Source organism: Equus quagga, chromosome 19 (genome assembly GCF_021613505.1).
Source record: "Equus quagga isolate Etosha38 chromosome 19, UCLA_HA_Equagga_1.0, whole genome shotgun sequence".
NCBI lineage: Eukaryota > Metazoa > Chordata > Mammalia > Perissodactyla > Equidae > Equus > Equus quagga.
In genome coordinates, this window is record NC_060285.1 from 20,732,700 (window position 1) to 20,787,314 (window position 54,615).

Sequence of the window (54,615 nt, forward strand, 5' to 3'; positions counted from 1 at the left end):
CCCAGAAGTTTATATTTTCAAGTGACAGAGAATTTAGTTTTTGAACTTCTCATTGAGAAAATGAAGGATTAAGTTATATTTGGGGTCACTTTAAATTGGGGTGAACATGGTTTTTCTATGAGGCAGGTATGTCATTTAGTCCTCAGGATAACCTTGAGAGAGAGTAAATCTACATGATAATGATGAATAAATGTGTCTCAGGGAACTTAAGTCACTGTTCAAGACTGAAAATTTAAACTCCGGCTTTTCTACTCTAAGTCTGACATACATTCATAGGCGAAACCTAACAATTCTAAACCACACACATTTTTAAAAAGTAAAACATTCCTATATTTTATGTCAATAATATTTATAATGCCATAAGCCTCACTGTAATGCTCTTTACCCCTTTAATGTACTTGTGATTTCTTTTCTAATACAAATTACAACCCTGGTAGTCACATTCCCTTCATCAAAAGCCATATGCCAATCTAAGAAATAATTTTAAAAGTTTTCTTATGTATTCCAACCAAAATGACTCTCTTCGTACCCCACAAAGTCAGATGAGTTGAATAAATTATTCAGTATGGAGGTAATAAGATAGCAAAAATATTTTTATGAGTTGAAATGACATATTCCTTCTGCCACTCAGGGGATATGATAGGATATTCTTGCTCTACAAAGTGTTTTCACATCATCCTGATATCATGTAGTCCCTACATATAAATGCTTCTAAAAATATCCATAATAAATGTTAGGTTGTTTTTGCCTCTGAAAAAATTTGCATGGGGAAACCTAAAAGAAATACTAATTTCCTGTGACCAAATGCATAAAAATGATAGTTTTCCTTGTAGTTTAAAGTGCCTTATATATTTTAAAGTATAGCAATATAATAATTCCTTTGAAATAGTCTTAGAAACACTATCATTGTCTATGATGGTTATCTAACCTCCTTGTATTAGATTAGGTTGATTTCCCAGTGATTTTAATAAAAATGCTACACAAGATTGATAAATCATATCACTGTCTTTGAAAAAAACTCAAAGTAAGCTTACGAAAAAGGCAACAAATAACAAAATCAATGCAATAGACATAGACAGATAGATACAGATATAGGTATAGATATAGTTTATGCTCCCATCTACTTCCCAAAAAGGCTATAAAGCAGCAGACAATAAATACACATAAAAGCCTACTTGATAAATAAAGATAAGAAAAAAACAGAAAATAAACATAGACAAAAGAAGGGTAATTAAATAAAAAATCATGAATGAGGAGTGACTTCAGCATCATGGTGGAGTGAGTTCTCCCAGTAATCTCTCTCCTCCATGTACAACAAAAAAGACATTCATACTCCAATAGAGGACATCCACACAACACAAAAGACTTCTGAAAGACCCATGCAGCCATATGTTAGAGGGTGGAAAGGCTAGAGACCCCTCAGAGGAGGTGGTACAGGGTAAGAGAAAGTGTTACTCCTTCCCCAAAAGACTGCAATCTGGGACTGCAGGCAGCCTCCAAGAGGGAAGGAAGCGGGGAGGGGATGTTCATTTGTGGGAACGTCAAAGATCCCTAAGGGCCCTCACAGCCTGTAGGGAAGCCCCCTACTGAGGTGAATGCTAACACAGGGGTGACATCATCAAGCCAACACCCCAGGAGAGCAGATAGCCAGAGCAGAGCAAGTAAGCCCACCAGAGCTCACAGGAGAAAGCGCCCTTCCCACCCACCCACCTAGCACCAGCTCCAGCACCTGGGATCCTGGCAGAACCTGGAGGGCTCAGAATATGCATCTCTTGATCCCTACCCAGTGGCGTTGGGGGGAACTATGACCAAGTAATACCACAGTGTGCAAAAACAGAGCCATGCCCTCTAGCAGTATCAAAAATTATATTAAATATCCAGACCAGAAGGAAAATGACAAGTACCCAGAAATCAGTCCTGAGGATACAGAAATATGTAACCTAAATAACATAAAATTCAAAATAGCTATCATCAAGAAACTCAACAAGTTAAAAGAGAATGTAGAGAAACAATTCAACGAGTTCAGGAGCTACTTCACAAAAGAGAGTGAAACTATAAAGAAGAATCAATCAGAAATATTGGAGATGAAAGACAGAATGGAAGAGATAAAGCAAAATATGGATTCCATGAACACTCAAGCAGATATCATAGAGGAGCTAATCAACATAATCGAGGGTAAACATGTTGAAATGCTCCAGATAGAGGAGGAGAGAGAGCTAAGATTAAAAATAAATGAAGAAAGCCTCTGAGAAATATCTGACTCAGTTAGAAAATGCAGCATAAGAATTATAGGTATTTCAGACAGAGAAGAGAATGGAGCAGAAAGCTTGTTCAAAGAAAGAATAGCAGAGAACTTTCCAAAACTAGGGAAGGGGATGGAAATCCATGTGGAAGAAGTTACCAATTCTCCTAAATATGTTAATGTAAAAAGACCTACTGCAAGTCATATAGTAGTGAAACTGGCAAAAGTGAATGACAAAAAAAAAAAATACTAAGGGAAACAGGCAAAAGAAAATAACCTACAAAGGAACCCCATCAGACTTTCAGCAGATTTCTCTGCAGAAAACTTACAGGTTAGGAGAGACTGGAATGACATCTTTGAAGGACAAAAACTTTCAGCCAAGAATATTCTATCCAGCGAAAATATCCTTCAGATATGATGGAGAAATAAAAACTTTCCCAGATAAACAAAAGCTAAGGGAGTTCATAGCCACAAGACCTCCCTACAAAAAATCATCAAGAAGGTCCTCATACTTGGGGGAAAAAAAAGGGGGAGAAAAGAGTTACAAAGCATGGAGTAAGGAGATAAATAGGTAGACAAAATCAGAAAATTGTAGCAATACATCAGAACAGGTTAGCAAATACTTAGGTATACCATTAAAGATAAAGGGAAGGAAAATACCAAAAACAAAGATACTCTTGCCATTTTAACCACAAATGCACAACAAAAGACAAAATAAGATGTGAGGAAAACAACTTAAGAGGAGAAGAGGAAACGGACTGAATCGGTTGAGTCTAAGGAAATAAGAGGCCATTGGAGAAAGGACTATCTTACCTACAAGATTTTGAATACAAACCCCATGGTATCCACTAAACAAAAAAGCAGAACAGAGACACAAATAATAAATAAGGAGAAAACAAAGAAACACAACATAAAAAACCACATAACTCAATTGGTAGACCAAGACACATGGGAAGAGAAACAAAAGAAATGCAGGAGAACCAGAAAACAAGTGATAAAATGGCAGCATTAAGACCTCAAATATTGATAATCACCCTAAATGTAAATGGATTGAATTCTCCAACAAAAAGACACAGAGTGGTGAGATGGATTAAAGAACAAGACCCAAGAATATGCTGCCTCCAGGAAACACATCTCAGCTCCAATGGCAAACACAGGCTCAGGGTGAAGGGATGGAAGACAATACTCCAAGCTAATGGTCAACAAAAGAAAGCAGGTGTTGCAATACTTATATCAGGCAAAGTAGACTTCAAGATAAGACAGGTAAAGAGAGACAAAGAGGGGCAGTATATAATGATCAAAGGGACATTCCATCAAGAAATAATGCCTATAAATATCTATGCACCCAACACAGGAGCACCAAAGTACATAAAGCAACTATTAACAAACCTAAAAGACAATATTAATAATAACACAATAATAGTAGGGGACCTCAACACTCCACTCACATCTATGGATAGATCATCGAGGCAGAAAATCAACAAGGAAACAGTGGAATTAAATGAAAAGCTAAACCAGTTGGACTTAATAGACATATATAGAACACTACATCCCAAAACAGCAGAATACACATTCTCCTCAAGTGTGCATGGAACATTCTCAAAGATAGACCATATGTTGGGAAACAAGGCAAGCCTCAATAAATTTAAGAAGATTGAAATAATAAGCATCATTTGTGATCACAATGCTATGAAGCTACAAATTAATTACAAGAAAAGGACAAAGATGTGGGGACTAAACAACATGCTATTGAACAACCAATGAATCATTGAAGAAATTTAAGGAGAAATAAAAAAAAAATCTGGAGAGAAATGGAAATGAAAACATACCATACCAACTCACCTGGGATGCAGCAAAAGTGGTAATAAGGGGAAATTCATTGCAAAACAGGCTCATCTTAACAAACCAGAAAAATTCCAAATAAGAATCTCAAACTACACATAACTGAATTAGAAAAAGAAGAACAAACAAAGCCAAAAGTCAGCAGAAGGAGAGAAATAATAAAAATCAGAGCAGAAATAAATGCAATTGAAAGAAAAAAGGCAGTAGAAAGGATCAATGAAACAAAGAGCTGGTTCTTTGGCAAGATAAACAAAATTGACAACCCCCCAGCTAGACATACATTAAAAAAGAGAGAGAAAACTAAGATAAATAAAGTTAGAAATGGAAGAGGAGAAATAATAATGGGTACCACAAGAAATACAAAGGATTATAAGAGAATATTATGAAAAGCTATATGCCAACAAAATGGACAATCTAGAGGAAATGGATAAATTCTTAGACTCTTAACAACCTCCCAAAGCTGAATTAGGAAGAAATAGATAATCTGAATAGACCAATCAAAGGAAAGAGATTGAAACAGTATTCAAAAGCATTCCCAAAAATAAAAGTCCAGGATCAGAAGTCTTCCCTGGAGAATTCTAACAAACTTTCAGAGAGGATTTAATACCTATCCTTTTCAAGCTATTCCAAAAATTTAGAGAAAATGGAATACTTCCTAACACATTCTACAAGGCCGTCCTCACTCTGATGCCAAAGCCTGACAAGGACAACACAAAAAATGAAAACTACAGGCCAATATCACTGATGAATGTAGATGCAAAAATCCTCAACAAAATATTGGCAACAGGAATTCAGCAATACATCAAAAGGATCATACATCATGATCAAGTGGGATTTATATCAGGGACATAGGGATGGTTCAACATCCGCAAATCAATCAATGTGATACACCACGTTAACAAGATGAGGAAAAAAACTACATGATCATCTCAATAGATGCAGACAAAGCATTTGACAAGATCCAACAGCCATTTAAGATAAAAACTCTTAACAAAATGGGGATAGAAGGAAATTACCTCAACATAATAAAGACCATATATTGACAAACCCACAGCCAACATCATATTCAATGGGGAAAAACTGAACGCCATCCCTCTGAGAACAGGGACAAGACAAGGATGCCCACTATTATCACTCTTGTTCAGCATAGTAAAATGTCCATACTACTCAAAGCAATCCACAGATTCAATGCAATCCCAATTAGAATCCCAATGGCATTCTTCATGGAAAGAACAAAGAATCCTAAAATTCATATGAGACAACCAAAGACCCCGAACTGTTAAAGCAATCCTGAGAAAAAAGAACAAAGCTGTAGGCATCACAGTCCCTGACTTCAAAATATTCTACAAAGCCATCGATTACTAAATCAAAACAGCATGGTACTGGTACAAAAACAGGCACACAGATCAATGGAACAGAACTGAAAGCCCAGAAATAAAACCACATGTCTTTGGACAGCTAATCTTCGACAAAGGTGCCAAGAACATACAATGGAGAAAAGATAGTCTTCAATAAATGTTGTTGGGAAATCTGGACAACCGCTTGCAAAAGAATGGAAATAGACCATTATCTCACACAGTACACAAAAATAAACTCAAAATAGATCAAAGACTTGAAGGTAAGTCCTGAAACTACAAAACTCCTGGAAGATAATACAGGTAGTACACTCTTTGACATCAAACGTAAAAGGGTGTTTTCAAATACCATGTCTTCTCAGACAAGGGAAACAAAAGAAAAAATAAACAAGTAGGACTTTATCAGACTAAAGATCTCTGAAAGGCAAAAGAAACTAGGATCCAAACAAAAATACAACCAACAAATTGGGAGAAAATATTTGCAAATCGTATATCTGACAAAGAGTTAATCTCTATAATATATAAGGAACTCACACAACTGAACAACAAAAAAACAAGCAGTCCAATCAAAAAACGGGCAGAGGATCTGAACAGACATTTTTCCAAAGAAGATATACAGATGGCCAATAAACACATGAAAAGATGTTTAACATCACTAATCATCAGGGAAATGCAAATCAAAACTACACTAAGATACCACCTAACACCCACCAAAATGGCTATTATCACTAAGACTAAAAATAACAAATGTTGGAGAGGGTGTGGACAAAAGGGACCCCTCATACACTGCTGGTGGGAATGCAAATCAATGCAGCCACTATGAAAACAGTATGGAGATTCCTTAAAAAACTAAAAATAGAAATACCATATGACCCAGTTATTCCACTACTGGGTATCTACCCAAACAACTTGAAATCAACAATCCAAAGTAACACACGTACCCCTATGTTCATTGCAGCACTATTCACAATAGCCAAGACGTGGAAGTAATCCCAGTGCCCATCTACTGATGATTGGATAAAGAAAATGTGGTATATATATACAAGGGAATACTACTCAGCCAGAAAAAAAGACAAAATCATTCTACTTGCAACAACATGGATGGACCTGGAGGGAATTATGATAAGCGAAATAAGCCAGACTGAGAAAGACAAACACCATATGATTTCATTCATATACAGAATATAAACAAACATGTGGACTAAGAAAACAGTTCGGTGGTTACCAGGGGAATGGGGGGTGGAGGGGTGGGCACAGCAGGTGAAGGGGAACACTTATGTGGTGACGGACAAGAAATAATGTACAACTGAAATTTCACAATGATGTAAACTATTATGAGCTCAATACAAATAAAAACAAAGTAAAAATATCATGAATGAAAGTGTTTAAATAAATGGATAAAGAAATTAATGGAACTGATTATTACTGAATGGCTGTGATGTGATGTTTTGAATTTCCTAGCCATCAGAGCAATAGGAAGGAGGAAAAAGCAGATTAGATGCAATCACTGCTTCTCAAACTTCTCCACTAAAGTTCAAAGAGAATGACTCCTGGGGTACATAGACTGAAACACTCCACCAGAAGTGAAAAATCATGTTGTGATTTAGCATAAGAATTCATGGAAATACTGCATTCTCTCATTAATACATTGAAATTTGTTTTAAGGAAAAACTATTGATTTTTAGTGTCCCTATCTATGAGCAAAATTTATTCTCCAGAATGCAGCAACATGTTAATCCTATAGCTTAACATCATATTGCCACAACATGGTGCATTTCTTCTTACTCCTGGGAGGTGAATGCATGCAGTTTGAAAAGTATAAGTTTACAAGGTTCTCATTATCTGATTTATTTTTTTAAATCATACAACACACTTTTTTTAAAGTGAAAATTTTAAATTTAAGTATAACATATTTGCAGGGTTATACCCTAGGAGGTAGTGTAAAAATGAAACAAGCTATTCCTTATAAAGACTGAAAACCCAGTTTTGAATTAGCATGGTTCCTGATTGGATTATGGTGATTTGCTCCTAATCTATCTTCTTTTTTTATTTTTTATGAGAAAAACCATTCAGAGAGTGTCCTTCCCCTCATACTCTCCCCAAAGAAGAGAACAATTGTCAATAGCAAATAGCAGTTGCAGAAGCAACACGAAGAGCTGGCTGCACACTCAGGAGAGAATGCTGTGCCTCCTTCTTGTGGTTTTGGGTCCTCTACATGTTCAGAGAAACCTCTCTAGTGATGAACTATAGAAATAATCCCTGAAAGTATAGTCTTCCTCATCTATCTTCTAACCAAAGCTAAAATAAATCCTTTCTGGTGGAAATAATATCATCCAGACTCTCTGTAATTTTTCATATTAAATTTCTGTCATTTAATTTAAAATTACCAGACAGACCAAAAGGAAAAACAGACAATAGAAACAGACCCACAGATGATCCATGCAGGGGATTGGCCAAGAAGAGAAAACTTCAATCCATGTAAATACAGAAGGGGAAACTTATGAAACAAGCTGGTTTACTGATTTATCTGCCTGACAAGTTCAGAATTTGGAGGCACCAAGTATCATGGAAAGCAGAGGGCAGCATAGAGTTGAAATTAGGGTGATTAGTTGAAAGTCTTTAAATTGAGCAGTTGCATCTCCAGGTCCTCTATCCAGAAAGGTAACTATTCCATCTAATAGGAGATCATAGGCTTATTATGTGGATAAATTGGATCAGAATGGTTCCAACTTAGGCGTGGAATGTAAGGTGAAGTGTGAAGCTGAAAACACTAATATTAAGTGAACATCTGCTTACTGAATGGTGGGATACCAAGACTCTTATTCAACCTGCTCTGAGAAGCCCAAGAATCAGGCATTTCCTTCTCTAGTCTCCCTCCAGGAGTATTATTCTCAGGAAGATTCTATTGCAGGGGATGATGTTTGGGCTCCCAAAGAAATAGCCAGCTTCCAACCACATCATCTTAAAGTGAAGCCCAAAGTCAGCAAGTTCTACCCATGAATCCTTTTTAGTGCCTTACACATTAGAGAAGAGACAAGAATCATCAGACATTTGAAGAAAGTCACAAACATAAAAGAGAGGGAAAAGCAAATAGGAAAAAATAAAGTGGTGGTGGTGGGGTAGCTTGGAAAGAAAGGAGGTTATACTGGGAATGGAGAAAACTTAAAGCTACATGTATGTATTTAATAACCTTAGAAAGATAAAGAGGATAATGCATCCAGAGAATAGAAACAAGATATGATGAGAATGAAAACATCAGAAAACAAGGTAAAACATTTGGATATTTACAATATAATAGCTAAAATAAAATTTAATTGAAGAATTGGAATATGAAGTTAAGGATATCTTCCAGAAAGTGGAACATACAGAGATGAAAAAGAGAAGAGAAATGATAAGAGTTAACAGGATCAATTCATGGGGTCTAACAGAAGTTCCAAAATGAGAGACAGAGAAAATACTGGGTAGGAAGATATCAAAGAAATAATAAGAAAAATATCCTAGAACTGAAAAGCGTGTGTCTCCAGCTTTAAAATGTCCACTCAGTGCCCAGCACAAAATGTTAAAAAATACCCATGCCAGAGCACAAACCAAGAAATTTTAGACTACTCAGGATAAGAAGATCCAAAATCTTTCATAAAGCAAAAGAAAAGGAGTCACCATCTGAAGGGCATCTGATGTCTCAAAAAATGGTGAATGTGAGAAGGCAAGGGAGAAATGCCTCCTAAATTCAGAAAGAAACTGGTTTTTAACCTTGAATTCTCTACCCAGCCAAACTGTAAATCAAATATGAGGATAAAATGAAGATATTTTTACACATACACGTACTAAAAACACTTACCTGCTATGAAGTTGTATTAAGAAGCTCTTTGAAGATATGCCGTAGCAAAATGAGAGGAAGCCTGATATCCTGTAAGTGGAGAACCAGTGCAGGAGAGTGGCAGGCTGACAATGTCAACTGATAATATCTAAAGATGGGAAACCAAGAAACAGCACTAGTGTTTATTTAGACATGTGTCATAGATACCAAAGAAATAGCGAAAAGAGTTTGAAGTAGTTGCCTCTGGTGAGCAAGACTGGAAGAGGAGAGGGTTGGAGCAGGGTACTGTTGTTTTTCATTATAAGCATTTTAGAACTAATTGAAGTGTGAATTCCACACATGAGTTCCTTGATAAAAATAAAAATATATTAATGTTAATTACGTGGATTTAAAACTTTGATTAATGTCATCACATTGTCCTCCAAAAGTTGTACTAATACATATTCTCACCAACAGTGATGGAGAGTAGGGGGTTATTTTGTATACGGCTTTTATTGATAGCACTGAATAAATTTAGCAAAGGCTTTTCTACAAAATGATAATGTTATGAAGATCTGGCATTGGCCCAGGTAGAGAACCCATATTAATGCATACCTAAGATACTCTATATATCAGCAGGCAGTATGGCATAGTAGAAAGAATTAGATGGACCTAGTAAAAATTGACAATGGGACAATCATTAGCTGGATGACTTTAGAAATACACAAATTCTTCCAGCATCAGTTTCTCCGTCTATAAAGTAGGGCTGTTAACACCTACCCTGACTCATAGTGTAGCCTGAGCCTGAAAGAGAGAGAGAGAGCAGTAAACACACTAGTATTCCAGTAAGCTCTACGTGCTGGTCCACTGCTGTCATTCATAACTGATACAACAGAGTGTCCTAAGTAACTTGATTCAGATAATGACTTGTGTTAGGTCCTCCCCCTTCTCCAGAAGCCAACATTGAGACAAGAATGTGAATGTTAGTAGTTTCAGAGGTGGTTCCAGGAAACAGCATTAGGGGAATCGGGAGGTTTAAGAACATGTCTCAGAATTATTCCAGCTAAATGGTGAAGAAACAGAGGTAAGTATCTCCCTCCCATCTGTCATTGATCGAGAGATGCTCCTAAGGGGCCATTAGGAAATCCTGAGCACATCCATTGTCCTCCTCACGTCCTCAGAGCAGCTCTGGCAACCAGAAAATCCTCATGGGAAAAGAGGCACTATCAGTTATCTTTTATAATTGTAACTGGTTGATTACATTATTTTGAGCTCTTCCAGCTTAATTCCAAGTAAATTAAACCATGAAACTGGAACATTATAAGAACTTCCTGAACAAAGGCAAACAGATATGAATAAAGTCTCCATATTGTAAAAGTTAAAACTTATACACTTTCATTTCTTAGATTAACTTCAATTATAGAAATATAAGTTACAATTTTACTTGATAGTTGGAGAATTTAAATACTGTGCTGAAATTTCCTTCTCAGAAAGATAAAGAAAAGTTGTTTATAGACTATTTAAATTCCTATGACCACGGAAGTACGAAGAACAAAGAGCATTTTTGGAGATTAGCCAGGTGGGGCAAAGGTCTTTAAAATTAAACTATACGTGCTCTGATCCTTGTTATTGTGGTTCAAAAATGTAATGATCTTTTGTCATTCTTTTGGCTGCCCAGCATCTGAACCCCTTCCTATGTTTGGGGAATTCTTGACCTTATGAGTCTTGAAAGGATGCATAAATAGTCTCCCAGTATAAGAATTGAAAGTTCCAGATAATCACTTTTTTTTTAACTTTCTTTGCAGCCAAACATGTGCACATGACCAAGCCTCAGCCAATCAGATATCCCCTTCTCAGAATTTGAATGGGCAGTTAGTGAGGTACAGAAGCAGGGATGATAGACAATCATCTCTGAATGCAATGGCGGTTGCAGCAAGATACTTTCTAGGAGCAGCAGTGATGCTATGCTAGCTCTGTTCAGTAACATGTGAGATGACATAAGTTGAGGCATCTAGTGATTGGTGACAGTGACATCCTCACTTGGCCAGATCTTTGATGTGATTTGGGGCTTTATGTCTGGTTGCTTATTCTCCAGCCTTCTCGGAAATTCTGTAAGCAATCTAATCCCTTTCAAAAAATTCTGGTGAATGCTTAAGTGAGTTAACACTGACTTCAGTTAGCTACAACCAAGAAAGTTTACTCCTCCAAAATTCAGTACCAGGAAGTAGGGTGTTGCCAGCAGCAAATGCTAAAATGTAGAATTGGCAATCTCAGACTTCTGAAATCATATTAACATAGCACTGCTCAGTTCTAAGAAAATACATCTTTCAAATGCCTATTTCAGATATGCCCCTAGAAAAAAATAACAAAGAGATTATCCCAAGAGGCAGAACCAAGGATCATAAAGGACAAGATAAAGGGTATTTCCTGAAAAGAGTGGCAAAAGGGTCAGCCTGATTGACTGACTAAGGAGCTTACTCCTCTCCCAGGCAGGTTCTCACCATTCCTGTGCAGTTGGATAAAGTATGTGTTATGGAAAAGTGACTGGGAGTCATTTTCTGCTCTTGCCCTTTCCCAATCAGACTTTATATTGTAGTCCATCGCTGAACCATGAAGAGCAAACAGTCACGGATCAAAGGAGACAACTGAACATTTGTGTTAACCACATTTCTAGCTTCTCTAAACTCAATGCTTTGACATCTTCCCTGCATGCATATGCCAGACACACCTTGTTCTAGAGAACCCGGTGATACACCTTGCCTGAGCCAACTGCTTCCCTTGTCACCTTCCCCATCCCCCTCCAGGAAGAGTCCTCCTCCTGGGGTGTGATTTTTAAATACAAACCAACCAATCCAGAATCTACACCCCAACCACCTTGCATATAGGGTGCTCATACTCGGTCACTATACACCCATTCTAACCACTCCAGGGCCAGGTACCAGGCAAGCAGGGAAAGCCCCTTTGCCCCAGAATCTGCTGAAATTATTCAAACTAGCTAGTCCTAAACCTGCTTACTTGCTTCATCCATTTCTTCCTGCAGAAACCACAATAAAGTCTTTTGCCCACAGTTCCTCCCTCTCATTTGCCTCATGACTGACCCTAGTGCTTCTCCATGTGGTCCTCATGGCATGATGTGTACTCCCTCTCTCAGGACTGTGAGTAAAATAAATTCTCTCTTTGATGGCAGTCATCTCCTGATCTATTGGCTCTACCATGTCTAAATAATAATAGTACGTATTGAAACTACATTATCCAACAATCCTGGACTTGGATGTACTAACTTGGTGAGACTTAGGGTTACCCCCACTTAGGGAGTACGTGGATAATTTTGATAAAGGCATGAACACTTTTTAAGTGTATGTAGAGATATTGGGAAGTCAAAGGAGTGGACTGTAGCAAACATTGTTGGTTTCCTACTCAGCATCTATTACTCTCTCCTTTCAGGCAAAACACCAGTTTTGTTCAGGTATTCATCCCTCTTTCCTGTGACTCAAGGGATTGTGACCCTTTCCTTCCTCTAGGAGCAAATTCTATTTGGTCTGAGCCAGTCACAGTGTCCTTTTTCCCTTGCCAGTGATTGATTTAGGGCAGAGCATGGGACCCAAGTATGGACAATAGGACAAGAGGAGAGATGTACTGAGAGGCTCTGGGAAGTTTCCTCATGACTACAAAGGAGAAGTGGGAAGAAATGTCCAGCCCGTTCTGTGACTGGACATTCCTGTGTCAAGATGTAGCCTGGAACCGCAGGAGTCATCTTACTCCCAGTGAGCCTGAGGATAAGACCAATGGGAAGAAGGGGAAAAAAAGACTCATAGACAATGAAGCCAGAACAATAATGTGTCATGGTTGTAGCTCACTCTTCCTTTGGCCTTCTTGATCTGTGAGATAACCAATTTTCTTATCATTTAAATGAGTTTGAGTCAGGGTTTTTTGTTACTTGAAGCCCAAAGCATCCTAACTGATCCTCCTGCTTTTACTAATAGTTAATGAGAAACAGTGTTCTGAGAGATGCCAGTCTGACTCCAGAACTTGTAACTGTGATCTTTCACCACATGACTTGCTATAATTTAATTGCTTACATAAAACATGCTGGTTATATAAAATTTTATTTGTTCATCTACATCATAAAATGTTTATTATAGGAAATCCAGTTTGTTCACTTAAACTGTTTATGAACTCACTGGCCTTTTGTTGATTAATCCACCACTACAAATCCTAGATGGGTTTGCTTATCAACGAGAATTTTCACTAGTTCTAACAGCTGTAGAGAATAAAATTACCTGTAAGAGCAGATCCAAACATTGTGCAAAGCTTTGTTCTTGCACAATTTGCAAATATCGCATATCTGAACCACATCTACTTCTTTGGCATGAATTATTGACTCATCAGATCACCATCAAAATATTCATGTGCCCTTCATATTTGGATTTCTGGTCATGTGGCTCACTACTGAAAAAACCTAGATGATCTAGATTCTTCTTCCACTTTCAGCCCTTTACTAAACAAGTTCACGGTCTGGTAAGTCAGGGTTGCTCCTGGCAGACAATTCTTAAAGTAGTCTATTTTACACATTCATGATGCCTCACTGCTCTGGCCTGAAAAAGTACACACAATCCCTACCTGAAGCCCCCTTTCTTTATCTACCCACTGACCTTAAAATCCATCCAGGCCTAAATTAAAGAGGCAACCATTCATCAAATTCAAAGTAAGGGGGCCGACTCCGTGGCCGAGTGGTTAAGTTCTCGAGCTCCGCTGGGGCAGCCCAGGGTTCCGATCCTGAGCGCGGACATGGCACCACTGGTCAGGCCACGTTGAGGTGGCGTCCCACATTCCACAACTAGAAGGACCTGCAACTAAGATATACAACTGTGTACGGGGTGGGGCAGGGTTTGGGGAGATAAAGCAGGAAAAAAAAAAAAGATTGGCAACAGTTGTTAGCCCAGGTGCCAATCTTTAAAAAAAAAAAAAAAATTCAAAGTAAGTGTTAACTATATTGTAAGGGCAAACACAGGGTTTCCTCAGTACTGAGTTGGGGCAGGAAACTTGAAGAAGTATGGTTCATTTTAATTGTAAAAAATGTTTTCATTAACTTTCATTAATCCATGAAAAAGAAGAAAAGAAGTAAATTTTTTAAAATCTATTTTACATTAGTATCTTTATTATTAGAATTCACACCATCAAAATACAAAATCAAATCCCACCCAGATTATGTGAGTTGGGGGAAAATATATGAGCCAAAATATGTAAGTATAAATCTACATTGTGGTTATATGACTATACAAGAATCATTGCAGCTCTTTGGAAAATAGGCATGGATGATGCTTGATAATAAAGTGTCATACTATCCACATGAGTATGGGAATATTCAGGGTTCATTTTATATTTATAAAGTCTGGAGATTAAAGGAGAGATTTCAGGGCTGTAAAAAAATTCTCACAGTCCTTTAAAAATCAGGAACTGAAAAACAATGAAAAAGAATAAACTCCTGGTACATACAGCAACGCTGACAAACTTCATTAACATATTGAGGGAAATAAAACCAGTGGCAAAAGAGAACATACTGTATAATTCCATGTATGTGACATTCAAGGTGGGCATAGATTGCGAAGGGGAGTAAGACAACCTTATGGGATTCTGGAAATGTTATGTATCTTAACAGGATGATGATTATATGGGTATGTACATCAATCTGCAGTTAAGCTTAGATATAATCAACGCTGCCACATTAATGCGCTTTACATACTTTACTATCTATATGTTCTCGATCAAGTAACAAATTGTTCCTCTGTAGACCATTAAGTAAATTTTGGTTAAATAGTAATAGAATATATAAATCTATGATCAAATATTGATAGAATTGAAGCTTCACGACAGAAGGAACCATATCTGTTTCACTTAGCACCAGATACCCAGAGCGTGGTGTATTCTACCTGGAACAGGCTAGCAGAAAGAAGGAAGGAAGGGTAGAAGAGAAGGAAATTATTTTAACTGTTTTCCGGTTTATGTATTATAATTAATGCTGACATCCACTTCATGCATTTGGTTGTTCCCTTAATTTAGTAAAGGAGTTGCCTTTGAGCAGGGTTGCCCCATAGAATATTTCCCATTTCCTACATAGAATGGCTGAGATGAGGAAAAGGAAAACATTCTCGGCACTTTCTTATGTCTTATGAATAGGAAGAACTGCAGGGAGAAAAGAGCCAACCAGGACCACAAGCTCCAGGACCAGAGGGCAGAGGAAGACCTTGTGATTTAAAGGAGGTGCTGACAGGAGTACCTGGAAGGAAAGACTTCATGCTTGATACCTGGGCTAAGACACCAAATAATGGGAAACTACCCATGATTGGGCACTGTGACTGGATGAAATCTGCTTCTCAGAACAAACCACTCACTGGAGAAGAGTTTAACTGAGCCATTCGACCAGTTGAAAGGGACGAGATGGAGGGATACCACACACCGGGGAATGAGGGCACGTGAGAAAAGGCTAAGAAATCTCTCTTCCTTGTCCTTGGGTAGTGGCAGCAAGTATTACTACCTTGTCTGAAATAGAGTATTATTTCCCATAGTACATGGAGACGGTTTTAGTCTTTGAACAGCTGGTATAAGCATATCTTTTTATAAGGAATAACTTGCTTGTGAACATGGGCTTTGGTTGGTACATTTTGGCTAAAAGGCAAAACCCAGGTTTCTGCCCAAGAAGAAGCAACTCTGTAAAACAGTAAGAGAATTGGAGTTGAATGGAGGCTTTTGGGAGAAGCGTCAAGATGAACCCCTTAAACTGGTGTTGAATATAGAAGGGATATGGGGAGAAGTAAAATGTTGATGGAATTTTGTTAAGGTTTTAGCTGAATGATTTATATTAGAAACCTCTTCACCATTTCCTCTTTACAATCTTTGGTAAAATTTATGTTCTTTAAAGCATACTTTCTTTGTGGGAAAATGAGTATGAACGCTGAGTTTTACTTTGATGTTAGTACTAATTAAAACTATCTTACCATTTGGACTGATATAACAGAATACCCTAACCTGAGTGGCTTATAAACAGCAATTTATTTCTCACAGTTCACGAGGCTGGCAAGTCGAAGATGAAGGTGCCAGCCGATTCGGGTCTGGTGAGGGCTCTTCCTGGTTCACAGAAGGCTGTCGTCCAGTATCCTCACATGGTGGAAGAGGAAAGGGTGCTTTCTGGGATCTCTTTTATAACACTAAATCCATTCATGAGGGATCCACCCTCATGACCTAATCACCTGCCAAAGACCCCATCTCCGAATACCATCACATTGGGAGTTACATTTCAACATATGAATTTTGGGAGGACACAAACATTCGGCTATAACAGAAACCCAGACTACATGCAGAGATGGCCTATATCAAGTTAGCCTCCATTTAGTCACTCTGGGTCTGCCATGTTCTTTCCTAAGAGTCCCTGGGTGGGGCAGGCCCCATGGTTGAGTGGTTAAGTTCACTTGTCCCGCTATGGCAGCCCAGGGTGTAGCCAGTTCGGATCCTGGGTGCAGACATGGCACCGCTCATCAGGCCATGCTGAGATGGCATTCCACATAGCACAACTAGAAGGACCTGCAACTAGAATATACAACTATGTACTGGGGGGCTTTGGGGAGGAGAAGAAAAAAAAAAGATTGGCAACAGGTGTTAGCTCAGGTGCCAATCTTTAAAAAAAGAAAGAAAGAAAGAGTCCCTGGGGAAGGAAGAGCACCAAGAGGATAAAGGAAAAGGGCAGACTGGGAATGCTGCAAATCTGATAGGGCAGACATCAGGGAGCTCTTGGCCTGCTGGCCAGTCCTTCTTGTCCAGAACTGAAGATGGCCATGTAGTCTAGGAAGCTTTCCTGCTTCATGGTAATATAGATGGCATATGCATGAAGCTGCCCAGCAGGAAGTAAGAAGTGAAGAGTTTCTTCCCAGGGTCCCTTATGGAATGTTGAGGATAAACCATAGCTTTCAAGCCAGACTGCCTAAATCCTGGTTCCTCTCTGGTTTTATTCTTTGCTAGTCTTTATCCTTTATTAAAGACCTTTTTTTTTCCTCCAACTGTTCCAGTGTGGTCTCAGCTGGACTAGTTCAAGGGAAGAAGGAAGAGATCATGTGACAGGGTTGGGCCAGGGAGATGATGGGGCGAAAGCACCTCCCTGTGGCTGAGTGGCAGGAAAGCAAGAAACGTTAGCTTCTGGGTCTACCTTAAGGAAGAGAGAAATGCAAGAAAATGATTTGTGGGAAGTGTAAGCTTTGGATTTTTATTATCATTAATGTAAGTGGCATTTTCCTTAGACCACCGTCTCTTTAGCAGCACAGCCTCACAGACCATGAGGTCTGAAGTGCATGGGTTCAAGATAGATCGTCACTGAAGTTTTTACAGTCATGAATGTATTTTAGCATGAACACTATCATATGCCATTATTTTTTGTTATGTTGTTAAAGCCGTCAGATATACGTTAGAGGGATTTTTTTTTGTCTGAGTGTTATGACAGGAAAATAATACTTAAATGAATATACAAACCAAATCATCTCTACTGGCATTGTTAATCTAGAAGAAAGTATTGCATAGACAACAGCAAGAGTGAAGACACTTAGTCTATACTTTCAAAAGGGACTTGATCATTTTTCACTGGCAGAATATCTCACCAAGTTAGTGTAAATTATGCTATTTAATAAAAGATAGCAACAATGAAGTTAACTGGTTTTTTTCTCTTCAGTATTTGCTTTAAGAAAAAAAATCCCGGAATTTGTAGGGATTTCCGATGCCAGGAAATCATGAAATGTAAGAGTATATTTAGCAATCAGGGTGACTTAGCTCAGGGTAATTGGCATATGTATAATTATAATTTGCATTCCAGTTATTTAAACTGAGATATCCTTGATCAGGTTGAACATACTGTGAGTAGAAGATCTCTTTTTCCAAGAAATAAGATGGAGAGAGTCTTTGGAGAATGACCTCACTGAATTGGTAAGTTAGCTTTCTCCGGATTTTGGTGATTTCCCCAGTTCTTCCATAATTCCTCAGTGCTCTGGCCATTTTCTGGTAAGTCATCGTCTTCCGGTTGCCTTTTCTTTTTCCCCAAAGTTGGGCAAGTTTTTCTTTGTTTTTTGATATGAACTGAAAGATGCCTCTGTTTTTATCTACCCACTGAATACAAGATGCCATCTCAGGATTATACAAGGATTCATGAAGATATTCAAACAGTCGGAGCTTCTTCCTGCCTAAAATGGAGAAAAACAATGTCATAGCCCATCATGGCTGTATGCAAAGAACATCTTCAGGAAGAGTTTGTTGAATGACTACAGAATTAAAAGCTACATTGAGACTGGTTTTCCTCCCACTCACCCCCTTAGGAATGCATTTATGGCATCCTTTTATGGGACTTGAAAGTCAAAGGTCTATTTGATCTATTGGAAAAGGGAAGCACGGAGCCTTACCCGTGTCTCCCATTTGTCACGTAGTCTTTCTTCACGGACCTTAACTACTAGTTGTATGTCATATGCTAAACTTTCTACAGAACAACAAAACTGAGCCAAATGGACTGCAAAGTTCAGTGATTTTAAAGAGAAGCTTCAAGAGCCATTTCCAGAAGGGAAGTCATTTGAAGGGACTTTATTCAAATGAGTTAAGTCAAATGAGGCAAGAAATGTGAATGCATTTTGTAAAATGCAAAATAGTATGCAAACATTATGAGAAATCAAGATCAGAGACTTTGGTAAAAATGCTAATTCTGGGTCTGCATAATTATTTGAAAACTAAAGAACAGAAAAAACTGGAGTGGAAAATGCCAAAATATCTTCATGACGCTTTGATATTATTTATGAGCAATGACAATGGGCCTTGTGATATTTTTCATTGCCGTGAAATAAAATGGTAATTCCAGAGTTTTTATCTCTTTAGGAACACAGCCCTTTACATTTCAGAATAACTAGACAGGAAACTTTGGGAGGATTTGTTATAGTGGCCTGTTTGTTCAGTTGATTGAATTTCTTTGGTCTCACAGAGAACAAAGGTGACAGCCCATTTTGTGACTTCTGAATTGTTTGGTAAATATCACACCCCACCAGATCTGTCAGTAGCTAAAAAGTCCACGGCCAAATTCCATTTTCCCCTTGAGAAAGTAGAGTATTGGATTCCCAAACTGCTTTAAACACTCTCTGGGGAGTAATACTCTTGCATCAGTCATCATTCATCCAAAATCCTCAAAGGTTTTTACAAAGATTATCTTTTGTGTTATATTATCTTGAGTTTATGAATTGAGAAATGAAAGGGACTTACCAAAAAACACATCATGAATTAAAGTCACAGCCTTCAACAAATTCTCTGCCTCTCATCTAGTGGTCAAATCAATTACAATGGATTCTCATCTTTTTAAATTCGTTTTCAATTTTGAAAACAATGTTTACCTTTTTATTTTTATTTTTTTTGAGGAACATTAGCCCTGAGCGAACTGCTGCCAATGCCCCTCTTTTTGCTGAGAAGGACTGGCCTTGAGCTAACATCCGTGCCCATCTTCCTCTACTTTATATGTGGGACGCCTACCACTGCATGGTGTGCCAAGCAGTGCCATGTCCCCACCCGGGATCTGAACCGTCGAACCCCGGGCCACTGAGAAGCGCAACGTGCGAACTTAACCGCTGCACCACCGGGCCGGCCCCCTACCTTTTTAATTTTTTAAAAATAAAAGTGTTATGTGCTCATGGTAAAAGATTCAAACAGAAGCACGAAGTGAAAGTAAAATTCCAGTTTATCTTACATATTTCTAGAAAATACTTTTTTCTTTTTTACATATATAAATTTATGCATATCCTTTAAAAATTACAAACGGCATCACACTACTTTGCACTTTTTTCAGTAAATATCTTTAAATTAAGTCATAGAATACAGAGATTAGTTATAGATAAAAGAAATACCAAACTGTTGACAGTGGTTACTTCTGGGGCATAGTGTGTGAAGAAAAACGAACAATTTTACTTATTCTTTACATACTTCTAAATCATTTCAACTGTTTTTTTTTTCTTGAGGAAGATTAGCCCTGAGCTAACATCTGTCACCAATCCTCCTCTTTTTGCTGAGGAAGACTGGCTCTGAGCTAACATCCGTGACCATCTTCCTCTGCTTTATACATGGGATGCCTGCCACAGCATGGCTTGTCAACTGGTGAAATGTCTGCACCCGGGATCTGAACCAGCGAACCCCGGGCCGCCAAAGTGGAACGTGTGAACTTAACGGCTGCGCCACTGGGCGGCCCCTCATTTGAACTTTTTAAGATTTTATTTATTTTTTTCCTTTTTCTCCCCAAAGCCCCTTGGTACATAGTTGTATATTTTTAGTTGTGGGTCCTTCTAGTTGTGGAATGTGGGACGCCGCCTCAGCGTGGCTTGATGAGCAGTGTCATGTCCGCGTCCAGGATTCGAACCAACGAAACACTGGGCTGCCTGCAGCGGAGCGCGGGAACTTAACCACTCAGCCACGGGGCCGGCCCCCTTTTTTTTTTCTTTTGAGGAAGATTAGTCCTGAGCTAACTACTGCCAATCCTCCTCTTTTTGCTGAGGAAGACTGACCCTGAACTAACATCCATGCCCATCTTCCTCTACCTTATACGTGGGACGCCTACCACAGCATGGCTTTTGCCAAGCGGTGCCATGTCCATACACGGGATCCAAACTGGCGAACCCTGGGCCGCTGAGAAGCGGAACGGGCCGCTGAGAACCGGAACGTGCCGCTGCACCACTAGGCCAGCCTCATTTGAACTTTTAATAATGAGCACTATTACTTTTGAATAATGGAATTAAAAAGGATTCATGCAAAAAAAGTGAATATACTTTTAGAATTCTTTCTGTATCAATATATAAGGTATGCCTTCATGTCTTTTAACAACTATATATGTTCCATTTTATACATGTACTATTTTTCTCCCAATAATGAATGCCCAAAATTATTTTGAAATTTCATTCTGTTTCAAATGTATCCCTATTTCAGGCGGAATATGAAGCTCTAAAAACAGAAAATGGGGGCTGACCCGGTGGTGCAGTGGTTAAGTTTGCATCTTCCTCTTCAGGGCCCAGGGTTCACCGGTTCGGATCCCGGGTGTGGACATGGCACCGCTTGGCACACCATGCTGTGGTAGGCATCCCACATATAAAGTGGAGGAAGATGGGCACGGATGTCAGCTCAGGGCCAGTCTTCCTCAGCACAAAGAGGAGGATTGGCAGCAGATGTTAGCTCAGGGCTAATCTTCCTCAAAAAAACCCACAAAACCCCAAAACAGAAAATGGTAGATAAAATGTCTGCTAATAGCAAAGCTCCACAACACAAAACATCAATGAAAAGATACAGGTATCACACCCTGGAGTGAGTTAGTAGTTAGTTATAAAAAAAAGGTAACAAGCTAAACATCTGGACAGAGGAGAAGTATTATTCTCCCTATGTTAAATCACTACTACAGTTCAATATTCAATACCAATACTCAGTGATACAGTAGACTTATTTTATCTGTGCGATTACATATTTTATTCCTTGCTGGATTAGAACATTACTTTTTTATGATTCCAGGATTCAGTATACTGTTTTCTAGGAACAAAACTTGTTTTCCCAAAAAACATTCACTTAAAATAACTTTACATAACTATGATAAAGTATCATTTAAAAAATTGCACTCTGAAAATGGGATGCGTCATATATATCTCTGTACCTTATACACAAACAAATATGGTAGTTGAGTTCCATTCTTTTACTATCACAAACAACATTGGAAAGAACATTGTAATACACTTATATGTACACACATACATACACGCACATATGCACACATCCATGGTATCTCAAGAAATTATTACAGTGCCAGGCTATGAGCATAATGCTTTACATGGTTTTTCTCGTTTAATTTTTACGGCAATCTTAGAATGTCCATACAATTGTTATTTGTTTTTTGAATAAGGAAACTGCGGTACAGAAGGTTAAGTGATTTGCCCAGGCTCACACAATTAACCCAGAGTTCACACTCAATCCTGAATTATATAGTCCCTAAGAATCAAAAGATATGAACACTTAAAATTTTGATAGTTATCACCAAATTGCCTCACAAAACTTTGTACCAATTTACACTCCCTCCAATAGTGCATGAGAGTATGTGTGGCCCATAGCTTAGCCATCAGAGGCTACTCTCCCGCTTAAACACTTTTTCCCATCTGTTAGGTAAGGCCATCATCATCTTTAATTTATGAAATCAAGATTTCAAATTTATGAAATATCGAATTATTATGGAAATTTTTTTCAGAAAACTTAACAGAGAAGATGATTTCTATCCTGAAGTCTTCACAATTCGAATAAGATTGCTAAAATAACTTACAGAAAAGTTCCCCCTTCTATACCTAAAACGTGTGTACACCATTCTTGAATACAGATTTATTTGGGCAAAGTGACACTTTGCAGCTTCAGAACATCTCTATGAAGCAATGAGAAGGCTCCCCCAAGATGAACAGCTTGAAGTGGTTCCATCTGTCAGAGTTAAATTATCCTCAATCACGGTAAGAGAATATTTTGCAAATACAATTCCAAACTCAGATATAAAATCCACCTAAAACTGCTTTGAGGAAGAGCTGGTTCTTTTACCTATACAAAGAGTGATGGATCAATCCACATACCTTTTCCTCCCTTTTGCTGGAGAACAGCAGGTTGTACTAGCTGGTTTTCAGGGATGTTCTGCAGAGATTGATGAATATTTCCTTCAAAATAGAGGTCTGCAGCACTGTTCTATATAAATAACGAAGCAGGATGTTAAGTGGGGCTTTCCATGTGACCTCCTAGTTGGTAGCTAAAGTCAAAAGCTAAGGGCAAAAGAAGTGCTAAGCATCTCCCAAATTCTAGAAAGCACTACCCTCAACTGCAGCCAGATATATCCCAGCCGAGAACTAGCATCAAACCCATATAAAAAGAGGACCAAGAGATGGAGGGTAATCTTTGGCTGTGTGAGGAGTTCCATATCCTCTCTTCCCTATGAGAAAGGAGAGGGGGGTGCTTCCTTCCTTCTCCCTAAAAATGCCCAGTGAGAAAGAAAGATCCAAAAGAATCATTGGTAGAAATTGAGGTGCCAGCAAAAAGGGAAGATGGGTTTCCATTCCTGAGTTGGATGACCATCTGGGAAAGAAGAGATAAGAAGAGAAAGATGGCAGCCAAGGGAGGGCAGAGCCAAGAGAGGGGACAGGAGGAAGCAACCTGAGCTCCTACCATTACCTACCTACAGCAAGGATATGGGGATCTCTATGGGTTAATTAGACACAGTGGAAGGGACTGGACTTGTGTCATCTTACTACACCTCATAAAAGAGGGCTATCAAGCAGGCAAAATGTTGTCCCATGTATGCTACGGGGTGGGAGTTGAAGTGGAAGTAAGGTTGCCAGATTTAGCGACTAAAAATATCGGGCATCCTGTATTTTACCTGGCAACCCTAAGTGGAAGCAAAAGAGGTTAAGCTTGAACCAAAACTCCCGCTTCAAAGAAATGCCTTGTGGAGAGGCCCTGACAGAACAATTTACAGGGTCAGGAAAAGGACATTTGACATCGCATGATTAAAGGTAATGACTAAAGAAAAAGAAAGACCATTTCATATTTATACCTCACTACATTAAGACTGATGATAAAATGGAAACATTAAAAAAACAATTGGGGGTGGGGTGCGGCCCGTTGGCTGAGTGGTTAAGTTCACGTGCTCTAATTCTGCAGCCGAGGGTTCAGATCCTGGGCGCGGACATGGCACCGCTCATTAGGCCATGTTGAGGTTGCATCCCACATGCCACAACTAGAAGGACCTACAACTAAAATATACAACTATGTACTGGAGGGATTTGGGGATAAAAAAGCAGGAAAAAAGAAAAAAGAAAAAAAGAAAAAGAAAACAATGTAGGGGCTGGCCTGTGGTAGAGTGGTTAAGTTTGTGTACTCTGCTTTGGTGGCCCAGGGTTCAAAGGTTCAGATCCTGGGCATGGACCTACACACTGCTCATCAAGCCATGCTGTGGCAGCACCCCACATAGAAGAACTAGAATAACCTACAACTAGGATATACAACTATGCATTGGGGCTTGGGGAGAAAAAAAATAAAGAGGCAGATTGGCAACAGATGGTAGCTCAGGGCCAATCTTTCTCACCAAAGAAAACAATGTAAAAGAATGCATGAATGGAGAGATAGGTGGTGGGGACACTTTCCTTTGCAGGAGGCTACTAAAATATAAATGAATTGGTCCAATACATGTAGCTGACTCTGAGCTCTGGAGGGAAAACAGAGCAGATTAATACAAAATTGTAGGTAAAGCCAGTACAGAAGTTTGGGCCTTTGCCCTATAGGTGTTAGGGGAACAATAACTTTGCTGCAATTTTCCAGAAGGACTAAGGAGAAGTGGTGTGAGAACCCTAAAAACACCTCCTCTTTACAGAAGTCATTCAAACCAGTCTGTAGCTGGAAGAAGAGTAATGATGGAGGGCAGTTTCCTTCTTGATGGCATTGCTGATGATCACCCGCCTTGCCTGTCAGATTCATACCACTGGTGACCCTGAGTAAGCATGCTCACAGTCAGGGCTGTCTTTAAGCTGGGTTTCTGCTAGCATACACCAAGTGGAATGCTGGTGTACATGTGAAATTTGCCTGTTCCTGAGGGAAGGTCTCCTGGTACATGTACTCACTATTACTGTTCTCCAGTTATAGACAGGTTCCTCTACCGGCAGCACAGCACAGCAGCTGGAATTCCCTCTGACATGACAGTGGTTGATGAAGGCCAGGTAATTTTTGTAATCTAATTTAAAAACAAGAGGAAGAAACTGAAAAAGTCAATGTTTATATTTGTGTGTGTGTGTGCTTATATATATTTATATCTGCAATTGCTCCTCCCCGTGTTCTCTTCTCATGCTCTCTTCTCACTCCGCATTTCCCTATGGTGTTTATTGCATTATGCTGGTATTACGGAAACTCTTTTATATATTACAGCAACTCCGGGGAGGCTGGGATCTCCTGATTTCTTTTACCTTGCAACTGCCCCCCACACCTATTTTCAGTAGGAAAATATCTGGATCTCACCTAGACTACCATTCTACAGTCTGTAGGGAAATGGGTGAGGAAGAAGAATATTTATTGTTCCATGTAGAATATCTCTTGGATGGGAGGAAGGTCTGTAAAATAAATTATAATAATTGAAAAGCCATTTCTGAACAGTTAAAATTATCTATTAGATAAATATCAATCTGATATGCTTAATAGCAAATAATTATATGGATTCGTATTTCCGTGTGGAATGTCATTCTCTACATTCTCTGAATTTTTACATGTGATACTTTAAATTTATTTATGCTGGGTAACCCTGCATGCTTTTTGCCTTCATTAGAATCGATTCTAGATGTTTTGGGCAAAGATGGTCTTCTCTGTTCTGGTCATTATTCTTACATGTTTATGTGACCAACAAGCCATCTGATGTACCAGAGGAAGAAGGGGACTGACATCTTTACCTGGGGGGTACTGAAGATCTCCAGTTGAATGTTGCCTCAGTACCTCAAAAGCATCCTCAAATGCTTGTCCCAGCTTGTCTTGTTCAACACAAGCCTGTTAGAACAATGGCAGAACTCTGGAGTTATGAAATTACCAATTGAACTTAATTTTTCTGATATAAAGAAGGGTTTCCTAATCATGGCACTATTGACATTTTTAGGTTGGCTAAGTCTCTGTTGGGGGGCTGTCCTGTGCATTGTAGGATACTTAGTAGCTTCCCCGGCCTCTATCCATGAGATGCTAGTAGCACTCTCACAGTTGTGGCGATCAAAAATGTCTCAGACATTGCCAAATATACCCTGGGGGACAAAACCAACCCTGGTTGAGATCCATTGCCACGTAATATAGTATTTAGAGAGCAGTATACATTCTATAGTATAGTATTGAACATTCTTGCAAAATTTTAGCAAGTAGTTGTATAGTTGGAGACTGATCTGGAAAAAGGATCAAGGAAATATCTTTAATCAAACAGAATCTGAATTGTTACTTAAAAATGAAATGCTCTTAATTTCCAAAGCGTGTCTCCAAGACCTAAAATTGAACTGTTTTGCAAACCATTTCATACCCTTATTAATATGATCCGTATATTTTATTTTCAAAATGGAGGAAGAGTAAAGATTTTGAAATGCCAACTTACCATGCTTCATTAATAAATTGACAGTTCTGAAAAAGATTAATGTTTTAAAAACAAAATTAAATAGTGTCTCTATTTAACTTGCCTCTGAATTAAAATATCTTACTCAAAAATTATTTTCAGAAAATATAAAAACCAAAAGCACCACCTGAATTTTCTTGGGCAAAGGCAAATTTTCTTTCTTAAAAAGTTTATTTTTCCTTTTCTCTCATTACAACACTTTTAAAAGTTAAAATGGAGTTAATTACCTAAACTGCTTAATCTATGGAACTAACACAGGAGTATATTTAAGTATTTCAAAATGTTTTTAGTATTGAAGTATTTTAAAATTCTGAAAAACAAAATCTTTTTTACCTCAGCATAGCTCTTTATTTATAACAGTGATTTCTTTTTTTTAGCTTTTCAGGTGTCAAAGAGCCTTCTGAGAATCCGATGAAAGATATGCTTTTTCCCTCCCGAAATGTAGATTTACGTTACAAATAAAATGTACCGTATTAAACCCATCTGTGGAGTTTCTAAAAGCTTGCGTTAAGAACCCTGGTCTAGGGGCCGGCCCTGTGGCCGAGTTGTTAAGTTCGTGCTCTCTGCTTTGGCGGCCCAGGGTTTCATCAGTTCAGATCCTAGGCGCAGACATGGCACCGCTGAGGCGGCATCCCACATGCCACAACTAGAAGGACCCACAACTAAAAATACACAACTATGTACCAGGGGGCTTTGGGAGAAAAAGGAAAAATAAACTTTTTTTAAAAAAGAACATTAAAAAGAAAAGAACCCTGGTCTATAGTTTTTTACATTATCTACTTTTTTTTAATCTCTGTAAGTAATTTAGATTTTGTTTTAAATAAACAATTATCACACAGACCCACACCAAATGTTTTTTAACTGTTTTATAGAACTACACACAAAAAAACCCCAAATCGACATAAGAAAGAGCCTGTGATGGGTCCAACATTGCTTATCATTTCATTTAACACACCAAGCAACTCTGTTTATATGAGTTTTGAACATTTATCCTGCAAACACAATGAGCTTACTCCTTAATATTTAACACGGCATAATACAATGAGATAATATAATCTAATGTTATTATTATATATATCCATAATACATCAATATAACATGTCAGACATCGAAATTCTAGTTTGCTCTTCGAAATCACTATATCACATCAGTTAAAAGAGAATATGAAAAGAAAAACCCATTAAAAAAAGGTAACTATGTGAGGTAATGGATATGTTAACTAATCTTATTGTGGTAATCATTTTGCAATATATGTATGTCAAGTCATCATGTCCACACCTTAAACTTACACAAATTATATGCCAATTATATCTCAATAAAGCTGGAAAATAACTAAAAAAAAATACAGTTTCCCATGTAGGAGATGTTGAACAATTTAGCAACAACTTAAAACAAAATCCATAAATTACTGGTTTATAGTCCCTAATGAATATTATCAGTATACATATTTTTTAAATAGCCATGTCAATGACTTTCAATCAATTATGCCTTGACTCATAGGCACCAAAACAAATACATGAGTGTTGTACTTTGGATTAAATACTTAAATGAGGCTATTTTCTTTATCTAAAATACCCCACAAAACTACCACAACTCTCAAAAGTAGCAAACCCAAAGGGGTAAAAAAAGCTTGAAAACATTATTGATCACTTCAATTGCTTAATATTTCTTGTATCGGAATAAGCAGTTAATGAGAAACACTCATTAGGCCAAAGGAGAAAATTAACAGTTATTATAAGGTATTTTGAAAAACATATGCTAAACACTTACCAGGAAGACACTTCAACCCTTTGCAAAGATGTTTCATTAATATCAGAATCGTTAGGACAGAACTGTCAAGAACTCACTGGCAGAGTTGCATTAAATAGCTGTTTTTAAGGAAGTGCTACAAAAGGGGATTTTTTTTAAAAGATACAGTGCCTTCATAATTTCTATTTCATGAAAGAGACAGTAGACACCAGGGGCTATTATTTTGAAGAGGTACAGAACAGTTTGTATCCTATGGGCCAAAAGCATTAGAAGAAACCCATGAAACCCCCACCCAGCATAACTTGCAACTCCTCTGTTCTGCACAACCCCACTGGAAACCTCTGACCTGCACAACTCGTGTCCATTCTACTTTTTTTACTCCTATTACTTCTTGCTTGATTCAGGACCCTATATTGCCTTTCTTGCCTGGACTATTAACAGCCTTCACTCTCGCCTCCCCAGATTGGTCTCTTTCCTCCCAAACCTTACTTTACTCATACTGCCGTTCACCCATCACCTTACTTAGAGGTCTTAAAGGTTTAGGCTGTTGCTCTGGCATTCCAGGTTCTTCATTCCAGCCTTATTTCTCACCATTCCTTTAAGAGGAGGAAAGCAAATCCATGCTACAATCTTCTCTCCACACCTGGATCCAGTAGAGGCTCCGAAACAGTTAGAAGAGACTTATGGGTGGTGATCTAATTGGACATGCTTGAAGCTGCTGCACTTGCAGAGCAGCTCTCATCCTCTTATTTAACTTGAAGGATTATTTGGGATGGTTCTGATGGAAATTATGCGGTGCTCCCTCCACCTATAATGTTTCCTTCCCAGTCTATCCATCTGCCCATTTACCCATTCCATCTTACCTGTCCATCAGAGTCCAATCTAGCATCCACAGGCACCAGGTGGAAATGATCTTTCCCTCTGAAACACGTGTCTGCATCACCTTTACCTAACTGTAACCTTTTGCCATTTTAATAGATGTCACATTTAGCCGGAGGGGTGGCAGGCAGAGAAACCACCTAAGAATTTTTTGTAAGCCTTGTGGGTGGGGAGAGAGATTTTCTGTTTTGCATTGTTGGAATCTGAGCTCACCCTTGATATGGGACTATTGTTCTAGACCAACTACTTTTTAGACCCAATTTGTTATGCAAATATGAACACATATCTCCTCTTCTGAAATGTAAATATTGTAGTAACAAGTGTGTAAAATTGTAATGGCTAATGTTGATGAGCTTTTCATCTGTACCATCCCTATGTCTACGCCCTTGTCTTAGCACTTTATTTCATTTGGTTTATTCAACAAATATTTATTACTGAGCTCTTTCTTTTGCTGGACACTGTCCTGTGTCCAGACCCTGAACAAGTTCTAATGAGGAGAAAAGATTTTTAAAAAACAGACTAGAGAAGTATTAGATATTGATAAGTACTGAGAAAACAGTAAGAGAAAGTGAGAGAGAGTTTGTAGTAATGGTGAACAGTCATGAAAATTCTCTGAGGAGGGAACGTGTGTGAGCTGAAATCCAAAGGTCAGAAAGAGTGCACAAAAGAAAAGCAGAGAGGCAAAGATCCAGCAAAGCACCTCCTAGCAGAGGAAACAACAGGGGCAAAAAGCCTTAGAATAGATGGAGATGAGTTTGTTTTATTCAAAGCATCAAAAGAAAGCTAGGGGGGCTGGAGAAAAATGAGCCTGGGCCCCAAGAGGCAAAGTTAGAGAGGAAGGAGGAAGGGTCTAGATCAACCAAGGCAAGGCAAAAGAATAAAAGGATACAAGGCAATTGAGGCAAAAGAAAAAAATAATTTTTTTCAGAAGACTCTAAAAATCACGTATGATAATAGTTACCTGCCTAGCCCCATTTCACAGATGAGGAATCTAAACTCAGCCTCAAAGGCATTTCATGATTTTCCCAAAGGTCCAATTGCTAGTGAGAGATAGGCTGGGCTTCGTCCAGATTTGGGCCCAGCTAGCTTCATGCTCACACTGTCCACAGCCGTGCTGGAGCCCTGTGTCTGCAGATTGGGTTCCATTAGAGCAGGATTCTCATTCTCAATGGTAGTCTCCATCGTGCCCAGCAGATTCTTACAGGCTTGGTGTATATTTGAAATGAATGGAAAAACAAGTGAACTTTCTAAACCAGCATTTCCCCAACCAGTGTTTCCAGAGTTTTATTCTGCAAGATGTTAAGAAGTGGACCCTGAAAAAGAGTTGAGTGGAAGCTGGGTTTGCTGCTTAGAATTTCTTTAGTGAAGATACATGCACCCCTATGTTCATTGTAGCATTATTCACAATAGTCAAGACTTGGAAGCAACCTAGGTGCCCATCGAGGGATGAACGGATAAAGAAGATGTGGAATATATACACAAGGGAATACTACTCAGCCATAAGGAATGGTGAAATACGGCCATTTGTGACAACATGAATAGACCTTGAGGATATTACGCTGAGTGAAGTAAGTCAGAGGGAGAAAGTCAAATACTGTATGAGCTCACTCATAAGTAGAAGATAAAAACAATAAACACATAGAGACAGAGACTGGATTGGTGGTTACCAGAGGGGTAGTGGGGAGGGACAAGGGCAGGCAAAAGGGGTGATTAGGAGTGTGTGTGGTGATGGATTGTAGTTAGTCTTTGGGTACGAACGTGATGTAATTTACACAGAAATTGAAATATAACGATGTACACCCGAAATTTATATGTTATAAACCAAAGTTACTGCAATAAAAGAAAAAGATTAAAAAAAGAACTTCTTTAGTGAAACCAGTGACAGTTTTTGACACAACTCTATCTTGTATATGAGAAGATAGAAATGCGATTTTGAGTCCTTTGTAGGGCTAAGGTAAACATGCTTTCAGCAACTTGAAAAGATGATGCATTATTGTTTTAGCATTTTAGAGGTCAAAATTCCTATTCCTTGAGAATCTGATGAAAGCTATGAGTTCTCTCCCCAGGAAAATGCCATCAGCACACATTTTCGGACAAACTCTCCCAGTAAGACCAACGACCCCAGTTTAGGAGCTTGTGCTATATTGTATTTTCAAAGCTTTCTTATTTAAGGCTTAAGTGCTGCTTCTTGAGACATTTGGAACCAATACACAGACACACAGAACATCTTTGTATGGGTGGACATCAGTGTTTCCCTCAACTACAGAAATGAGCCGAGTAACGGGGGTTCTAAAGAGAGGATCTCTGATTGACAGATTCTCTTTTGCAGAAGTTCATTGTCCTCAGTGGCAACAGAGATTATTTTAGAAAATCTTAAGCAACAGATGTGCTGGAGTCTAAAGCATGTGGTGTCAAGCTTCAGGTGGAAGATTGCATTCTCTGAGAATAGAGAACTTCAGAACCCAGGAAAAGGGAGAGCAAGTTCAAGCAAGTTCTTATCATCTTTTGCAATTTCTATTTAAATAACTCAGCTGTTTAGGGGATTAAAGATCTGGGTCTTAATATTAGTAAGATCTCTGAAAACCTAATAAGCAAATAATATTGCCAGACTGGGAAGAAGGTGCTAGAAAATTTCTCATGTCAGAGTAGGAAAATTTATAGAACTATAGATTATGAAATAAATAGCTAACACTCACCCTCATTTTAATAATTATTTGTACTAGATTATTGTAGTGAAATTTACTGAAACTTGTTTTGTGACCTATCTCAATATAGGAACTATCTTGATGAATGCTCCATTTGCCCTCAAAAGATGTGTATTTTGCAGTTATTGCATGTAGGGCCCGATAAATGTCAGATCTAGTTGGTTGATAATGTTGTTCAAATCTTCCATACCCTTATTGATTTTTTTGGTCTGTATTTTCTATCAATTACAAAGATTACAAAATATTACAGAGATTACAAAGAGTAATGTCCAAGTGTAATCGTGGCTCGGCTTTTGTCCGTCTAGTTTTGTCCATTTTTGCTTCATGTATTTTGAAGCTCTATTTTTAGATCCACACCCATTTAATAGCATTATGTGCTCCTGATGAATCTGTCTTTTTTTCTCTTAATCCTTTCTGTTAATCCTTGAAGTCTGCTTTGGTATTAACCATGCCAACTTTTTTATCCTTTCTGCTTTCAGCATGTCCAATTTGTCTGTCTTTATATTTAAAGGATGTCTCTTTAAGCAGTATATAATTGGGTATCGCTTTTTTATCCAGTCTGATGTTCTTTGCTTTTATAGTGCTTAGCCCAATTTAGTAATTACTGATATGGTTAGGTTTAAGACTACCACCTTGCTATTTGTTTTCTATTTGTTCTATTTATTTTTTGTTCCTTTGTTCTTCATTTCCTGCTTTCTTTTGGATTAAATAAGTATTTTTATTATTTCTTTTTATTTCTTCCTTTAGCTTTTTATAATGTGATGCTGTGTTATGATATGATATACTTCTGTAATTTATTTTTAGTGGTTGTTCCAGGGATTACAATATGCATTCTTAATTTATCACAGTCTACCCTGAGTTACTATGATACCATTTCATGTATAATGTAAGAACCTTATCACAGTATAATTCCATTTATATCCCCTCCCATCCTTTGTGCTATCTTGTCATATATTTCTTCTCCATATTTCATCATAATAGATTATTTAACTCTCATGTAATGCTGTGAGGTGATACTATTCCTCAGTTCCCATTGTGGCTTTATATCTCCAATCTGTGTAAACTTGGACAAGTTACTTAACCTCTCAGTTTCCTGTCTGTAAAATGTGGATGATTTTACTTACCACATATAGTTATTGTGAAAATCTGACTGAATCCATGTAATGTACTTTGGACAGTCCTGGCATTTAATAAACGCTCAACAAATGTTAGGTCCTACTTTATAATTATCCCTGCTTTACAGATGAAGAAACAGGCTCAGGGAGGTTAAGTGTCTTACTCAAGGTCACACAGCTAGTGAGTGGTAGAGGTGAAGGTTTTCAAACCAGTTCTACCTGACTCCAACCAAAGGCTTTTAATTCAACCGGACTTTGCATCCTTATCTATCGAGTGAGACTAAGAATAAGAATTCCATAATGGCTTTATGTCAAAGGGCTCTTGAGAGGTTTTACTGAGAAAGTGCAGGAGAAGAGTCGTAAACATGCATATTTGGTGTTATATCACCAAAATTGCTCCTATTTTACCAAATTTGGGACCTGTAGCCTAGCTGGCAAATGGCAGAGCCAGGACTCAAACCCAGTTCTTCCCTTGCCATGACTGGTGCCTCTTCCTGATAACCAGGTTGCACAAATATTCTTCATAGGCTCTATGTATTTACTGAAATTACTTGAATAGCTCCTACCAGTGTTCATCCCAACGGAGGAAACTCCTCTGACACAGGACTAGTAGAAAACCACCCAGCTCCACAGAGAAGGGGGAGACAACAGATCTACTCGCATGGTCTCCGTGGGGTGCTGAAAGGGTAGCGATTTATTGGTCCTATGTTCTGCACATGACTGATCCTATGCAAGGGCGTGCCCTAGTCCTAAAACAGCTAAGCTCTGATAACGACTGCATTCTAGTCAGGGAGAGGTGAGGCTGAACCATAGCCAAGTTCTTTACACATCTTTGTCTTGAACCTAAAGAGCAGGTATGGCTCTCCACTTCAGCCCTTTTAACACAGAAGCTTCTAAACCTAAACCATTCACTGGCCTGGGAAAGGGAAGAGGAATGACTCCTCCCTCCTTTTCTTACTGGGTCATCATGCCTATTTTCACTTTCTAGTTCACTAAGAAGATGGGTTTGCAGTCAATTCTGCTTCATCAGGTCTTTTGGTTAATAATATTCTTCTAGCAATTTGTGAGTGGCAACTCTCTATATTTCAACAAAATAGATTAACAAGACAATAATGTCCTTTGTAATGGAGAAGCAGCACACCATTGCTGCCAGAGTTAGCTGGTTAACTGATAGGGAACTAGTAGGGAAAGTGGAACAGGGGATTCTCTGAGCTCAAAGTTTGGGGGGCCGGCCCTGTGGCCGAGTGGTTAAGTTCACGCACTCTGCTTCTGTGGCCTAGGGTTTAGCGGGTTCGAATCCTGGGTGCAGACATGGCACTGCTCGTCAAGCCATGCTGAGGTGGCATCCCACGTGCCACAACTAGAAGGACCCACAACTAAAAATATACAACTATGTACCAGGGGGCTTTGGGAGAAGAAGGAAAAATAAAAAATCTTTAAAAAAAAAGCGGTTTGGGAAACTGATACATTAATGGGATCCCAAGGCACAGCTGTGTGTCTATAACAGGCTATAAGTTCTGGATCAAGTTGGCAATCATTATGAAATATATAGTCCCTTTATATTTAACTTTTATCAAATAACTTCAATTAGCAATGAAAATACTCATTTTTAAAAATTTATAGAGCACCTATGGTGTGGTTAGAAAAGAGAGGGGCCAGCCCGGTGGTGTAGTGGTTAAGTGCGTATGTTCTGCTTTGGTGGCTCGGGGTTCACCAGTTCTGATCCCGGGTATGGACGTGGCACCACTTGGCAAGCCATGCTGTGGTAGGTGTCCCATATATAAAGTAGAGGAAGATGAGCATGGGTGTTAGCTCATGGCCAGTCTTCCTCAGCAAAAAAGAGGAGGATTGGTGGCAGATGTTAGCTCAGGACTAATCTTCCTCAAAAAAGAAAAGAGAGAAACTTTTCAAAGAACTTCTTCAAGGGGTTCTCATTACTGGTTTGTCCCAGTTTTTCTCTTTTATAACTTTCACATAATCTCTGTGATAACCACGACCTCCATCATGATCACATTACCTTTTACTTTCTTAGGATTCTGTCGTTTTCAGCATTATGTCTACTATATTACCTTGACAACTCTAGGGGGGGACAGAACAGTTCTCACGTATCTTTTACTTTCCAGAAGCAGGTAGCAAAACACTATAACCCAACATGGGACCTCAGAGAAGGTTGGAGGAATAAATGAGTGCATTGCATCATCTTTCTCTATATATATACGGAAAGAGAGAGATATATAGTCATGCATCACTTAAAGATGGTCATACATCTGACAAATGCGTCATTAGGCAATTTTGTCATTGTGTGGACATCATAGAGTGCACTTACACAAACCTAGATGGTATAGCCTACCACACACCTAGGCTATACAGTACGAATCTTGTGGCATCGCTGTCATATATGCAGTCCGTTGTTGACCGCATATATGAGGTGCATGACTGTATATATGTTTATATACATACACACAGAAAGATAGAAAGACAGATACATACATACATATACATATATACATATGGACAAGAGAATTAATAAATAAACCGATAATTTAGAAGAGTGGGATAATATAGAAGAATGGAAATGAATACACTACAGCTAAATGAGATGACACGGAAGAATCTTGAACACATAATGTTTCGTGAAAAAAGGAAAATCCAGAAAACCACTTGAAATATGACAGAATTTTTACAGAGCTCAAAAACAACTAAATAATATATTTTAATCAGCTTTTCTTTCTTTCTCTGTAACTATCTTTCTATCTATCAACTATCTATTTATCGTCTATCAACCTTTCTATCCATCTTTCTATGGTAGGTGTGTTTGTGGATAAATCAAGGGAATAATAAGCACAAAGTTTAGAGCAGTGGATGCTCCTGAGAATGGGAAAACAGGGAGCTGGTCTAGCAAATAGCACATAATTTATTTGAAAGGTTTTAGTTTTGGGACCAGGAGATGGGTTCATGTGTGTTCATTTTATGTGTTTCAAATGACATACTAAAATAATAAACAAGAGCAGACAAAGGGGACAAACAATATAAGAAGGCCACCTAACAATGCAAATGAAGTTCCAAAAAAGAAAATTCTAGGGAAACAATTTTGCTTTGAACAGTAAAAACACTCATCAGTCAGCCTTGTAAAATCACATTTTTCATTCTATCAAAAATCCTGCATGATTTAAATATAACCTGTGTGGGGCAGGCTGGTTAAGTTCGCACGTTCCGTTTTTCTGCAGCCCGGGGTTCGCCGGTTCGAATCCCAGGTGCGGACATGGCACCACTTGGCAAAAGCCATGCTGTGGTAGGCATCCCACGTATAAAGTAGAGGAAGATGAGCACGGATGTTAGCTCAGGGCCAGTCTTCCTCAGCAAAAAAAAGAGGAGGATTGGCAGTAGTTAGCTCAGGGCTAATCTTCCTCTAAATAAATAAATAAAATCTGTGTAAATTTATGACAGAAATAAAGAAGTATGACAGTTTAGAAAACTGATTCTGTCCCCATGTGTCAGCCTCCAAGCAGTTCCAAGTGTTATTTCTTGTATGAAGCCCTATACTCAAGTGGGAATAATTTTGCCACCAGATAACACCATCCCTCACATATGGACTCTCTAGAGTCATGTTTCTTGGCATGCCACTTTGGAAAAATATAAAAGCAGACCCACCTGATTTTAAATATATTTGTAAGGCATCTATGCTCTCTTATTTTGTTGAATGAGAAACCAAAGAGCTCCATTATTTTTCTTTTGCATTCCTGGTGTGAATTCCCACAGTTTCCATGGAAAAGAAGAAGTTCAAGATCCAATTGTCAGATTTGCAGTACTGGATCCTAACGTGCCTGAATGTTCGTGTGTTTGGAAGAATAGCCATCAATTGAGATCCAAGTGAGTCTCTCAGGAACTGAGAAACCAGGAGGACAACATTGTTCTCATTAGATTCAACAGCAAGGAGAATAAAACCAACCACAAAGTCTCCTGAAAGAGATGGGTGAGGGGCTGGCCCAGTGGTGCAGCGGTTAAGTGCACACGATTCGCTTCCTGGTGGCGCAAGATGCACCGGCCTGGATCCCGGGTGCGGACATGGCACCGCTTGGCAAAAGCCATGCTGTGGTAGGCATCCCACATATAAGGTAGAGGAAGATGGGCATGGATATTAGTTCAGGGTCAGTCTTCCTCTACAAAAAAAGAGGAGTGGCAGTAGTAAGAGCAGGGCGAATCTTCCTCAAAAAAAAAAAAAAAAAAAAAAGAGCGAGAGAGAGAGAGAGAGAGAGAGAGAGAGAGAAAGAGAGAGACAGAGACAGAGAGAGAGAGACAGAGAGAGATAGGATGAGAAGGAATCAAGGAATCAGAGAAAGAAGCCTGTTCTAAAACTATCCAAGAAGTATCAAGAAGGAGTGGTAATTCGCTTCTGGGCAAGATCATTGCTATTGTGGAGATGGATGCAGGGCGTGGTAGCTCATGAATTTTAGAGTACTTCAGGAATCTCTGAGGAAACCATCCTCTTTGTGAGATGCAGATTCAGATTAAGGGTGGGCCAGGCAGGCAGGGTACAGGAACAATAATCTACAGTATCTAAATCTAAAATATCACCACAAATGTATGGAGGTAGGGAAATATATTTACCCAATTCCTCTCAAGGACAAGCTATAAGTAGTTGGAAAAAAATGTTTGATGAGCTGTGGGTCAGAGGTGGGGAGTGAGACTTCTAAGAGATTCCCTCTTGTATCCACGAAGGTCTTGAGCTGCCTTATTTATTCATTCGGCAAACATCTATTGAGCACCCAATAGATGCTGTTCTAGATGCTAGGATAGATCAGTGGACAAAAAAGACAAAGATCGCTGTCTTTGTAGCATTTCTGCAGGAGGAGATGGACAATAAGCATGGGTGTGATGAATAAGTAAATTACATAGCATAGTAGAAGATAAGTAGTTTATGGGAGCAGGCCCAGTGGCGCAGTGGTTAAGTTCACATGGTCCACTTAGGCAGCCCGGGGTTCACTGGTTCAGATCCCCGGTGCAGACCTACATACCACTTGGAAAGCCATGCCGTGGTAGGCATCCCACATATAAAGTAGAGGAAGATGGGCACGGATGTTAGTTCAAGGCCAGTCTTCCTCAGCAAAAAAGAGGAGGATTGGCTGCAGATGTTGGCTCAGGGTGAATCTTCCTTAAAAATAAATAAATAAATAAATAAAATAAAATAATAATAAAAAAAGATAAGTAGTTTATGAAAAAAATAGAAAACCGAGCAAGGTAAAGAGAAGCAGGAATGCGAGAAGTTCCCCTGTTAAATAGGATCACCAGCCACACATTATTAAGATAGTAGCATTTGTGTAAAGACTTGAAGGAGATGAGGATATGAACCATGTGGACATCTGTGGGAAGAAAGTCCAGGCAGAGGGAGCAGCCAGTGAAATAACAGGTCAAACTGAAAGGCAGTATTGCGGCTAAGGGCTGGAGGGCTTTCTCAGGAGGGAGAGTTCCAGTTAATTACAGATTACATTGGTTGCCTGGAGGCATTGAAGAAAGTGATCTTTATTCCACCTTTCCTGCAGTCAGAACTCACTTCTAAATGCTTAAATGTCTTATTGGTATTTTAGGGATCTGGATTTGAATTTGCACCAAATTAGGAACCTGGCCAGGATGCCCATTTGTTTCCATCTTTTCTGGTGCCATTAAACATTCAGTGTGGCTTTCTCTGGGTAGAGGAGGCATCTAAATTCCCCATCTAGCTTTGGGATGAAAGCCTGCGGCCTTTACAATAGGATTGAGGCAGAACTGGAAGTAGACCTGCCCTCCTAGGAATTTTAGCTCAGTTTTGTGTCTATCATTTCAAACCATGAAATTGCATTAAGGCAATCCCTACTGCTAATGCCTTTAGGCACTTTTAGGTACAAGATGACATCAGGGCTTCAAATTACTTCTTCTTCTTCTTTTTTTTTTTGTGAGGAAGGTTGTCTCTGAGCTAACATCTGTGCCAGTCTTCCTCTCCTTTATGTGGGATGCCTCCACAGCGTGTCTTGAGGAGTGGCGCTACGTCCACACCTGGGATCCGAACCGGTGAACTCCAGGCCACCAAAGTGGAGCGTGCAAACTTAACCACTACACCAGTAGGCAGGCCCCTCGAATTACTTCTACAATGTTTCAAACACAATGCCCACCAGACATTAAAAAATCATCAGGCATTTAGATTAGGCAACTTGAAGGAGACCCTGTAGTAACAACAGACAATAGAGATGACCACACAAGGGCATCTGATATTGGGATTATTGGCCACAGATTTTATTTTTCTGAAGAAGATTAGCCCTGAGCTAGCATCTGCTGCCAATCCTCCTCTTTTTGCTGAAGAATACTGGCCGTGAGCTAACATCTATGCCCATCTTCCTCTACTTTATATGTGGGACATCTACCACAGCATGGCTTGCCAAGTGGTGCCATGTCCACACCCAGGATCCGAACCGGCGAACCCTGGGCTGCCAAAGGGGAATGTGCACACTTAACCACTGCGCCACCCGGCCGGCCCCAATTTCAATCTAATTATTTATTAAATTTCCATAATGATTTCTTCTATGGCCCAGGAGTTATTTATAAGTATTTTTAATTTCTGAATACAGTATCTTAGGGGCTTTTAGTATGTTTTTGTTATTAATTTTTAACTCAATAGTGAGTGATTAGAGAACGAAAGTGGTCTAATCACTCACTATTGAGTTAAAAATTAGTAATAAAAACAGAATTCAGCAAGCTTTTTCTGTAAAGGGTCAAATAGTAAATCTTTTAGGCTTTATAAACAGTAGTATATGTTTTCCGTTGCATGTTCTTCAATGGAATGCTATGTAGCCATTACAATGAGACTTTTTTTGTATTAATATGGAACTCTTTATATGAATAAATAATATGGAACTTTACAATAAGATATATTATAAAATAAAAATGCTAGATTCTAGTGTGTACAGGATAATTCAATTTATATTTCCAAGGATATATCGAATACTATATGTGTTTATACGTGCACAGAATAGCCTGGGAGGATAAATAAGAAATTACTAAAAATGAATGTCTCTGGGGAAAACCAGGAATTGGGTACCAGAGATGGGAAACTTGCTTTTCACCTTATACTTTTTGGTACTCTTTGAATTTTTTTATCGTATGCTTTACCTAGTTAAAAAAATTACAGGCTGGCATTTTATCTTATAACACATGTACAAAATATACTTTCCTCCTTTTCCTATAAGATATTTTTCACAATTAGGAATAAAAAGGTGCTAAGAAAACAATTAAGAATATTCCATCAACATATAGTCTCAATAGAATAAAGAAACTCTCCTAGATGTTGACAAAAGAGAAACAAAATCTTCAGTCTGCATTTAAAAATTGGCTGGGTATGGTCTTTAAAGTTTACATTTTTAACAGAATTACCTCTTGCCCCAGTCTATCATTCAGATTCCAGAAGAGTTTAGCTCTTTTAAAAATGGGAGGTAAGTTGACCACAGTTAAAATCTACCAGAAAAAGTCTGAGAGTCGTAGTACTGAAATGAGTTAGAAAAGTTATACTTTAAAAGCACTATGAGTAGGGAGGAGAGTGCAGGGCAAAAGCATAAACTTTGGAAATCCCAAGTCTGCTACACAATAGCTATGAGAATTGGGTGATGGTTTACCCATTGATGTGATTTCTCATCTGCGAAGTGGATAAACTACCCGTCTCTTTGGCTGTTGTGGATCAACTGAGAACACACATCCCACAGATGCAGTATTGAACAGGTGTTGGTTTTCTCCCTCTTCCCTTGGTGTAATGTCACGTAGAAGGAAATATGTGTTATATACAATGCTGCTTAGAGACTTTTTTTGGAATTAGAAGAAAATGAGAAAATAATACACTCACCAAGCAATTTTATTTTATACTCTAAACAATTGAATAACTAATAACTAGAGTTGTGATAAGGAAAAGTAAGAAAGTAAGAAAGAGCTTATTTGCCACTTTCACTTAAAATGTTTTTTTGCAGGAAAAGATTTCCCCTAAGCTGACGTCTGTTGCCAATCTTCCTCCTCAACCTCACAAAACCCAGTACACAGTTGTGTATAGTTGTAAGTTCTTCTGGTTCTTCTATGTGAGCTGCCACCACAGCATGGCTACTGACAGACAAGAAGTGTGGCTCCACGCCCAGGAACCAAACCTGGGCCACCGAAGCAGTATGCCAGACCTTAACAATTAGGCCTACAGAGCTGGCTCTATTTCAATTTTTTTGACAGCAAAACCTAGTTTATTAAACATAAAAAAGAAAAAGGTATTCTAAGTAGTTAGAAGTTGGAACTTTTAACATACAACTGGCATTGCTATTACTCTTAGTTCACAGTTGAAGGAAGACAATTCTAGCTTTGCTTCCACATGCTGCAGACTAGCAATATATTACCTGCAAAAAAAAAAAAAAAAAATTGGATGTGCCAATGTGGTTTACAAACCAAAAGTCAGAATGCAGTTTATATATTTGAGCTGAATACTGGGGAAGTATAGATTCAGAGATTAAATTGGAGAAACAATATGAGAAAAAAAACCAACAAAATATTAACAACTTTCCAAAAAGGTAACAGTTGACTTGTATTAATAAAGAATAGGTTTTTCAAACCACTCTCAATAATTTCTCCTTATTTATTGCTCTATCCCCATTGCAGACAGCTTCTTCAAACATTTCCTAAAGTTTATCACAAGTTAAATATTACCTTAATGTTTCTTATGTTATGCTTCTTATACCACCATCATCAAATACTTTGGAAACGTTTAGTACTTTTTCTCTTTCATCTTTTTCTTTTTTTTTTAAACTTTTTCTTTTTTTTTAAAGCTTGGCACCTGAGCTAACAACTGTTGCCAATCCTCTTTTTTTTTTTTCCTGCATTTTCTCCCCAAATCCCCCTGGTACATAGTTGTATATGTTAGTTGCAGATCCTTCTAGTTGTGGCATGTGGGATGCCACCTCAGCGTGGCCTGACGAGCGGTGCCATGTCTGCACCCAGGATCTGAACCAGCAAAACTCTGGGCTGCCAAAGTGGAGCACGCAAACTTAACCACTCGGCCATGGGGCTGGCCCCTCTTTCATCTTTTTCAAACATTTTCACACTAATGGCAAGAAAGAAATTTCAAGTCAGTTGTCCCAATAACTTCTTCCTCAATTTCAGCCATGATTATTTTTATTTCTTTTAGTTTTTCAGATCAAGATCAAGAATTGCAATCTTCAATTCTTTTGCCTCCATAATTCAATGCCCATCCCACAAAAAATGCTTCTTTAACTTTTCACTTTTGTGTTATATTCAGTTCAATGAAAAAATCAGTGTTGTTGAGATATGTTAAGAGTTAAAATTGAACACATTAAAATTTATGAGTTTATTTGAGCAAACAGAGATTTGAATGGGGCAACATCGACTCGACAGTGGTTAGGAGCACTCTGCTGACTGAAGCCGGGGAAAGGTTTTCATAGAGCGGAAGGGAAGCAAAGGAAGGAAATTATTTGATTGGCTATAGCTTAAGTAGTTACCTTATTTGGGAAAGCCAATTGGTGGCTTGTGGTTGGTTGTTCTTAAATTTTGTCTTCTTGAATAAGCGTTCACTTACAACTGACTCTGGCTTAAGTATTAGTTTGCTTATGTAGGCCACCAAGGCATTAGAACCACTTCAGTCTAATAGTCTCTTTGGCTAATTACTTCAACAGATACAATTTACATTCAATAAAATTTACCCATTTCAAGTGTGGCTCTATTTAATATTCTACTGTAGGTCCTAATCAGTGTAACAAGGCATGAAAAAGGAATAAAAAGCATACAGATCGGAAAGAAGAAGTAAAATTATCTGTATTTAAAGATATGATTAGCTACATATAAATCCTAAGAAAAACACAAAAAGCTGCTAGTACTAATAAATGAATTTAGCAAGGATGCAGAATATAAGGATAATATGCAAAAATAAATTGTGTTTCTATATACTGGAAACAAACAATTGAACACTGAAATTTAAAAACACTGTCTTTTATAATAGCATTTTAAAAACATAAAACATTTAGGGATACATATGTGTAAGACTTGAACACTGAAAACATTATTGAGAGAAATTAGAGAGGACCTAAATAAGTGCAGAGTTATACAATGTTCATGGATTAGAAGACTCAATATTGTTAAGAAGTCAAATCCTCTCAAATTTAATTATAGATTCTGGACAATGCCAATCAAAATGTCAGCACATGACTTATAGAAATTGATAAGCTGATTTTAAAATTTATATGAAAGTCCAAAACATCTAAAATAGCCAGACAGTTTTTCAAAAGAAGAACAAGGTTGGAAACTTACCATAAAGCTATAGCAATCAATATCATAGTGTGATATTGGCATAAGTATAGACATATAGATCATTGAAACAGAATAAAGAGTCCAGAAATACACTTACACATGTATGGTTAATTGATTTTTTAAGTAAATGAAGCTAGAATAATTTGATATCCAGTGGGAAAAAAATGAACCTTGACCTTTACCTCATAAAATATACAAAAATTAACTCAAAATGATTCAAAGATTTAAAGAGAGAAAACTATAAATTTCACTGTGAAAATGTAAGAGAAAATTTTATGCCTTTGTGTTAGGCAAGGATTTCTAAAATAGGACACAAACTCCACACAACCTAAAAGAATAAGAATTGATAAATTTAACTTCATCAAAGTCTAAACATTGCTCTTCAAAAGGTCCTGTGAAGAAAATTAAAAGCCAAGACACAAACTGGAAGACTATATATGGAAGACTTATTTCTGATAAAGGACTTGTGTCCAGAACATAAAAAACTCTAAAATTCAATAATAAGACAAAAACTCAAGTTAAAAAAGGAAAGAGTATATTCGAACAGACTCTTCACTAAAGAAAAGACATTGAGTGATAAACACATGAAAAGATGTTCAACATATTTCTGATTGGGGAAATGCAAATTAAAAACCACAATGAACTACATCTACACACGTACTAGATGGCTATAATTTAAAAAATTGATAATTACCAAGTGTTAGCAAGGATATGAAGAGTTCTCACACATAGCTGGTAAAATAGTATAACCACTTGGAAAATAGTTTGTTAGCTTTTTATGAAGGATCATGCACCTACCACATGACCCAGCCATTCCACTCCTAGAGATTTACCCGAGAGAAAAGAAAACATGCCCACACAAAGACTTGTATGAAAATGATCATAATAGCTTTATTCATAATAGCCCCAAATTGGAAATAACCCAAATTTCCATCAACTCATGAATGAATAAACAAATGGTGGTATAGCCGTACAATGGAATTTTACTCAGGAGAAAAAGGAACAAACTATTGATACACACCCATTCAACATGGATGAATCTCAAAAGCGTTCTGTTAAGTGAAAGAATCTAGACACCAAAGACTACATAGTACAAGATTCAATTTATATGAAATTCTAATTATTTATTTATTTTATTATTTAAAATTTTTTAAAATTTTTCCTTCATTGTTCCAAAGCTCCCCAGTACATAGTTGTATATTTTAGTTGTGGGTCCTTTTAGTTGTGGCATATGGGACACTGCCTCAGCATGGCTTGAGGAGTGGGGTAGGTCCGTGCCCAGGATCCGAACCAGCGAAAACCTAGGCCACCAGAGCAAAGCATGCAAACTTAACCACTGAGCCACGGGTCTGGCCTCTGTTTTTGAGAAAGATTAGCCCTGAGCTAACATCTGCCACCAATCCTCCTCTTTTTGCTGAGGAAGACTGGCCCTGAGCTAACATCCGTGCCCGTCTTCTTCTACTTTATACGTGGGATGCCTGCCACAGCATGGCTTGACAAGTGGTGCCATGTCCAAACCTGGGATCCGAACCGGGGAACCCCGGGCCACCGAAGTGGAATGTGCGAACTTAACTGCTGGGCCACCGGGCTGGCCCCTATATGAAATTCTAGAACAGGCAAAACTACAGTGTCAGAGATCAATCAATAGTTGTCTAGGGTTGGGGACAGGGAGAAAGGATTGGCTGCAAGGGAGTACAAGGAAAATTTTTGAGGTGATGAAAGTGTTTTATATCTTGATTGGGGTATTGTGGTGATGGTTACGTAACTGTATACATTTGTCAAAACTCACAGTACATTTAAACTTGGTGAATTTTACTGTATGTAAATTAGCTTCAATAAAGTTGATTTTAAAAATCAATAATAATCAGAGGATATAATTAACAACTTTACGTCCGTAATTAAAAATTTAGATGAAATGGGAAAATTCTTTGAAAAACACAAAAGACTTCTTGGGTTGAAATCCCAGCTCTACCATTTTCCGAATTCAATTTTTTCTATGCCTAATATCAATAACAATAACAATGACAACATCACTGACATTATTTATTATATGGCACAGAGGAGTTAAATTAACTTGCCCAAGGTTAAATAGCACTATCTACCTGAGGAAAAGCCTCACCTTTACGGAAATACTTTGCAGAGGCAAATTAACCCTGACCCTCCCATTCGAAACTGGGAAAGCATAATTCAGTTCAATCCACAAGTGTTGATTGAGCACTATCTATGAATAAGTGCAAATGCAACCAGGACAAGACTTTTGCCCTTGGGTTCTCATAGTTTCTGGGGAAGGTGAATGAGAAAAAAAGGCCAAGTACTTGCATGTGAGAAATAGACATGGGAAAAGAGTTTGGGGAGCTGAGTTATGCATGGATGTAGGGTGAGTGGAATGACATTGGAAGGTGGGATCCCTGATTGGGATTTATAGTTTTAAAATTGAACAGTTTAAATGGTCCTGGGCAAATCGAAAGAGCTGATCTCCACAGAAGTACGTAGTATAGCTATAACAACGCTAGATAACATCTGTCCGTTACCTGCAATATGCTAGATAGATGCTATTCTAAGGACTTTCCATGTGTTAGCTCATTCACCCCTCCCATAAACCCCACCCCTAGTTGAATACTATCCTTAGCCCATTATGCAATGAAGGAAATCAGGGCACATAGATTCTCAAGGTCCTGAATCCAGGAAGTGGTGGGACCAAACCCAGATGTTGTCCTTGTGAAGTTGATGTTCTTCACCATTGTTCTGTCCTGGACAAAAATCAAAATAGCCAGCTGTGTTTGTTGTCTGAGGATCTTGGACCTCCCTCCACCCCCGCCCCCAGGAATATTGGAAGGGCTAGACTTGAGAACCAAAGCATTCAAAATGTCTCTAGTCAGTTTGATTTGAACCCAAGACTGCCAGACTCCCAAGTTCATGCCTCTCAAGGGCAAAATTCCTCCTAATTTGCTTGAAATTTGGATGAAATTCTAGATCTCTAAGACACTTTGCAATGGGTCCTTACTTATTCTCAGACAACTAGAGTTTAAGTGAGAGTCAATCTCAACTTTGCTCAGTTAATATTTTTATCTCTTAAAAAAAATAAACTACCATTAATTGAGAATGTATTATGTGCCTGACATTGTTCCGAGCACTTTTTCTATATGAAATCTTTTATTCTGTATTTCTTGTGTTAGTCAAAAGTATGCCTGCCGAAGAAGAGAAATTTGAAAGTTAGCTCTCCAACCTCTTTCAAAAATGACAATGGTTGGCTGGATAAAACAAATCCATGGGAAATGGAAAATACGTTTATGCTTCAATTAGTATTTCTCCTGGTATATCAGAGCTCTTGTTTTCTCACAGCTACTCTCTGCTTTTGCAATATTCTGATTTACAACCTATTTGTATCCCTTTTCAACACAGTTTCACTCTCCCATTCTAAGGTCGTCTATGGAACTGTTCTTGACAATTCAGAAACTCTTGTGACTTTGATGAAAAGGAGTTTTGTAAACCTTCCTGTTTGTTTGTTTTTATAGGTTTTATCAGGCAGTTTATATGCTCCCATGCCTCAGGGGAGCATGGGAAGCTGCCAGCATCCGTAATCTTTGTTGAGTGATCAATTTAGTGCACAAATGCTTTGAGGGACAATGGATTTGAATGGAAAGGGCAGTATTTCTAATTACTCCACCAGAGCCTTGGTTTTCTGCTGCCAGAATGCTTTTGCTTTCAAAACGCTTTTCCATATCTCCTCAATCTTTTTTCTTTTTAAAGCTTGGCACCTGATCTAACATCTGTTGCCAATCTTCTCTTTTTTTCTTCTTATCCCCAAAGCCCCCTGGTACACAGTTGTGTATTTTTAGTTAGGGGTCCTTCTAGTTGTGGCACATGAGACGCTGCCTCAGCATGGCCTGATGAGCGGTGCCATGTCCACGTCCAGGATCCAAACCTGCGAAACCCTGGGCAAAAGAAGCGGAGCTCTTGAACTTAACCACTTGGCCTCGTGGCTGGCCCCTCCTCAATTTTTATATTACCATAGGATAATGATGATAAAAATTTATGACTCCTAACCACCCCATTCAGAAACTTCATTTTTTTCCTCCTTCAAAACTTCCAAAGAGGGAGAAACCATATCTTCCTTTGAAAACCAAACCTAGAGAAGCAAAAGCCTTTATGTAAAGAAAGGCAATCACAGCTTGGACTCTGCCGGTCAGTCTCATCAACATGAATTATGTTTATAGCATTCTGTACACATCCTTGCCAAAAACTTACTTTCTGGTGCCCAGAGCACCAACCAGGTCACCAATAAATGCTTCTTCTTGTTTTTTTAACTTTCTATTCTGAAATAATTTCAAACTTTAAAGAGTTGCAAGAAGAATACAGATTCAGCAGTTGTTAATAATTTGCTGCGTTTACTTATCTCGCCCTCTCTATAGGTACAGTAGTCCCCCCTTATCCACCATTTTGCGTTCCCAGGTTTCAGTTACCCGCGGTCAACCGTGGTCCAAAAGTAACGCTATGTCACAATGCCTACATCATTTACCTCACTTCACCTCATCATGTAGGCATTGTGTCATCTCACATCATCACAAAAAGGGTGAGTACAGCACAATAAGATATTTTGACAGAGAGAGAGAGATCATATTTTCATAACTTTTATTACAGTATATTATTATAATTGTACAATTCTATTATTAGTTATTGTTAATCCCTTACTATGCCTAATTTATAAATTAAACTTTATCACAGGTATGTATGAATAGGAGAAAGCCTAGTGTATATAAGGTTTGGTAATCTCTGTGGTTTTGGGCATCCACTGGGCATCTTGGAAAGTACCCCCCACAGATAAGGGGGGGACTACTGTATTTTTTATTTATATACATAATTTTTAAAGAACCATTTGAAAGCAAGTTTCAGACATCATGCCCTTTTATGTCTCAATATCTCAGTATGTATTTACTAAAAACAAAGACGTTCTCCTTTTTTTTAAATGCATTTTGTTTTTGAGGAAGACTAGCCCTGAGCTAACATCCATGTCCATCTTCCTCAATTTTATATGTGGGATGCCTGCCACAGCATAGCTTGATGAGTGGCGCATGCATCCACACCCAAGACCCGAACCGGCGAACCCTGGGCCACCGAAGCAGAATGTGCGAACTTAACCACTGTGCCACCGGGCTGGCCCAGGACTTTCTCTTATATAACCATAGTATAATTATCAAATTTGGGAAATATATTATTGTTATAATACTATTATCTAATATATTGTTTGTATTTTAATTTTACCAATTACCCCCAAAATGTCCTTTACAGTAATTTTGACCCCTGATATCAGGATCCAATTCAAGATCACAGATTGTGCTTCATGGCTGTTCTCTCTAGTCCCTTTAAATCTGGAGGAGTTCCTCAGCCTTTCTTTGTCCTTCATAGTACTGATGTTTTTGAAGAGTACAGGCTAGTTGTTACGTAGACTGTCCCTCACTTCGGGTTTCCTCACAATTAGATTCAGATCATGCATTTGGGGCAGAAAGGCTACACATGTTGTGTCCTCAGTGTGTCACGTCAGGATGCACATGATCTCAGTTTTCTTCACTATTGGTGATGTTAATGATAGGTGCTTCTTGAACTGAATAACTAAATTGAGGTTATTTATAATCACACAAGAGGATTTTATAATTCTTTCCTATCCTTTGTGTTATGAAAAAACAATCTATTGTTCTTTAAAACCTTACTCTGATGAAACACACAGGTGGGATTAAGTCAGAGTGGCTGAGACCATGGACTTTAGTGCCTGAGACATTGGTTCACATCCTTGAGCCCATTTACCAATTGTGACCTTGAACAAATTAATCCCTTGGTTTCCTCATTTGGAAATGGACCATAATGAGAGTGTCTGTAGTTCATTTGCCTGTAATAAGGATTAAATGAATCAATGAACATAATAAGGCACTTAGCTCTTGGCCTGGCACAAAGCAAGTGCTCAATAAAAATTAGTGGTTGCTGATGATTATAATTAACCCATTCAATTCAAGCACAGATAGCTGGTTCCCCCTAAAACTTTCTCGGCCTCTTTTGCCATTGGGATGGGGCCATATGATTAATTCTGGTGAAGGACTATAGGTGGTGGTGCCATGTGCCACTTCTGGGCTGAGGCCCTTAAAAGCACACTGCTGTGCTGCCCCTGTCTTGCTCTTCCCCTACCACAGTGACCTTGGAGGCTGCATATTCCACATGGAGTAGCTACAAGGTGGAGATAAGCTGCCTGCCACACATAGAACTTAAATAAATAAGAAGTAAAACTTTTTGTCTTAAGCCACTGAGATTTTAAAGTTTGTATTTTACTCTAGTAGAATCTAACATTTCCTTGATTAATTTAAGTAGCATGTCCACATAATATGTGAACAACGATTTGACAGTTCTCCAAAAGACTAAGTATACTGTTGATTCTATGTTTCCTAAGAGTTGAATCAATGTTCACTAAGACTCCTTCAACAAATATTTAGTGAGCACTAACTATATGCCTGACTGTTCTGGCAAGTGGCAAATGAAACCAGACAGCGTACCTATGATCAGGAAATTAATAGTCTAGTGGGAGAGACAGGCATTAATCAAATTATGACATAAGCAAATGCCAAAGTGTAACTGGTGTTATGCTACGAAGAAGGGAGAGGATCATGGCGCTGTAAGAGGCAGTAACTGAGAAATGAGATTTACTACTAGCTGGATTTCCTCAGGGCACTTGGCTTCTTAGCCTCAGTTTCTTTCTTTTTTAATCAGTGGAACTAGTTTCCATAATAGTCTCTCACATAGAATGTCAGCACGTAAAACACACGAGAGCTATCCTGGTGGGAGAGGAGACTGTGGATCTCAACCCAATTTCAATCCAGCATACACTTTAAATAAACTTTTTTTGCTTCACTACTTTATCACCAGAGTCCAGCAAAAGATCTGGCACATCGTAGGGACTGGATAAATATTTGTTGAAAGAATATATTGTGCTGCCTCTGTCAATATCAATATCCGGGCTGAGGACATTGGCTCAGCTGATCCTGAAGGTCCCTTCCAGCTCTAACATTCTATATTTCTTCGTTAATCCCTCTTTTTTCCTTGTTTGTGCGAGTACTTTTTTAAAAAAAAAAAACTAATTTAGCAGAAGCATTGGCTGGCAGATAAGGCAATGTGACTTTCTTTTCATATGGCTAATTTAAATCCAATAGCATTAGTCAGCCTCCCTGGGTGTTTTTGCTGAAACTTTGGAATAATGCTTACTAATCATCTACAGAGGAACTTTGTGAGCTATGAGTAAGCAAGTTTCATTGAGTAAGAAAGGCAGGAGGCTTACATCCATTTAGCCAAGCTGATTCTCTCCGGGGTAGAATTTGAAAAGCACCTGAAGAAAGCTGAGGGTGGGGGAAATCTCTCCTTCTAGCTACCTGAAACCCCATATTATTCATAACTTCAGAAAAACCTTTGAACAACAATGAAAGTGTTTGCTTGGGAACAACACCATTCTTTTCTAATACTTGAGTATGAAGGTCTTATGGTATATGGAAATCACTGAGGGACAAGCAAAGGAAAGAGCTCAGAAAGATCTGGAGCTTGAGGGACTTGGCCAGGGAATGCAGACGTGGGTCCAGGTGTAGAAGTAAGCATGCTCTAGGAAGACCTGGCCGCCGGGCCAAAGAGACCAGCCGACATGAAGCATCGAGGAACAATAACTTCTCAGTGTTGCCAAGGGCCAACAATGAGTCCCTGGCATGTTCATTACCAAACAAGTTCACCACCTCATACGAGGCATCATAGTAACGTGGAATAGTAGTCTTACATAGTCTAAAGAAAGAAACGCAGTCCAAGTACTTTAAGCAAGAGAAGAAAGGGGTATGATTTTTCCCCCCACGATGACTGGGGGTCTTTGGTATGAGTTTCATGACATTTGTATACCCTAGATAGGTGTCAAAGAGGAAAAGGACAGAAAAAACTTAGGGCAAACTTCAATTCATGTGACTTTGATTCCCACGTTGATGCCAGCGAAAAACCCGATACATAACTGCAAAATAACTTAAAAAAAAAATTACATGACTAAGCAACACTGGTATTAGCAAGCTAGTTCTTCTTTTCATAAAGGACTCGAAACTTGCTAACATAATAGGAGCAGTTTTCTCATGCCCGTAGCATCGTTTTCACATCCCACATTTTGCCAGTTTGGTATTTCCTTCCTTATTGCTTAAAAGGTTGTCAGATATTTTGAAAGGAGAAAAGAAGTCAATTAAAATGCGTGTAGACTGTTCTTTAAAACTTCTGATAGGACAAGGAGAATTTAAAATATCAGAAACAATTAAATATGAGGTTTTTTTGAGAGAGCAGGGAACTTTGGTTAATGTTCTGTATCCTTGGGGAAAATGCTATATTTGTGTTAAAAGTAAATATGTTTTTTTCATTCATTCAAGCAAAGTAATTCACTTTATTTCATATTATTCTCGAGTTGTGTCAAATATTAGGTCCACATATAGCTTGTAAGGAATTCTAAGAAAAAAGTTCTCCATAATAATATACTTAGCTACTATTACAGAAGGGACTTTGGGGACCCAGTGATTTTTCAAATCTTTTTCTATGTTTTGGTGAGGAAGATTGTCCCTGGGCTAACATCTGTGCCAGTCCACTTTTATTTTGTATGTGGGACACCTCCACAGCATGGCTTGATGAGCAGTGTGTAGGTCTGCTCCTGGGATCAGAAGCTGCGAACCCCGGGCTGCCAAAGTGGAGTGCGTGAACTTAACCACTACACCACTGGGCTGGCCCCAAATCTTTTTCTTTTTTAATCAATGGAACTAGTTTCCATAATAGTCTCTCACATAGAATGTCAGCATATAAAACACACAAAGGCTGCCCTGGTGGGAGAGGAGACTGTGGATCTCAACCCAATTTCAATCCAGCATACACTTTAAATAAACTTTTTTTGCTTCACTACTTTATCATCAGAGTCCAGCAAAGATCTGGCACATCGTAGGGACTGGATAAATATTTGTTGAAAGAATATATTGTGCTGCCTCTGTCAATATCAAATAGGGGGGCCAGCCCAGTGGCACATCAGTTAAGTTTGTGTGCTCCTCTTTGGCAACCAGGGGTCTGTCGGTTCAAATCCCAGGCACAGACATACATGCTGCTTGTCAAGCTGTGCTGTGGCAGTCATCCCACATACGAAATAGAGGAATATGGGCAAAGATGTTAGCTCAGGGCCTATCTTCCTCAGTAAAAAGAGAAGGATTGGCAGTGGATGTTAGCTCAGGGCTAATCTTCCTCAAAAACAAAAAAGCAAAAACAAACAAACAATATCAAATGGGGATCATCCCCTATAATGCATATTAGAAAATTTATCAAAATAAATAAGTAATAATAGGCTATTATTTAGTGTATTATTTTTAATAATAGTAATTGACCAGGTAATAGTTGACCTTAAAATACGTCTTAGTACTTGGCAGAGCAATGTAAACTCATTTTCATTTGAGAAGTATATTTTAAGTTCAACAGTGTGCCATGCCGAGGTGAACTGACAAGATCAAGTAGCTCCTGTTCACTTTGCCTGGACACTCTTCCTCTGTCCTTGCATGACTGGCTCCTTCTCCTCTTTCACCCTTCAGGCTTCAGCTGAAATGTCACCCTCTTCGAGGCCTTCCCTGACCCTTCTATCTAAAATAGCCCCTTCTCCCTAGGTAGTTACATTTTATCACATTACCCTACCCATTTCCTCCACAGCATTTATTGCAATCTATGGGTATCTTGTTTGTTTATTTGATTATGTGTTGAATGTGACATGTTCTGCCACCAGAACTAAGCACAGTGGCCAGCCTATTGCCAGGGCTTGATGAATATTTGTTCAATGAATGGATGAATAAGTAATCAAACTTGTGTAGTATTTAGGAGCACACACCTGATGAGCTTACAATTTTTTTTTTGAGGAAGATTAGCCCTGAGCTAACATCTGTGCCCTTCTTCCTCTACTTTATATGTGGGACGCCTACCACAGCATGGCTTGTCAAGCAGTGCCCTGTCCGCACCAGGGATCTGAACCCGTGAACCCCCAGGCCACCAAAGCGGAACGTGCACACTTAACCACTGCACCACTGGGCCAGCCCTGGGCTTAGAATTTAACAGGAGTTTGAATACAGATTGTGCTTGGAATGGCTGTGGATGGAGGGGTTTCCCAACCCTGCAGGGGCTGTCTGGAAAAACAGAAGACTTTAATATCGGCTAATATCCATCCTCTGCTTGAACAACCCAGACCCACTATTTCCACCTATGGTACTTATCCTCACTTTCCTCAGCTGTAAATGATAACAATAAGATCACTTTTTATGTCCATTATCAAAATTCAACTTTGATGTCCATTAATAAAAATTCCTTTTCTCCATGCGTGTCAATAGGCTCGTGTGAGGGCTCTAAGAGTGCCTCATTGTGTGTTTTTAGGGGTGGGGTAACTCACCTTGAGCCAATGAATATAGTTTCATTAAATGGTTTGAGATCCAACTGGGAATGGTTGCACTTTAGCTGGAGACGGTCTACCAGAGATCTGCTTGCATGAAAGACTCAGGAGTCTCCTAGGAAGGTGTATTCCAAGGAAGTTACTTAGCTACTGGAGAAGAAAGCCAATTTTGAGTGTTGCCTGTTGTTTATCACTCAGATTTGAAGAGCCTGTGCATCATGTCAAATCCAAGAATTGGATAAGTTGTTCTGACACAAAAGTTTTGGTGGGATATGGTGGGGGAAGGGATGCGCTGCAGTCTTGTGTGGTACAGTGACAGCACTGTGTGAACCTCCCTGTGTGATGGCACCAGAGGGTGCACCTGTATTTCTCCCCTTTATGTGGAGGCTGAGAGGACATATCTGTGGGATTTCCACAGGAGCTAGGAATCTAGGAATCTTATTGTCACATGTAGAACATAGAGCCTAAGTTTACTTTTACATTTTTACTACTGTTAATGAATTTCATGTTTTTATTTTTTATTCGTTTAAGATTGGCACCTGAGCTAACATCTGTTGCCAATCTTCTTTCTTTTTTTTCTTGTTCTCCTCAAACCCCACCAGTACATAGTTGTATATTCTAGTTGTAGGTCCTTCTGGCTCTGCTATGTGGGACACCACCTCAGCATGGCCTGATGAGCAGTGCTGTGTCCACACTCAGAATCTGCACCGGCAAAGCCCTGGGCCACAGAAGTGGAGCGTGTGAACCTAACCAGTGGACCACGGGGCCAGCCCCTAGTTAACGAATTTCTACCTTTTCATTTCACTTTCTTCTGCCACGCCTCCCCAACAGAACATTTGCTTAAATATTTTGTTAAAAAGAATGAGGTAAGTCTACATGTATTGATATAGAATATTTGCCAAGATCTATTATTATAAAGTATAGAAAGATACAGAATAGTGTAAATATTATGCTACCGTCAATATTAAAGGAAA

The 54,615-nt window shown here is 38.6% G+C and overlaps 1 protein-coding gene and 1 non-coding gene across 2 annotated transcripts; both read right to left on the minus strand.

Annotated features, from left to right (window-relative positions):
• Positions 1-7,503: 7,503 nt before the first annotated feature.
• LOC124230645 (small nucleolar RNA U3) lies at positions 7,504-7,714 on the minus strand. The gene has a single exon (XR_006886251.1). It is a non-coding gene; the product is annotated as a small nucleolar RNA U3 (small nucleolar RNA).
• A 10,046-nt stretch (positions 7,715-17,760) lies between these two features.
• SPIC (Spi-C transcription factor) lies at positions 17,761-28,228 on the minus strand. Its single transcript, XM_046645948.1, has 6 exons — positions 28,194-28,228; positions 26,406-26,431; positions 25,729-25,822; positions 24,913-25,022; positions 22,879-22,987; positions 17,761-18,453 (listed from the first exon to the last, which is right to left on the minus strand). The coding sequence occupies exons 2-6, from the start codon at positions 26,406-26,408 to the stop codon at positions 18,026-18,028; spliced, it is 744 nt and encodes a 247-aa protein (XP_046501904.1). The 5' UTR covers positions 26,409-26,431; positions 28,194-28,228; the 3' UTR covers positions 17,761-18,025.
• Positions 28,229-54,615: the final 26,387 nt, after the last annotated feature.

Bases quoted from the DNA above. Each gene is read 5' to 3' on its own strand.
- SPIC (XM_046645948.1), bottom strand. The intron at 25,023-25,728 runs GTAAAGATGTCA...TTTTTAAATTAG, and splicing joins AGATCTTCAGTACCCCCCAG to ATTACAAAAATTACCTGGCC. The intron at 22,988-24,912 runs GTGAGTACATGT...TTATTTATATAG, and splicing joins ATAACTGGAGAACAGTAATA to AACAGTGCTGCAGACCTCTA.